This window comes from Stegodyphus dumicola, chromosome 8 (assembly GCF_044657685.1).
Source record: "Stegodyphus dumicola isolate Sdum_Otavi_A_Nest chromosome 8, ASM4465768v1".
Taxonomy (NCBI): domain Eukaryota; kingdom Metazoa; phylum Arthropoda; class Arachnida; order Araneae; family Eresidae; genus Stegodyphus; species Stegodyphus dumicola.
Genome location: NC_140775.1, coordinates 152212617 through 152276771, shown reverse-complemented (window position 1 = coordinate 152276771; position 64155 = coordinate 152212617). Strand labels below are relative to the sequence as shown.

The 64155-nt window shown below is 30.6% G+C and overlaps 2 protein-coding genes across 3 annotated transcripts; both read left to right on the top strand.

The window, feature by feature from the left end:
• Positions 1-4907: 4907 nt before the first annotated feature.
• Positions 4908-22510, top strand: LOC118182035 (uncharacterized). 2 transcript variants are annotated; one of them, XM_035351304.2, is made up of 2 exons: positions 4908-6850; positions 14018-22510. In XM_035351304.2, exons 1-2 carry the CDS (start codon positions 5013-5015, stop codon positions 14049-14051), a joined length of 1872 nt encoding a protein of 623 aa, XP_035207195.1. In that variant the 5' UTR covers positions 4908-5012; the 3' UTR covers positions 14052-22510. The 2 variants fall into 2 exon arrangements, with proteins under 2 accessions (XP_035207195.1, XP_085678723.1); XM_085822597.1 differs by having other exon boundaries at positions 6959-22510.
• Positions 22511-40803: 18293 nt separating this feature from the next.
• LOC118182040 (uncharacterized) lies at positions 40804-47079 on the top strand. The gene is made up of 4 exons (XM_085822596.1): positions 40804-41017; positions 41800-41907; positions 42416-42603; positions 43722-47079. Exons 1-4 carry the CDS (start codon positions 40971-40973, stop codon positions 43898-43900), a joined length of 522 nt encoding a protein of 173 aa, XP_085678722.1. The 5' UTR covers positions 40804-40970; the 3' UTR covers positions 43901-47079.
• The last annotated feature ends 17076 nt before the right edge of the window (positions 47080-64155 follow it).

Sequence of the window (64155 nt, the reverse complement as noted above, 5' to 3'; positions counted from 1 at the left end):
ATCTTTCGCGATAAACAACAGACACTGAACCAATTAAAGGCCAACATTTCTAGGGAAATTGCAAACATCACTGTCCAGACATTGCGGAGTGCTGTAGCCAACATGGAGCAGCGAGTTCGGTTATGCCTAAGCCAGAAAAGTGATCATTTCAAAGGCTACTGTAGGATAAGTGATTATAAATCTTTATAACCTTCACAAACTCTTACTAGTCACGTTTGGTATGCCACATGGAATTCAGAGGTTTTAATAACGGACCATTAAATTGTCTTCCTCCACTGAATCTTTTGCTGCAAACCGCATTTATATCGTCTACTTTTTCACAAAACTACAGCCCAATGGAGTAGGTCAGTTCTAAAAGAATCACCCTGTACTTCGTCTGATTTTTTTTCCGTTGTTTTCTTGCAACCTTACTATTTACTATTTCTTTTGTTAAATAATCACCGTTTGCAGAAAAATTAAATTGCAAGTGGTTTAATTTTTCGAAATGTTTACTAAACTCACTGGAATTTTTTCACAAGCATTCTGGAATCTTATTTAGAGCTAAGCAGCTTTTTTATGCGTTTGATGTTGGCTATTTACTTATTAAGAAATGTATACTTGATACTGAAATTGTGAGATGACAGATTTAAAATAAATCATTTCCAAGATTTCTTGAAAATTAAAGAAATAAAAGGTAACGTGAACCTTTGTTTTTTTTTTAACATGTTAATGGAGAAATGTGATGCGAGGTTGTTTGGCATATGAAAGTTAATTTACGAGTATAATGGTTCACATTTGTTTTTGGACACTTGTCTTTTGGAATTTATTGTCAGAGTTGTACTAAATATTAAAATAGAGACTTCATTTTAGCCTAATATATTATTTTCCCTTCCATTTTACACCTTGCTTGTTGTGAAATATGTATCATCAAAATATTCCTTGCAATAAAATAATTTGTTAAAAGAGTATTAACTGGTAATTTCCATAATAATTTGGGTACTCCAAACCATTGTTGAAATATTTTGGTTTCTTGCTATTTTTATTTTAGATGAAAATGCACAGATCTTGCGTGCAGACGTAGATGAAATCACGTAGGTCTCACGTAGATGAACATACACAGATCTCACTGCTCCACAGATACTCACGTATATGCTTAAGTATTCGACTCTCAATATTTGCATAATGCTTCGGCTGCATTCTTCAGCACCTTTGGCTCAATGCTTTTCTAAAAATTAGACATATTTTCCAAATTCCGTTAATTTTGTACACGAGTGTATTTCTATGTGATAGATACAGGGTGATCAGCGAATAAGCCCTGATTTCAAAATTAAATATCTCTACAACAAAGATCGATAGAATTATGCGGTAAACTGTACGTTTATTAGCAAAACTGTAAAAATGGTGTACAAAAGTTTATAAAATTTAGTTATGAAAATCGTTAACAGATGGCGCTCTAATCGCAATGACCTATCAATAGCCTTTAAAAATGTGCTTCGAAGTAGAAAGTGATCAGTACAATTGTTGGCTAGTGAAAAGAGGCTAGCGTAGAAAGTAAAATAATGTATTCCATTGAACAACGTGTATTTTGGTTCTGGAATTTCACCGATTAGAACACAGTCCTACGGCAACACGTCGCAGTTTTCAAAACCGATTCAATGTTCCAGTTGGACCCGATGCGAAACCCATTCGCATGCTCTTCGCGAAATTCGAATGGACTGGCAGCGTGGCTGATGATCGAAAGGGAAATGTTGGGCCTAAGCAAACAATAGTCACCCCTGAGAACGCAGCCAAAGTTTCTGGATTTGTTCAGCAAAATCCTAGAAAAAGCATCCGACGGATTGCCTCAGAGACAGGTTTGAGGTACACGAAGCACACAAACAATATTTAAAAATAGCCTACGGCTCTTTCCATACAAAATTCAAAGTCATCAGGCCACATCCATGAAAGCTGTGCAACAAAGACTTTGCGAATCAGATTCTAACAATGATCGACAACGACAGATTTGATCTGAACTGCATCTGGTTCACAGATGAGGCATATTTTTCATTTGAATGGAATCGTTAATAAACAAAACTGGAGATTTTGGGGTACCGAAAATCCTCATTTGTATGAAGAAAAAGCACTGCATTCGCCTAAAGGTATGGCATGGGCTGCGGTATGCGCCAGAGGCATTATCGGACCATTTTTCGTACGAGAAACGATAACCACTGAACGTTACGTTACAATTTTGGAACAATTTGTCAGCATTCAACTAGCGTTGTATCGACTGGTTCCTGCAAGATGAGGCTCGACCACATCGAACAAATAAAGTACACTTTCTTCATGAATACTTTGGGAATAGAGTAATTGCGTTAGATTATCCTCAATCTACTGACACAGGAATAGATTGGCTTCCATATTCTCCCGATCTGAGTCTTTGTGACTTCTTTCTGTGGGGCGCATTGAAAGACGCTGTCTATCGAATCAATCCTGCTACTCTAGATGATCTTGAATCGTTGATTGGTGTTGCATGTGATTCCATTTCCGTCGAGACATTGCAAGACGTGTGTCAAATTTCATTATTCGTTTACGCCACCTCATTGTTTCGAACGGTGAACATTTTGAAAAAATTGTATTTAATTGCAAAGGCTGATTCACTTTATTTTTTTAACTAATTTTTATTTTTACTCCTTTCAAAGAAAGAGTTTTCAGTGCAGAGCGCCATCTGTTAACGATTTTCATAACTAAATTTTATAAACTTTTGTACACCATTTTTACAGTTTTGCTAATAAATGTACAGTTTACCGCATAATTCTATAGATTTTTGTTGTAGAGATATTTAATTTTGAAATCAGGGCTTATTCGCTGATCACCCTGCATATACTATACAGATATGAGCACGCTCGGCGTATTATCCAAACTTTGTGATTATTGCAGTGTAAATTTTCGTATGTATCTTAGGTCTTTCCCTTCCCTTGCTTGGGTGTATCTTCCCATCGCTTTCTATAATGGTGCAACATAAATTTTTTGAATCTCAAAATATTTTAAAATTTGTTACGGATAGTAAAATCAGAAATCATGAAGTTGGCGACTTTTTAGAGGTTTTAAGCCAAGAGTTCTAAGTTGTGACGTCAATGTTTCAAGAGTTAAACCCATAAACTTGCGTGTTTTATAAATAGCAAACTGCTTACTCTCTAGAAAGTCTGTTGCTTAGTCTAGAAACCACTTGCTTTGTTAATTGCCTGATACAGTTTTCAGAACCCATAACGATGAAAAGTTGCCATTAGACGATTTCCGTCGTTCCGGTTGCATACACTGAATACCTCAGGCTCTAAAGTGTTTGCTATAATTGTGTGTTATTCTTAAACAGTAAAGTAATTAACAATAACTGTCATAATAAGTTTGCATACTAAAGCTCATATTCGAAATTTTAAACAATTGCTTTACTTTCTTACACTCTAAATTTAAAATAATGATTTCAAATTAACAATTAATAAATTCAAATACCAATAATTTCTAGTTCTATAATTCAATAATTTCTAATATAATTATTAAATTTTTTGTGAGAATGGGAAAGGGGAGGAGATAGGTGAATGAATGTTATTCAACACTCTATCTGTTTGGGGTACCGAGATTTTTAAAACAAATTTGGATGTTGTGAAATGATTTAATTTATTTGTTTAATTACCTTTTACTTTAATTACAAACTTTAAAACTGTACATGATCATTAATACATTTTAGGGGTTAAATACTTTTTCCCCCATAAAAAACTAGATATACGAAAGTAAGTAATTTCAAATCATTTTAGAATTCAGTAACTTCCCACCATTTTTTTACATTGTCCGAAAAAACATTTTAGAATAAATTTAAATAGCTACTCTCTTTGTACAAATATAGATAGAAGAGGGCGGGACACCTGAATTTCACTATTGGCCGTATAGTCTTACCGTTCGACCCGAATTTTGAGAGAAAGAACATCCCGGGGGCCGATTCGAGGACTCAAGAGGATTTTCAGATCTCCGCGTAATTTTAGTGCGCCCTTGCCTCACAGACACTATACGCTTACAAACATCCATGCCGTTTCCAGTCTTCGAGCTCGGACCCATCGCCAGGGCAGTCAGCGTCACAAGCCACTACACCCGCTGAACGACAGTTATCTTTGTACAAAAGAATAATTTTTATAAATCCGTATTTCTAAATCAATAAATGAAAATAACTTTAATTCACATAAAAGAAGAAAATTGGTAAAATTTCCTTTGATTCTGCAGCTGAAATTCTTTAATTCCTGAGAGTTTGAGGAATTTATCTCTTTTGTTTAATCTATAAATAAGCAATCAATATATTAAACAAATGTTTATGTATTAAAATATTTGCTTACGTACTAAAACTTTCATTTTAATGCAGCAGTTTGAGTCACTAAAACTTATTTTAATTCATAATATTTATTTTAATTGATAAGCATTCGTTTATTTTAAAATACAAATATTCAATTTTATTAATGCTATTAAAAATAATTAATTTGTGTCTCCCATATAAGAAAATCGTAACTTATCAAACCTGTGTTTTTATTTAAAGCACTGGTGATTAGATTTGATTCTTATTTTGTTGACCTTTTTGATTGTTATTTTGACCAGATTTAACGGGAGTTAACGAACTCGACATTTAGCTGCAACACACATTCTATTGTTTCAGCACTTCAGCAAAATACACCAGATTTTCTTTTCAGGTTTTTTAACAGGCATTCATTACATCACTCTCTTAATTTAGATTTAGCTACCGTTGTTTTCTAAGCTTTTGACTCTTAAAAACCAACTTTCCCACGCGGACAAAAAATAGGCGACGATAATGGATCAGTTAAAAATAGCGGCGCAACTAGACACTGTAGGGTGGAAAATGACGCCCTCTAGCGGTCGCCGGTGATGTTTCAAGAGCAAGCATTTCGCGCCTGAAGGACGTTGAAGGTCGGATGGAATGCTCAGTTTGACGGGAGAGGGAAAGAGAAGCTCTTTCTTTTCGCGCTTATGCGGTGGTTTGACAACAGCGGTGTTTACAGATGTTGAAAGGCAAACGAGGTGTAAGCGCGTGCAGTTTAAGTAGCTGCCGGATACGGGCAGAAGCGCTGGCCAGAGCTTTCAACAGCCGGATATGGCCGTGCACGTGGGTCGATCGCGGAGCGCCGGATGATAAGGATAGCCTTTCGAACGGTGTGAGTGCGGACGATGACGAAGAATTCTTCGACGCGTCTCCCTCTCCGATAGAGAACGAAGAAGAATCTCTCTATTCCCGTTACGGTGAGAGCTCAGCCGCGACTGAGGCAGGTAGAACAAAATTATTTGAACTCTTACAGCAGCATGCTTCTGATGACGCAACTGATGTTTTTTATGACGTCAGCGAAGATGCCGGTCTGTCAGAGAATGTCAACCATATCGCTGATGAAACGTGCCTTAAAGATGAAAACGTCGGTGAGCAATCTAAAAATGAAAATTTCCTAGAATCTACTAAAACAGATGACGAGAAAATTAATTCAAGTAATACCTCTCTATCGACTGAGACCGTAGAAAGCGAAATAATCACAAACTTGCCATATGTTAATCATTCTGATAGCAATCAAATAATCACTAATTCCGCAGCTATTATTAATAACCACTCTGACGTCTCAGTAACAACCGCTTGTTCTGTAAATGATAGTAGCTTTAATTTTGAAGAAGATAAAAATATTAGCAATGCAGTCCCTGCTTCAGAGGTTGGTAATTGTTACGTTAAAGAGTTATCTAATTTTGATATTGAAAATCCTAACGTTCAAGATAAAGAATTTCTGGTAACTCAACCAAAATGCCAAGAATTAAGTAGTGGTACAGATATAAATTTAGATTATAATAATATAGAATCATCTAGAACCGAAGAGAGACAACATGAAGATTCCCCAGATGACGAAACTATTGAGATTAATTTAAATGAAAAATTTATATCGCTACGTAAAATAGATTCAGAAATTAAAGTAACGAAACATGATGCAGAAACGGAATCTAGTGAATATTCCGAAACAGTAGAAAATAGTGAAACAGATGAAGTGGCTATCAAAGTTATCGATGAATTAAACGATTTGCCTTCTGAAAGGGAATATGAATTACCGACAATATCTCCAACCGCAGACCGTAGCAACAGGTTGCAGGTATTTGATGAATGTAGACCTAAGATTTCTCGTAGCACATCTCTCAAAACGGGAAAGACCCCACCTGGCACTCCGAGCAGGAAAAAAATTGTTCGATTCGCTGATGTACTAGGACTAGACTTGGAAGATGTTCGTCATATAATGACAACTGACGTACCCATTATTCCATCTTCTGCGTACACCGATTTAGACCTAAACGATGACGACTTACTATCTATAACTCCAGTCTCTGAAACCGTCGAAATCAAAAGCAGACAACCTGACTCGTGGGAAACTGTGCAGGTTTCTGCAAGTCCAAATATTCTATGTGCCATGTTCCCAAATCCTGGACAGCAGTCGGACTTCATGGACAGAGTTAGGAATCAAGGTATTTGTCTGGAGTCTGTGATCATCTCGGACATGAGTGTGCAGTGCACGTGCCGGGTGATGAACTGGGGTTACAAAAAGAGAGTGGTTGCCAGGTATACTGTCAATGAATGGGCGTCTTCGAATGACATAGATGCCTCTTACGTGCCTGGTTCGTCACAAGGAGAAACTGACAGCTTCGTTTTTAATATCTTTTTGTCTCCCCTCATAAAGAAGGTGCAATTTGCCATCCGTTATGTGGTCAACAACAAAGAATTTTGGGACAACAACAAAGGAATGAATTATAGCCTCGGTCATCACGGTAATAATAGCATAATACCTGCTTCTAGTCCTCCATGGTTGCACCAGTTTTGGTAAATACAAGTAATCTGTTATTATGTTGATATTTTATATATATGTATACATATTGGTAGTACGTCATTGTCAGTACAAATTATTAATTTATTATTGGGACTTTTCAGACTGGTGCTTGCTTTGCGCAAAATATTTTCATGCAATTACTGCAGAAAGGTAATCATAATAGCTATATTATTTTACTGAACTAATATGAAGTAATTCAAGTAAATGCTTAACGCTTTGAATTTGGATAACTGTCGTTAGTTAAAGTTTATGTTTAGCATACGCATAGATTAGTTTACAGCATTATTTTTTGTGTGTTCTTTGTGAAACGTATCGCATTTATTTAATCAAAGTAAAACAGATTTTGCTTTGATTATCAAATGATAATGTTATGCCAAATTTTCATAAATAGAATTGTATGTAGGTGTATATATTTTGATTTGCTATATATCATTTAGTAGTTTTATTAAGCTCATATATTTATGAGATGTAAATGTCATGTTAGTAATAATTTTGTATTTATTTTAGTAGTGCAATAGAAAAAGCATAATTAGAGATCCTACAGACTTTTTCCCTTTACTTTGTAAATTTTTAAGAGTTTTGTCACTTTTGAGAAGTCCATTTGTTACAATATATTGCTGCATAACTTTGTTAAAACTCTATTACGAAGTAGCTAAGCATTTTGCAGTGAGGATCAGTTTTGTATTTAAAGGTATGCAATTATTTTGCAACGATTTAAGCGGATTTAAGTGGAAATTCAGGTATAAAAGAAGAAGCCAAATCTAATAAATGCTTATTTTACTGAAAATTCACAGAAAATATCTAGATAAAATGGGAGTTTTAAGTTATATAATCAGTAGTTTTTATTTGGTAATTATAAGATCTTTTAAATAAATTTAATTTCTATTCTTAAGAATGCCATGAAATGTATAAATCGAGGCAAATTTTATTTATATAATTAATGTTCCTTTACAAATATTAACTGCTAGGCTACTTTGCTAGGTGCTAGGCATTGTTTTGCTATTAATTAATGTTTCATTGTAACCGTACGCAGCTGATTACGGGCAGAGGGCTTATACAAAGTAAAAGCACGATAGATTACTAACCTGTTTGCAGATTACAATGCTTTATTGTAATCTCTCTCTTGTTTGTATATTGTGAAAAGATGCTATTCGCACTATCACTAACCTGTCAAAAAATGACGCGGGTAATGATGTTAGAAGCCTATAATCTCCAAAGATGAGTCCTAAATATGTTTAATTTATGACAATTTTTATTCCTTGCTGTACATTTGTTAAAGCGATATAGAATAGTGTATTATGGTTAAAAGAACAAGAATGTATCACAATTCAGAAATTCATTTTTCTCTACTTATAATTAGTTTATATGAAAAGCATGAGTTCTGCAGCTCGGACTAGGATAAGTATTAAGTTATTATAAAACGGAATCACGAATCTGCTGGTTTAAACTGAATTTACATAAAATTTTATGTAAATTGATTTTCAATTGAATTTACATAAAATAAGAAGACTGATTTTCAGCATTTTTAACTGCTGCAACTGTCAACGCATATTAGCCTTCAATAACTGTTCTGAATTGTGGTTATTTAAAATTTGTATTTTAATAATAATAATGCATATCTCATAAGGGATAATAAAAGCATGCTTTTATTAAGTATTTAAATACTAAATATTAATAATATTGCCGAAATAATAATAAAATCCAATAGTCACTTTAATAAAATGTTGTTCTGATTAAATATTTTAACAAATAGAAGTAATTAATAACGATGAAATTTATTTTTACGTATTTTAAATTTATATTTTAAATTTTACATTTTAAATTTATTTACTCTTGCTAATAAAAAAGCAGCTGTCATAAAGAAAGAAAATAATAATAAATAAATATCGAAGTAAAAAAAAGTAAATATAAAAAGTTAATTTTTTGAAATAATTTCCTATTTTATTATTATTATCTAGCACTCGAGGGCTATTTGCCTGGAAATAATTTCCAGCATATAAATTTATTTATTAATGAATTAAATTATAAGTACACACACAGTAAGTAAACAATATATATATGTATTATTAATATGATAATTTATAAAGAAACCAATTTTTTCAATCAATATTATTGTTAATATTTTATGTTCGTCCTCCAACATTTCAGAAAGAAGAAATTACTTTAAAATAGAGAGAAAATAACAGAATACATGTCAGGATTATGCATTACGTAATTAATTGTATTTGCGTTCAGAAAGCATATTAGTAAGTTTTAATTTCTTCATTTTAAAAATGAATTTGAAGATTTTTAGTTGAAATTCTGATTAATTTTACTGGTATTGTTTAGTGCAGAAGAAAAAGTATTGCTACTCCAAAATTCAATCTAAAATGTAATTAGATTCAATATTCTTTTGATTCGCATGTCGTCTAATACACTTAATATAACTTAAGTATAAGTTATGTATTTCAAATTATCATTTTTTAGTCTCATTCGTTTTCATAATGTTCCGCTTTTGCTGAACAAATGTAACATCAGGTCTGCTACAAGATAATTATAGCAAGAAAACCATTATTATTGTATTGCGTTTTAATGTTAATTTCAAAAAGTAACTTTGGTACTCTGTTACATTATTTATAAAATCCCCTATCTTTCCCAAACATGCATATTTTTCATAGAGCACACATAATACGACACTCGTATTCCTTCTCGAGTGATTTACTTCAGATTACGTGAGTGTACTTTCTAATTTTTCAGATCCCAAAGATAAATCAGCATTCGTTGAATTTTCAGTTGCAGTGGATTTGATGCATGAACTATATTACAAAACTTCCGTATCACTTGCATCTCATACAGAAAAAAACAGTATTCTCTATAACAAAGGAACTTATTCTAGTAGTATATTCTAGTAGTTTAATATTCTAGTAGTGTGAGGTCATGTAAGAAAAAGAAAAAAAGAAAAAAACTGTAATTGGGTCGTGTAAAAATTGTAGGGCTTTTCATACTTAAATTACAGCATATTGCACTTTACGATTGCTTGCATTCTCACATGAGCTTAGCTTTCAAAATAATAATTTATTGCAAATTTTGCATTAAAACTTAAACCTATGTATTAAAAACAGCTGAATTTAAGGTTTTTCATTTGTCTTCTTCCTTTGCATTATATAATTTTGCACTTTTAAATTTCAATTTTTTAAAAAAAATTTATTAAACCTAACTTTCATTTTTAGACTGTAAAATACTAAAACCGTCCATCTCTGCATTTCAAAAGCGCAAATACTCAAAAGTTTACATTTTACAGAAACATTTAAAACGTCCTTGAATTGTTTCCTGGTTCTTCCTCATGCGCAACAAAACAAACATTTTACCTTGTCAGACAGCTTTTGCGTACCAAGTTTCTGGCAACAATACTGACAGTTATTGATCAAGAAGCACGTGCTTGAATTTACCTTGGTAATTTCATGTTTTAAGTTTATGCTCTTAAAAGCTTAAAAAGCAAGTAAGATTTTTATTAATTCTTTTAACGAAGAAAATGAAGTTTTAGTAAGAGACAATGTGCAATTTTCTGAATTAACTTCATTTTGTATCTCTTTTCTCGAATTAACTTCATTTTGTATCTCTTTTCTTGAATTAACTTCATTGTGTCCCCTATTCTTCAATTGAATTTACGTCATCAAATAACAATGTTGTCATAATCCAGAGTCCCGTTACCAGGAATCTGAATAATACAAATCTGAAACGGAAACTATACACAATTCTGTCACTTTACCACTTCTATCTAGAAAATGAAAATGCAATTCCCTTTTCAAAATAACCTTTTTTTTTTTTAACCAAGGCAGTTTAGATAATATTTGGGTTTACATGCTTGTTTGTTTTCTGTTTCGAAGTTATAGAGTGACTCAAAATTATCTAGCACAAATGTAAAGGCGGGTAGAGCGACCGAAATAAACAGATTTTGTGCTGAATATATGTGCAGAAATGGCGAGCTGAGGTGGCGAATGGCGCTGTTAAGCGCCATATAAGAAAAAAAAAAAAAAAAAAAAAAAAAAAAACGTTAAAGCGTTCTGCTGACGTAATTCCTCATTTCCCAATCGGATTTCGAGCAGTATGCATCTTACATGTCTTGAGCTTGCGGCATGCATTTTATCTCATAGGCTAGGGTTAAAACAGTCTGCTTCTCAAAGGAGTTGCAGAGAACAAATTCTGAACACAGCCATTGACCAGCTGCTGAGATTCCATCGCAGTCCTATAGATAAATGCATGCCACCAGAACCGCATTCGTGTAGCGTTGCATACTCCTAGAAATCCGCACGGAGAATGAGGATTTACGCCAGTAGAAAGTTTTTATCTTTCGTTTAATTCGGCTCTTTACCATTACTCATAAAAGAGTGTACCCAGAACAAAAAATTAACATATTTTATATTCCCTTTGATATTCAAATTAAAAAAAAATATCAAACTTCTACTTGGCAATAATTGACAAGGATTAAAATCTATTAATATATTTATAATTAAACATGAGTATTTAATATGTAACTGTAACTCACATGTGAATACATACTTTTCCTTTTCCTTTAATCTTTTTCATTAAAACTCATGCAACTAATTAAAAGAAAAGATTGGGGAAATTTCTATACAACAATACACAGTGTGATTAAAATATATCTGATTGTATACAAGCTTTACCGGGTCATCTAAGTGATGACATAATCGCGCAATAAAGAAAAACAAGAGCACCTTTTTACAATATCCAGACAAGTATGCTGATATTGCGCTGTATTTACATCATTCACATGTTTACATTTATTCTATTTGCTAATCAATTAGAAGAAAATAATTTAAAATTAGGCTTTCTTTTCTAATTTAAATCTAAAAATTAACATTTAATCATTTGAAGCTTTTGAAAGGATAATATAATCTAACATGAAACTTATTTTAGTGTTAGAAAAATGAATTCGTCTAAAATGAATTGTTATTGATGACTTTACTGTTTGTTCACAGCCTGAAATTCCATCAATTTTGATTGCTTTTTAAAAATACAGTGATTACGCTCTTCTCTCTGAAACTTTACTAAAACTTCTTTCTCTGTTGTCGACTAAAAAGGAGTTCTTTCAGTTCCAATAATTTCTTCTTGTAATACGATTCGAAGATTAGCAGCTTACTAATATGTTCTTTTGAGTTTTTATTCACCGAGTCTCAACATTTTAGTTTCGGATTAATCTTCACCTAAAACACTTTACTCTCATCCTAGAAAAAAGACATTTATTTTCACTGTACTAAAAAAGATTGAGACTAACTTTTGTATATTGAAATTATAAATATTAACTTGTTTGCTGTTAGTTCGATGTTTTGTCTATTACATACATCCGAAAAATGTTTGCCATTTCTAAGATACGTCATCATTTCACGCGGCATCAGATTTATAATTTATCTTTCATATTAAAAGAGTGCATTGGTCAACAAACTGAATGGTTTCAAAATAATATACACGCTTCTTAATAATTTGCAGCTTCATTTTTTGATAATATGGTTAATTGATATAACGTATAAGAAAAATATATCTTTCATAATTGATGTAATCATTGTAAATCTAATTGATAATTTTTATAAACACTTGCAGCATGAGTGTATTAAATGATGCTTTTAATGTCATACATTGAATAATAATGCGTTACACTGCCTAAGGAAATAAGTTTCCTCAATCTTGTTTTCAATCCTATATTATTATTTCGAATTTTTACACTTAAAGATAAGTATAAATTTATGAAATTCCAACATGGAATTTTATGAAATTCGAGGATTTATTGTATCTTAATTCGAGGAAGACAGTTAAAAATAATCTTCTGAAATCGCTTGCGGGTAATTTTACGGAATTTGTTTCAGATAATTAGAAACGTCCATTTTTAAATAAAAGGATGTATACTTTAGAACTATTTGAATAAATTAACATTTTTTAATACTTGTCCATTTTTAATCTTCTGTTTTATATCTAAACTTGCACTACTAAGACAGAGAGCTTTAAAAATTTTAAGAAATTGAATATTTTAGAATAAGTGCAGGGAAAAATATACGAAAAAATGAATGTGTAATTTCCTATAAAAAATATCACCACCAAAATTTTCAATATTTGGTTTTTTTATTTTGAGAATTTGGATTTAGAAAGCAGCAATTCAGTTTAAATGCGGTTTGAATATATTACTTATCACCTTAAAATTTAAACTATTTAGTTCACATATTTGATAAAAGGGTACTTTTCCGTTTTGCCGGCGCAAGCGATAAAGTCGCCAATAATGGTACAACCGATGCCAAACGGAATGTTCTCGCTGGTAACCTTTTACGCCTCATTTTCAAAACAAGTCGCAGCTTTTTCTTATCAGATTGATTGTTTCTTTCAATACTGGCACATCATTACATAGAATTTTTATCAGATAGTTCAGTTTTATGTCTAAGGCAATTTTCGGTAATTAAGTCAATTAGGATGCAATCACAGCGTTTACCCGAAGCCGAAAATATAGAAAAGGTAATGTCAAGGGTTAAATTCATCAATTCTAATGAGAATGCATTAGCGAAGTAAAGCACTGCAGTTTTACATAATTTCTGAGTAAGTTATTCGTACGAAATTGAAATATTTCTTGCATTTAGACTTGTGTTCCAAATTAAGATTTAACATGAAATTAATGTAGATAATTACTGAGAGCATTAGATTTTTGTAGAGTAGTTTAGGTGACATGAGATCGCTTGGAGTCACGTGATATGAACCGGCGAATCAGGATGTTGAACCATGAAAGCATAGTAAATTCTTAAATTAATGTCTTTTTACAAATTTCTTGTCTTTATTTATTGGCTTTTTATAAAATTTTAAGCGATATTAAAATGTTTATGCCTTCTTTTTTAAAACGAATTCTTAGAACTAATATTTTTTAAATATTTTTTATGTGTATACTGTATGTTGTCGCCAATAAAGTCTGCTTGGCGAGATTTGCGCCGGCGAAATGGAAAAGTACCGAAGTTATGTTAAATTCATTAAACTATTCAAGCGTATTTTCGAGTTATGCACAGGTTAAATAATGTCATTTATTTCAGGTATGAAAATGTATTTGATGAATATTAATACAAATTAAAGAATATGAGAAAAATACTATCAATTTTTATCACTAAAAATAAATCTTAATTTACTTTCAGCTTCATTCTTTGGAAATATTCTGAGAGCAAGTAGTCAGTGTATCTTTTCAATTACATGCTTTAATATTTTAGCTAAAATGGCAAAATTGTTTAAAAGAAACAAATATTTTTATTTCATTCCTATTATTGTTTTCAGTCAAAGACATGATTCACCCATTAAGTGTTCATAACTTATTGGGAATGTATGTGTAATTATGCGATTAAACTACAGTTTTTTGGTATTTTTTGTTGATTATTCTTATAATTTTTTAAAATTGCTTGCATTAGAGAAAATTTAAAAAATAAATAAATATTATATTACATTTTTATATCATAGATACAGTTGTTTGTAAATGCATTGAAATTGTTATAAATAATAATAATAATTAGTAAAGTAAACGAATTTCTTAAACGACTCAAAAAAGTGTAAAATTTACGTTGATACCTTGAAATTCAAACTAACACCTCAAAGGCATCACGAATTCAATTCCTTAAAATGTGAAACATGCGATTTCATAAAAAGTATAAGTAATGGTCTTATAGTAAGAAATAATATTTATTCTTACATTCGTATGCCATGATTTTTGATGGTAGGATAACTATATTAATCAGATTCTGGTGTTTATATGCTATGTACTCTATCCAGTGATTTCGCTGTCATTTTCTAATAAAATGAAGTTTGTAAAGATAAGTTATTTCATGAACTTGAGTTGAGTACGAAGTGAAAGTATGAAACAGTATGAACCAAAGTTTGCTGAAATACATTGCATATGTTGGTTCTTAGCTGAGATAATGTAATGAAAGGCAGATAAAGACTCACTGCCTCGATGATATTATGAGATCGGTACTTCCTAGCTAGGGTCATGATGTCTGTGAATTTACTTCAGAGATGTCTGTGCAGGGACTTCCAATAACTAGTCCGATTTATAAATAACTTAAATATTTAATGAAAACTTAAATATTTAACTTAAATATTTAATGAAAACTTAAATATTTAACTTAAATATTTAATGAAATAAAATGAATAATTAATAGTTATTACAAACTACGAAATGATTACATTCGTAGACGGAAATAGATGAGATTATTTACAGATTTAAAAGCTAACATCTTATGTACAGAACATCGCCTTCCATCCATCTTAATGGCGAAATCGTCTGTCTCCTCCTATCACAAACCCCCCCCCCAAAAAAAGAGTTCTTTTACGCAGCTTGCCATGCCATCTCATTGTTGTGGACAATGCCATCCTACAGTAATTTGCTGAAATAGATTTAATGAAATGCCATTTTAATATCAAATCCTTATATTTCAATTCTAGTAGCAAAACTAAATCTTCTGTGTAAAAAAAAACATTTAATTCTAAAACGAAATCCATTATATAAACTGTTGTCACAAAACGATAATACAATAATATGCAAAGTTAACATTTATAATTATTAAAATAGAGTTACTTTTAAATTAATTATTTACATTTTATGCTGTTACATTTACACATTTTATACCGTTACACATAATATAAATATTTCACCTTTCGTTTAAAATGAAAATAGTATGCTTACGGTTGCCATCTATAAAACTGGAATTCGCGGTTTAAATAAATTTACATTGAAGTACCTAGAATGTTACATATCCTATATTGTTACAATACTGTACTGCTGTCTTAAGGTTTGTCTGAAAGAAATTCTGTACCAAGACTCATATAATATGGAGTTGGACTTTATTATTAAATATATTACTATTATTCTAATAATATACATTTATATATAATAACTATTCGAGTGATATTAACTATTTGAGTTAACTATTTGAGTGATATTCAAGTTAATGAAATAACTAATCTTTGCAGTTTGCATTTTATTTTCAAATGTCTGTGAAATCATTGCATAGAGCCCATTATACATGAACACCAAAATATTATTAATAACGTTTTTCTGCCAGCAAAAATGTCAAACTAATATTAAGGTGCATATATTTTAAACGGCTTTTGTTGAACCGATAAGCAACGTAATGCAATAATTTGAAAAGGAAACAAAAGATCCAATGCCACGTGGATTGGCAAGTTTCCCATTTTGCGAAGACAATGTTTTCTTTGCAAAGTGAAAACAAAAGCGTCTTTTTCCACATGCAAATAGGAAAAATGTTTAAGAGCGTTTGAAAAATTAGATGAAAAGTAAACTCGGATATAAAAGCATCTAAATTTTTAAGTTATTCCTGTCAAACTAATTTTGATGTTTTCAAATAAATATTATATTCCTATGATGATTGATTCATTTCTTAAAAATTGAATATTGCTGATAATAGAAGCAAAAAACTCCGATTCTAAGAAAATCAATCTTTTTGTTTTACCTAGTTCCAAAATATTAATCTACTTAGTATCATAATTTTAGCAACATTTTATGATTTGCTTTATTAGTGTTATAATATTGAACCCAATGAAAACTGTGATGTGTGTCTAAACTTATGACAAAATTTATGATAATTATATTTTACCATAAATATATGATAATTATTAATCTTAAGCAGATTTATGTATGTCTTTTAATTTTACGTTGATATTTTAATAACATTTAACATATATGTACTAAAATTTATAACACTTTTGTGACTGGTTCGTTATTATTTTCAGTCTTAATAAGCTTGGCGTATCATGATTTAGTTAGTAATTTTTTACTTTATAATATTAGAAATTTTCTAATATTGAAAAATTTTGATATATTATTATGAAATTATTATACAACAAATTATGAATTTATTATAAAACAAAGAAGAAACCACGGAAAGTAATATTTATTGCTAATATATATGATCTCTAAATCGAAAGATATAGTTATCCAAAATGCATAATATATTGCGGCCAATATATTTTTAATTAATTTTTAAGATGTCTGAAAAAGTATTCTTACTTTTAACATGCCTTAGAAATAAACAAAAAAGAATTCATGTTTGAAAAAAAAAAAAAAAAAAAAAAAAACTGTCTCAATTAAGTATGTAAATTTTAGTTCGAAATAATTGTTATTAATCTGAAATCTGAAAGTTCGAGTTAACTGTAGTTTAATGTTTCTGTGCAATTTAAGGCACCGCTGAAATGTGAACACAAAAGCTTGTTCATATTTTTTAAAAACACAAACTCACATTCATTTGCTCGAAATATTAAACTTTTGAATTCTCTCATCTCTTTTATTGTGCCTTTTTCTTTGTTAGTTAAAAACTTATAAAGTAATATGTACTTATTTATAAATATATCAAAATGTTAGCTAATAATTAAAAAATAGTATCTGTTATTGATAACCAATCATCATCTGCTTTTCAGAAGGAAAGAAAAATATTTAAAGAAAACAAAAGTAGGTAAATAGTTTTCAATAAACATCGTTATAAATTCAGATATTTTGCGTGAAATAAAATTTCCTGTGCGTGCTGCTCGTTTCGGCAACTAAAAAAGACAAAAGTCTACGAACAATGTGTAATAGTATTAATGTTGTCATTGAAAAATAAGAAAGTAAGTCTGCATTTAGAAATGTTCACGTTTAAAACATATTTTCTTATATAAAAGATATGGAAGGCAGAAAACTCACTTTTATTACATATAATCATTTCAAACGCATTTTTATTGCATATCAGCTTTCTTATTGAGGGTAATTTTATTTAGATGACCTCAAGTCAGTATCACGCACATTTCTGTATTATTCTTATTTAAAATGCTCATGATTTCTTATTTATGCTAATGTATTTTTTAAAAATTATATTCTTTTAATCACAATAGAATTCCGGTTATCCACTTTAAGTAGAAACGCAGCTCGTTTGGATAATCAGAAAATGTGAAGAATTTGGCTTATTGTTATTCTGTAGGCCAAAGAATATTTATTAAACATAAAAAAAATATTAAAACATAAAGGAGGACCTTTTTTTCAACTATCCTGTAAAATTTTAGCAATACTTATGCAATTATAAAAGAATAATATTCTTATTTCTTGTAAACAAACTGTAAAACTCATTTATTTCAGTAATGAGCAATGGAAGTTTCCCCTTCCGCCGTAATTTTACTTGTTTGTATTTCAAGTAAAATGAAGAAAGGAAATTAATTTTTATTTAGATAGACTAAGTATAAACTTACTGTATTAAAATTAAAAAGAAAAAAATAACATGTTGTTTTCACTGTATTAATATTAAACAAAGAAATAACATTTTATTTACACAAAATGCGTAACCTATTTATACTAAAAATTAAACAAAACTGGCTACATTTGTGTAGTCTGATGTAAAGAAAATACTTTGTGAGCTAAGTAATGATATGGTGGTTTTAACCATAACCATAACGTATATAAAGGTAAAAGGTGGCGTTCGAAAAGCTGACTCTATGTGCGTATGCGCTTCGTCGTGAGATAATCCTCAACAAACAATCTAGAATACTAGGCAGATAGGCTGGGTTTTCTTGGGTGACTCTGTATATAAGCGTATTTATGACATCTAATTACTTTTCACTAATTTTATTTAGATTAACATTTAACACTAACACACATGTTAAGATTTAACGCTAAATGTTAACACGCTTCGTGTTCACCGAGTTATGAAAATGTGATAACATGTTACATTTGTATTATATAAATCAACAAAAAATAATAAACGAATGAATAAATGAAAAAAAATTAGTCTGAAAGGGTTGAAATTTTAAGGGTCGCCCAAAAAGGGTTTTGTTAAGGTTCTTTACACTCTCGCTGAGCTCGCTGTCTACCAGTCTGCTGTTGCACTTACTCTCACTAACCCATTTCTTTTTAGATTTTATTATTAAGCATCATTTTCTTCGCACTTATATGTAATTCAAAAATAAAATTGCAAACATTTTAAAAGCAGCATAGCAGCATATGTTTAGAATTCCCGATGCAATGTTGCATTTATTTTTGTATTTTTTTCAGTCTTTTCTTAGTTCATTATATCAATACTCAGTTTTTTTAGTAAGATGGTTAGCAAAACTCTTTTTTTTTTTTTTTTGTCTTTTTATTATTAAAGTTTTGTGCGTTAAATTTATTATTTAAATATCATGTTCTTAGCACTTACTCCGCATACAATTGAATTCAACAGCAAAATCACAAAAAATTTAAAACCAACATATCTATAGAACTACCGATAGACAGTCACGTGTACAGTTTGCTTTATTCCGTGTTTTACTCCTTTGTTTATTTATTATTTATTAAAAATGTTTTATTCTTTATTCCGTGCAGTGTTGCCTCCAGTTGCTTTCAAATCGTTGAGTTTGTTAATCAAAAATTCATTAAAATTTTACTAAACATGAAATTCGAAATTCAAAATTCGGGTTTCCAGGTGCACATGTTCGGGTTGAGGACTATGTTATTCAAAATTAGATGGCTCTAGATATCGTCGTTTTTTACAGTACGAGGAACATGCATTAAATACATACATACGTGCATGCTTTATTATTTACTTCCTGTAAAAGTAATACCGGGATATAATATCTGGTGGCAACAATTTGAAAAGGGATTCGCTCTTTATAGGGGGACGACACAAAATCCTGCTTCAAGACTAACAGCCCAATCGGGCTAACGACCTTATGGGCTAATAAAAACATGCGAATAAACTAATTAATCGCAATATTAAACTTATATGGTTTTCTAGATAAAACAAGAGATCTGATAACTGGAGTTCTATTAAGTATATTTCTAGAATTAAAAGAATTTATTATGAAATAAATAAATATTATTTATTTGCCAGGTTTATTTTCATACCGTTTACGTTCTTAGCTAGCTTACATTCGTCAATTATAAAACTATTTAAAAGTGTACAGAAGGGAAAGAAAAGGCTAATAAAATCTAAAAAATAATAATTTTTCTCGTAGTTTGGAATTATAGATAAAATGCTTGCACTGATAACTGAACTTCTGTTAAAATGAAATAATATTTGAACTAACAATAATTAACGATGAAAATTGTTCCTGAAATTTCAACTTAAAATATATCTGTTATTTTCTATGGCTTACGTTTTATAAAAATACTATTTATGCAATAAATAAATAAATAGGAATATTTGCTAGTATTTATGAATGTGTGGTGCTTAAATTTCTCATTAAAATGGTTACATTTAGATGTTCTTCCTCAGTAAAAATAGTTTAGTTAATTTTAGTTAAGCCAAATTAAAAATAAAGTTGAATAAAACGAACGTTCAAACGACAAATCTCGTTTTCTAAACTTATCTTTCTGTTTCAATTATTCGTATTTTTTATTCCTTTGGTTCTTGCCTCAGCACATATTAGACCTCTTCTATAAAGATCATATTTTTCAGTCTATGTTATTGCATACCTTTTATTACAATGTGCACTTTTTTGCACAAGCTAAGGATATAATGTTTCGAAGCATGGGTATGTCTTTTATGTTACCAGCAATAAAAACTTGAAACTCTAGTCTAAATCAAAAGTGAAATAAATTATATAGCAATGAAATTATTTTATTATTCGGAAAATGGTTCGACAGTTGTTAAAAGAGCAAAACTATCTGTGTACCTTTAAATTTTTTTAAACTTGGAAATGTGTGTGTTATTCTCAAACCAAGTATTTCAAATTTTATATTCTCACATTTACTCATGCTTATATTGAAATAATTTAAATAATAACAACAACATTTTAATAATGACAACATTTAATCTACTCATTTATTGCTATGGTCTGCTAAAAGCATATTTTGATATGCATGCTTCCATATTATGCATTAATTAAACAGAACATTTCTGACTTTTTTAAATACAAATAGCTTTTTTTTCTACTTCCGTTAATTTATACAAATTAGCAAATATTTTATATATATTTCATAATTTATATTAGCTACAACATTCATATAACTTTCCTTACATTTTAAATACAAACTTATATTCAACATCTGATTATTTTTGAAATCCAATAAAGTTATTATATTCAAAAATTTGTATAAAGAATGATTTTCATATAATTAACGTATTTCTAATAATTCTATTATTATTTTACGTAAGTTACCAGCAATAAAATGTTTTTTTCTCTATTCTAAGCAGAGAAAACTACATATAGAATTTGAATATATGGATATATGTATACCGTCCTAAACTGATAGTGTTCTATAATTCTGAAAACATTCATTTCCTGCTTTGTATCTTTTTATTTACAATTTTGTGTGTGAATATGATATGAACATATTAAGTGTATGATATTCGAATTCCACAAATTTCACAAAGGATTAGAGATTTGGAAACTCGGATCTTCTTATACTTGTTTGTGATTTGAAGCTTTCGAAATCTAACCTAAAATTTATTACAGGTTTTTAACTTTACTTTGAAAAGTTTGATTAGTTAGCAATCAACAGAAGTATTCTTTATAAGAAAATGAATGATGTTGTCGCACTGTGTATATATCTAGAGGATCAGTATCGCCTCTTATTGACTCCAATATTACATTTTCTGAAGAAAAAGTTAGCATTCTATGTTTAGCATTTATTTATGTTAATTCTTGAAACAATATTCCCCTCCCTTCTATACAAATATTTGCTAAATTCACAAAATGAGTATAATTGTGCTAAATTCACAAAATGAGATCCAAGAGTTTTAATTAGATACTCCATTTACTAAACTTCTCTTGAATCTTCTTAACAAACAAAAGTGTATTTAAAAAATGTACCGTACATTTGTTTTTCATTAAAGGTAGAACTAAAAATTGGATTTCCTTCAAACATTCTTAATATTAAACAAGTTTTCCCCTTATTTTCTTCTTAATATTTGTCTTCTATAAAGGATTCTAAAGCCTTTTTTATTTTTTTGGAAGATTTGGGGATCTGTCCTATCTTTAGAAAATATGTATTGAGTATATTTAAAAGAGCAAAGCATTTATTTTGTATTTTCTTTAATAGTTTTAAATATCTGAATGCCCTCAAAGTAAAGATCAAAGCTGCCAATAAGGAATACTTAATTGCTTTTTACCGAAAACAAAGGTTAGTGGTTTTTGATCCCTAAGATTAACAAAACATTACAATGAATGAAAACAGAATAAGGTTTCACTATTGTTGTTTGAAAACCTATCGTTATTCCATTGCGTTTTGTAGATGTATCAGACAAAAGCTTTTTCTGTTTCAAGTGGCACTTAACACTAATGGAATATTATCTTCATTACTAAACGCAGAACTTAATCTCTCTTTACAAATAAAAATAGAATTTCTGTATACTTTTACAACATCAAATATTTTTACATTGAACGTCATGAATATCTTCTTTTTTAATAATAATAATTATTATTATAAAAAATACATTTAAAACATATCCTGTCCTGATCTCTGAAGAATGAAAAATGTACGTCTTCATGCCTTCATTCACATTGCCATGAAACAAAGGCCTTTGTATTATTTTTAAGGTTGTGATAAGAAGTTAAGAAATGTATTTTGTAGAGTTTACAGAAGTATTGTCGCTCATTACGATTTGTAAATGTGATCTATGGAATATGTTTGATAACTTTGGATGTAATATTTGTGAATAAATATTTATTTAATGTCATTTTTTGTCTGTCTGTTTATTATGCAAACAGTAATAAAGTCACTGTGACACAAAACTTTATTTTCTCTATTAAAGTGCTGTCAGCCATTCATTTCAGTTTACATGAGTCATTCAAATAAGAAATGCTCAGACATTTTATAGAAAAATCCTTCCAGAGGAAAAGTCGCATCCACCTTTCGAATACGGAGAAAGATTTTTATAGGTTATATAATCGGTTATGAGTTAAGTATTTGGATTTTTATGGTTTCATAATTTTTTTTAATTTCAATAGCTTTCAAACTATTTTAACTTATATTGTCTTATTTTATTAGTTTAGTTCTTATTACTAATACCAATCACATACTGCTATATATATATATATATATATGTAATAGTTAGCAATTTTCGTCTCATTTTTCGTAACATGCTTTACGGAGGTGATACCACTTGGTGCATAAGTGATGTTAATAGTCGTAATGGCCGATTTAACACTTTTGTTATTCTTGAGAACCACATTCGTAGCGTAATGTGCCTAGTCGGCGCTTCCATTCTTGATCACATTGATGTCTTTTCTGCCTCGCATAACAGTTTCGATGGAGGAGAGAGTGGCAGTCGGTAAGAGAATTAACAGGAAAACGGCGAGAGAGAGAAAACGATGTATACAAGATAAATACTTCTTACAAAAGAATTTATTTTGTGTTCAACTTTTCTTCGATTGGTTACTTATAAGTTTAGATTTAAGATTAAGATTAGTTTGGATTTAAGATGAAGTTTGAATTTAAGTTTTAAATTAAGTTTGGATTTAAGATTAAGTCGGATTTAGGATTAAGATTAGATGGTTGGAAATTGTTATTGGCCGAAGCATTATGTAAGAAAATGCGTCAGCAGAAAAAATACAAGTTGCATTAAAAATGTAGTATTCCGATATGATAAGCAATCGGCAAATAAATGTAAGAATGATAATAACAAGTTTCTACGTTATTTATACATAGAATGGAAATTCTATGTAAACAAGTAATTACGAGTAATTAAAAAAGCCGAATACTTGCGCTAAAGCTTTCAAATAATAAATCAATATTTTATTATTAGAAAAGTTTCTTTTTATATAGCATCTCCAAGTAACATAAATTTAATTAATGCGATGAATTATTGGAATAAATTTGAGTCAGCATTTTAAATATAAATAATTTAGATTTCTATTGTAGTAAAAATATTTTAATAAGCTGTATAGAAATATTATTTTAAACCGGAAAATCCCAAAAAGTAAAATTAAAACGTAAAATTTAAATACTAAAAAGGTAGCATTGTTATTGACCGTAGATTAATTGACTTGTTAAGGGGAATAAACCAATCCACTATCATATAATAATAACCAAATTAAGTGAGATTGTTTCGTCTTTTCTCCAAGTAAAGTTTGGCTTGGTTTATGTGATTACCGCAAGGCCTCGAGCGCTATCTGCCTTCGTGGAGGACTTTTAAGAGAAACTAGTTCGTATACACGTTACACATCGGGAAAAACCACGAAAACGCTCATATAGCCAGTCTGTTCGTGGAATTCGTACCTCGGATCGAACTACCAGTGTTCAGCGAATTTACCGCTCGGCCGCTGGTGGGCTTTTCGAAGAAAGGATCAAATTAGTTATTTTTCGAGAGTTAAATCATAAGCTACGAACAAAACTTAAAAAAAAAAAAAAAAAAAAAAAAAAAAAAAGAGGAAGATAATTTTTTCTTCTTGAATCAAAATACTTGTCATAAACAAAACCGGGAAAAAAAAGTGAGTAAGAATTTTTTTTTTTTTTTTTTTTTTTTTTTTTTTTTTTAAATTTAACGCATTTAAGGACTGAATTAAGTGAGATCCTCATTTTAGAAAAAACACTCTCCGACACTCACAGTATTGTAAAAACAGTAAAAATATTGAGACCTGTACAAATTAATATAAAATAATTGAAATATATATAAAAGAAGATATTCGAAAACTATAGAAATATGTAAAAATTAATACATTCTCTTAGATTTAAACGCAAAATCAAAAGCAGGCATTTAAATTCAAACATAGGTACAAACTGATGCCAGAAAGAAAATTAAAATAAACTTACTTGCTTGCAAAATTTGAAACGAAATGGTTGTAAGTGTAAATGTACTCAATGATGGAATGTAATAGGGTTGTCGCACATGTATATATATATATATATATATATTAAAATTAAAACAGTTGCGTTCAAATTTTTTTTTTCAATTTTAACTAATTTCGAGTCACGTCGAAGCAGAGTATATCTCCATGAATGAATTCAAAAATGAAATTTTATTATTCAAATTTTTTTTAGTTTCTTGAAACGTTTTTATTTTCTATTGGCTTATTCCCATTTAGTTAATTAATTTTAATAATTCTAAACTGGTTCTGTGAAATTTCTAGTAGTGGTGTTTTTTTTATCCTGGTATTATTCAGAAAGGTGGTTCTGTTGAAAATTCTTTCGACTGTTCCTTAACAAACAGCAAAAAATGTTCAGCTATTCTTTAACAGTGTGTGAACTTTATTTTGTTGCATTAATTTACTTTTTTCAAATTAATATTTTGAGCGTCTTTCCTGCTCGCAAGTTTAACACTGTAGAAGAATATTAGTTCTGTATAATTTATCTTTTTCTCGATTTTATATTATATATATGATATTTTGCAGCAGTCCTTATAAAGCTTGGCATCAAAGTGAAGGCATTGTTTTTGCAGAGTGGTAAGGCAAAATCAAAATGACGAAACAAGATGATTTAGCTTTTAATTACACATTTTCATTCCATAGCTTTAATTCAATTTTCACCGTAGATCATGCTTTACTTCATATGAAATTTTCTAAATTACATAATCAATAGTGGTTTAAAGTAAGTAAGATGGAATTTAAACTTTCTGCGTCATCACTATTTCCAACAATGGAAAGATAATTTAAGGAGCAGCGAGATGTATAGCACAGGAGGAGAGGCGAGCTTCTGTTCGCAAAATGGCGCGTATTCGTTATTTATAGTAGCGGTTACATAATAGGCTAGAATGTTCTCGAAGGTACTGGTCTAGTAGGGAGATCCTAAATTGCGGAAAGTTAATTAGAGGTTGCCTATTTGCGTACAGCAAAGCCATCGTATTTTTTTATATTTTACTTATACATGCACACATAGAAAAAGAGGGAGCTAAAAAAAATTATTAACTTAAAAAATAAAATAACCCTTAAAACATCAAAATACGATATATGAAAATGATTATATTCTTTTGTTGGTTATAAAATTCATTGCTATCGAAAATTATCCAAATTGCATGTTACAGAGCTAAAAATAATTCTTCAGCTGTGTTAAAAGCATTATTGTTAAAAGCCTTTTTATCGGTTCTATTAATTATATTCTATAGCATCATATTTTTTCGATCCTAAGATGCTTATTTTCCCCATATAAACACCGCTAAAATCATACTGCTTCTTAACTTCGCATTTTGTTTAGAATTATGAATAGTTCTGAAGTAATAATTTTCCCCAAAATAGCAAATTTAATTACAAATGCTGTTGTTATTAATAAACTGAAGTGATTAACTCCTAAGCATATTTTAGTATTTTACTTAGCTTATTTCCTACTCTCAAAAGTCTTTTTCGGTTGGTGGTACTGATATTAATGGTACGTCTTAAAATCGTACAAATATGATAATTTTAAGTAATACTTATATTGTTTCAACTCGCTAAATATCATATAAGAAATACATAAAATGTGTGATAAATTAAGAGAAATATTAGAAAGTTTTACGCAGCTTAGAATGCCTGAAACATTCAAGACCAAAAAAGAGGTTTTAAGAAATTAGTAGTCATTAAAATGCTTTACGTTTTATATACAAATACTCTGATATCAACAATTATTTCAGGCATGGAGGTAGGAAAAGGAGGAGGGGCCATTCCGCGCTAGAAGTGAAGCACTGCTTTGAAGCTTGGGTCACCAGACGGGGTGTTCTTTGTTTACATTCAGAAGCTCGCTTGACAAGATTCTGATAGTATTTCGACACACGACAGTTCCATAGAAATCGAAAAAGGGACACTCTCGCATGAAAGAAACATTCATAGTGTAATGGATAATAGCAATTTGTATAGTTTACTGACATTTACGCAAAAATCACATCTTGGTTATTTTTCGATAACTAACAACAGCGATTTTGATTATGAATTTGTTTTATAAAATTCTAAGCTGTTGCACTACAAAAATATAGATTTTAAGAAAATTGCTAAAAGAGATCTGCCAAAATTTATTTTCTAGAAGATTTGAAAAGTTTGAAACTTGATGGCTAAATGTAAATATAAAATTATGTATGTTAAAATATTTGTAATTAGGCACATAGGTCAGATTAAGTTTTTATTAAATAGAGTAACGCATGCAAGGGCTATCTGCCTAAAGAGAGAGATGCCATCGTGGAGGAATTTTGAAGAAAAACTGACCTTTGAGTGGGTATTAAAAATAATGCTTATAATTTTCATTCAAATTATATTCATATATATTTTTTATGTAAAACTTTCGGGTGTATGCTAAATTAGTGTAAATTACTTTACACGAAAAATATAGTGAATGCACAGAAATTAAAGATTTGCACATGCCGGAAATGATAAATAGGAAATATGTATGGGTATTTATGCATGTGCTTGCAAAAAGCATGTATCTGCCTTTGACAAAATACTTAAATATTCATTAAATTATTTATAAATGTATTTGAAATGAAGAATTTATTCACTTATAAACAACTGTGAAAGTACTGTGAAGAAATCTAATGATTAAATGTATCTAATTTATAATGATTATAAATGTTATCTAAATATATAATAACCTTAATATTGAATTGTACATAAACTGAAATCCTGTTGACAAATACGTTATAAAACTATTTAAGCAAGAATTGTTCGTATTGGAAAGCAATCTGTTAAAAGGTATTGTAAAGCAAATGCTATGAGATGCGCACTTAAGAACGTAATAAAGAGTTTTGGAATATGTATTGTTGAAATGAAGGGTAAAAAAAAATCTGATAATTAAAAGAATTATTCCCTTTACATTTTATAATAACTCAGTTACAAGTTTTAAATAATACTTGAAAAAAAAAAAAAAAAACTTATTTTATTCCCTTTCAGAAATGTTCAGAGAAAGTCAAATACTATTTAATTATTAGGAATTAGCGAAATACTTATTTAAAGTATTTCGATAATTCCTAATAATTCTCTAATTTAAAATGAACCGAACAGAGCATTAATTATAAATTGACTTACATTTTTCGATTTAAAAGAAGCCAAAAAATCATGTCATATTTAAGAAAGTATTTTAGGAAGAAGCTCTATAAATAGAAAAGAAATAATGCATAATTTTAATATTAATAATACAATAAACTTTGATCTTAATTTTTGTACCTTAACCGAATAAAATCGAATTACCTTAATTTTTTTTTCTAATGTAATTAACGAACACTTGTGAAAATATTTCATTCAAATTAAACCATTCTGAGAAAACTGTCCTGTGAAAAGTATAGCATTTAATTCCGTTCAGAATGAAATGTTGTTTAAAAATATGTTGTTTTCACATACTTAGGACTCTGAAGTGTTGTAGAAAAAGAAAATATATACATTTATATGTATATTTGCGACGTAATTACAAAATATTTACACCCGAACGCGTCAAATCCCATAGAACTCAATGGTAAATGACCCAATGTTTTGGTCACCACGTAGGGATCGCCGGTGCTTCAGAGCAGGGTACGGAGAAACTTGCTTAGGGCGACTCCATCTTACTTCCTACCTCCATGATTTCAAGTACATTTTAATCTACTTTGGTTTTCGTTTGGTTTATTTTATTATTGCAAGGCACTCGAGGGCTTATGCCTAGGGAAAGAATTTTCTAAGGGAAACTGGCTCGTATACAGGTTACAAAGAAGAAAAACGCCCATACAGTTAGACCGTTCGCCGGGTTTCGAACCCCGAACCGAATTACCAGTGTTCAGCGACTTTACCGGTCGGACGCTGATGAGATAATCTACTTCTAAACTTTGTATACGAGAGTATTTAAATCGAAAAGCATTCCCATATGCGCATTTTTCTGAATTCAGCACTGACGTAAGTATATTTTGCTACAATGATACTGCAATTTGCATTGATATTACTCATGTAAAAGAAAGGAATTTCGAGAAAAAGATATTTTCACAATAGAATAGGTATGCTTCAGCACTTTTTCCTCTAATACATTGACAGCAAACACTCAAGTGTCAGATAAAATGATCTCACAGATGTTGTTACGATACATAAACATCTTCTGTGTAGTTTTCTGAGTCAGTTCTTTCTTTTTTGCGTTTGCGAAATATATGACTGATAACATTCACTCTTGTTATTCTCCTGAGAGATGATTCAAGCAAAATATTCTATTGAAATAATTAATGCCATTTTGCTGGCTTTTTAAAAAATGATGAAAAGTAGATTTCAAACTAATTTGGAGATTTATAAAAAAAGTTTTTAAAAATTAATTGAAAAATTATGTTACCTAAAAACATGATTTCATTTTTCTGAAATAAGTATGTGTTTAAATTCCAAGATATTGAGAATAACTAGTAATCTAACTAATAACGTACAGTTTCATCAATAGCAAGAAAAACTGCCATTTTTCAGATGCATCATTAAGTTAACTAACTGTTGGAATTTTGCAAGAGTACATCAAACATGGCACAATGTAGTGTTATATGTTATACACAACGCAGCCCTACTTGTTGAAGATTGCTGCAGTAAATGAATTTGTATAGTATCAGCTAACATATATATACATATATATACATAATTTGTATAGTATCAACTAACATATAAGCCCACCAGCGGCCGAGCGGTAAAGTCGCTGAACACTGGTAGTTCGGTCCGAGGTTCGAATCCCGCGAACGGGCTGGCTGCATGGGCGTTTTCGTGGTTTTCCCCATGTGTAACGTGTATACGAGCCAGTTTCCCTTAGAAAGTCCTCCACGAAGGCATCCCTCCCCTTAGGCAGATAGCCCTTGAGGCTTTGCCATAATCACACACACACAACTAACATATATATACAACTTTGTATAGTATCAACTTAAGTCAAAGTTTAAATATGGATAATTCGGGAATCAGTAGAGTGTCTGAAAGTTGACTGAGTTTAAATGAGTCAATTTAGTGTTACCCGTGTGCAATTCTTTCTTCTGCCTGTTCTTTCGTTTTGTTTCGTTTTGGGGCTTTATATATAATTATAGGTAAAAGTTTACAATTGGGTGCCCCTTGTTTATTGGCGTTTCTTTTTTGACGCCAAGATCGGCGCCAGGAAGACACAATTTCAAGATGGCCGCTACACAAAACCAAAATAAGAAGTCAAAGAATTGCATAAACTCTGTGTCCATGTACACATCGATCTGTTTTCACTTAAAAAAAAACATCTCATTGCACAAACTAGGCATTGCGCACTGCTTTAAATGTGACCATGTACACATCAATCTATTTTTATTTAAAAAAAAATCAGGAGACTAAAGCAAAGTTAAACTATCATTGTAACCAGAAATGAGATTTCATCGCCAAAATTTTACAAAAAGTTGTCGCTAATCGAAGGGTCACCCAATTCTACACTAGAGCCTAATTCTATATATAATTATTTTAATATACCTTAGCTTCAAATTTTATTTTTCTAACCAACAACAAATAAAGCAGTTCTTTTGTTTGTAGTTTGTAGAACTAAATCTAGCACACAGATCATTATATGGGCACTTAGTTGTTCTGGTTCACCTTTTCATCAAATAACTGTAAACAAAATTTACTATGCAGCACTTGAACCAGAAACAAATAAAAAATCAGAAATAAAGTAGATTTGTTTTTTCAATGGCGGGCACAAGCCATCATAGACATTGACCACTACTAAGGCCAGAAGCGGTGGACCCTTTATTATGGAGGCACTTAATAGTGGGCCACCTTTGCCTCCGATGAATAGATGAATAGTTACAACCATACCTTCTTCAGGATTCGAGCCCGGGCCCTTTGGTATCGCAGTCGGCTCCTCTAACCACTATATCGTCAGAGTAGCAATAAATTAGAAATAGAAACCAAAAAATTAATAATAAAATAAAGATGAAGGCTACTGAAGCATTCTATTTCATTTTTAATTTATATTATTCAAAAGAAGATATAACACTTTTTTACAATTAAGAACATAATTTATTCATAAAATTTTTGATTAAATCTGTACATATAAAAATCAAATATGCTACAATTTGTTAATCTGAAATGCCTTTTCGAATATTCAAAAATCAAAACTTAATGGCCCTTAAAACGAGTGGACACTTAGCCATTGCCTAATATTGCCTACCTCTAACTATGCCACTTTACTTGCTCCATGCTGAGCTAATTTTATGATCTTCTAGCAAACTCTTCAAGTCTTTGTTGTTAACTTGTAAGGTGTATTTTAATTTTATAACATTTATTTAAGCTTATACCACTTTCTTGTCTCTTCTAGCTTCAGCTTAGAATTCCTTACCAGAATGAGTTTTTAGAATCGCGTTAAATGCAAATGAGAAGCAGAGTAGTACTCAAGTGAAAGTTCCACTGAGTTCGCCAGAGAGAGAGTTAGGAATCTTGAATAGCGCACGTTTGCCTTTTGTTTTTTTACGTCTCTCTATCTGTTACTACGCTCGGCCTTATTATGGGCCTTAGCTGCCTAATATAATATCACGGCCAACTAGCTTAGAATTGTGTTAGCTTCGGCTAAATATCTTTAGTTAGTCATTAGTTAGTTCTTATTGCTTACATTTTAAGACCAAGTGAAGGCTTTGCTGTACGCCCTGAGAAAGAGGCCAATTGTATACATTTATTTGAAGCAAATAAAGGTATTTAACCCTTGGACTTAAGCAATAATTCGCTTAGTACTTCACTAGGTTCCTCAACACTTAGTTTAATAGAATACAAGTGAGGAACCCTACAAACTTCCCAGCCCATGTTTTTGCTTTGAAACGCATGGGCACTTAGACAAGTCCTAAGTGCTCAAAGTCTCTGCTTGCATCCCAGTCTGGCCACAATTTTATCCATCCAGAATTCGTGGTTCTTAAGTCACTTGTTGACAGACTTTGTTAATGAAAGTTAAGCAATGGAAAATATTAAAATGATGTTTCCAGAAGTCTTTGAGTGTTAATTTTGTGGCACAAGTTTTCTCAAACACCTTTCAAAATTATATTTGGTCGACTTAAGTGTCCGAGACACCGTTCGTCTTCCGAAGCACTTTTTGTTCGTGAACCCAATTATTAGTGCAAAGTGAGGCTTTCGTGACCTAGAGCTCCAGTGTACATCCTTTGAGAAGCGCTTCCTTTTCCATCCGCACTCCCGTAACATGATGAAGATAAACGGTAAGTTTTGCTTTTATGTAGCGATGGATATCTTTCGAAAAGTGCACGTGTAATCATGATCACTTCGTCATGCTTGCAATTGTCATATGGTTTCCTGGTAGATCTAGGTCTGAGGTATCTCCAGCATCAATTTGATTATGCACCTCTATAAGCTCGTCAATTGTAAACTCTTTGCTGTGCGAATTCAACAGCTCACTGACGTTACCACTGTTAACTTTCAAATCTATTAACCTGGCAAGATTGACAACTTCTGCTGCGTAAATAACTTGATCAGTTTCTGGGCTTGTGAAAGAGAATGGACAAAGTTTCTTCTAGAGACCATTCAAAATTTCTTGGAAAATTTCATTCCTAGATTATCTACCGAAGCTTGACGAGAAAGCAAAAAATAAGAAACTGCATACTTTCGAGTTTGCGTAAATCGACGCGTTACTGTTTTTTAGCAACAAATTAATTGCAGATGATTTACAATACAAATCGTAATATCTAGCGGCACTATAAGAAATTGAGAATTGTTTTGTTAAATAAATCAACGATTTAGCAACTGCAGGAATAAATATTTACTAAGACAATGAAATAGTTTCGGGACTTCGCTTTAAAATCAGCATCCTATTTTTCGGAAAAAAAAAAAAAAGAATTTCCTGTTGCGAAAGATTAACAACAAAATCTATTTAAGAAAAGAAAGAAAAAAAGAAAATGGATCAGTAAAAGAAACAGTCCGGGAACATTATCCTGAACTCTTCCCAGTTCAGGAACATTATCCGGACAATATAGTAGCATACAAATGATTGAGTTTTAAAATAGTCAGCAATTTAAATGACCTCTATCTTTCACCCTAAAACATGTTTTTACTTTATGGTACACGAACGAGATAATGGAATGTGACAGATGAATAAAGAAAATACTGAGCACTAGAGCCAGCTAACTTAGCCTTGAAGCATTTAAAGTGAATTTAATTCCGACAAGCCGCAGACGATCGTTGCAGCCTAGAAATTAAAGTAAACTTGAACACTAGACACAAATTTCAATTGCAAACACGCGTAAATTTAGCATAAGATAAAGCGACTGGACGCCAAGAAAATGCCCCAAAAATGCCCCGAGGTTTATGAATACAGAACCTGTTCGCACATTTTTAGCGAGTTTCATTGTATTTACAGAAATATTTTACCTAACATTTGTGTGTTTTTATGTTCTATTTGATAACACTTATTATTTATTACCTTTCGACACCACCATGTCGTATGTGTATGTTCCAACGGCGTTCATGGTTTCTCAATGCGCTGATCAAATTATGCAGGTAAAAAGCGGGTGTCGCCATTTGAAAATTTCGAAATAATTTCATTGTAATTGTAACCATGAACTCCCTATTGTTTTAAATCATCATAATACATTTAGAGAAAGAATTTCATGTATTTGCGCAAGGTAAAAATTTAATCTTAATATTATACCTCTTAATTCTCTTTTTTAATGAGAAATTTTCCCCTTTTAAACTTCATCTACGGGTTGGAGGGAAAGTTCTGTCGTATTTTAAATAGGCAGGTGATTTTTCTTGTAAATAAAAAAACATCTGGCTAGTGAGTCAATCGGATTTTTTTTTTGTTTTTGTTTTTTTAGCTGCTGTATAAAAGGTGCCCTTTTTTACCGTTCATCATTTACTTGTAATATTTAAAGGGAAAAACATGTCGGTAGATAAAGTGCATTTACGACACTGCATTTTATATGAATTCCAAAAAGGAAGCAACGCATCTGTTGCATGTAAAAATTTATGTGCGGTATTTGGAAAAGATATTGTAAATGTTCGTACTTTTCAAAGATGGTTTAGCAAATTTCGTTCCGGGGACCTGAGCCTCAAAGAAAGTGTTCGGTCTGGATGACTATCCAAGATCGATAATGATGTTTTGCGATCCATGTTGGAAAATAATCCACATTTAACAAGTCGAGAAATTGCAGAGGAGTTTGGCATTCATCATACAACTGTTGGAGATCACATTAAATCTCTTGGGTTTGTGTTAAAGCAAAGTGTTTGGGTTCCACATGAATTAACGGAAAAGAATTTGTCTGATCGTGTAAGAATATGTTCATCACATCTGATTAGACACAATGTGGAGCCGTTTTTGGACAGGCTGGTTACTGGAGATGAAAAGTGGATTCTTTACGAGAATATTAAAAGAAAAAAATCTTACTGCAAACCAGGAACATCATCAGCAACAGTTCCAAAACCAAGTATCCATCAACGAAAAGTACTGCTTTGTTTGCGGTGGGACAGGAAAGGTCCAGTGTATTACGAGTTGCTGAAACAGGGAAAAAACATCAACGCGGATCTTTACTGCAATCAGCTGGATAAATTGAATGCAGCTATCAAAGAAAAAAGGCCAGCATTAGCGTCCAGAAAAGGAATAGTGTTCCATCACGATAATGCTCGCCCGCATACTGCAGTGGTGACACTACAAAAACTGAATGCGTTAGGATGGGAAATCCTTAGTCACCCCCCGTATTCACCTGACATTGCACCCTCTGCTTATTACCTGTTCAGATCTCTGCAAAATTATCTAACGGGAAAAAAATTCAAGTCTTTTGAAAGTGTTTCTAAGGCAGTTGCTGACTATTTTAACTCCATGGATGAGAACTTCTACAAAACAGGAATTTACAGGTTACCTGGAAGATGGCAACAGGTTGTAACAAATAACGGAGCATATATAATTGATTAATATTAAACACATATTTTTATAAATGAATTCAAATATTTTCTTTAAAATACGACAGAACTTTCCCTCCAACCCATATTTTTATCATGTACACTAGCTTTGTTTTATAAAATTAAAATTTAACGAATAATCATTAATTGGCGGTTTCTATAAGAAAAATGCTTCATTGAAACCAGATTTCGGAATGCAACACAGCTATCTTTCCTCATCTGGCCTTTTTCGAATGGTATTTTTTGACAAAGAAGTAAAATTTCGCTTAAATAGTGAGAGGCAATAGATTGGAGACGTCACTGGTAAGCGTTTGCTAGGCATTCTGTCGATCAATTGCAACAGGAATTTAGGTTAAATTTTATTAAAAAGATGCAAGTATTCAGTAGATTTATTTCAATGAATATGCAACCGTGCCGCATTTTAATCTTAATTAAGAAAAGCATAAAAGTACCAATGGATTGAGATGCGATGCACGGTTTTCTCTTGTAAAGTAAAGCATAAATTTCCCATCTTTTCTCGCTATATATAGCAGCAAAAGAAAAAGGAAACAATAAATTATAGCATTCCTCTAGCGTGCTTTTATTATTATAAGTGGTTAAGACGTCCAGCTAGTGAATAGAAGATCCGGCATTTGAACCTCAGAGAGGTCACAGCTGATTTTTCTTCGTTCATACCCGGAATGTCTAATGATAAAAAGAAAATTTCGTTAGAAGTTTAGTAAAGAGACCACCATATAATTCTTGATTTTCCCCTAGAAGATGCTGTTGTTTATTTGTACTAATGGCTATTTATTAAGTCACGTTATATGCAACTAGGTGAAATTTGACACCTATAAATTTATTAAAAATAATTTTCATATAAAAAAATTTTTTTTTGTTGTTTGTAAAAAGATAAAAAGGCTTTAGGAAATGTTTCCTCTATCTACACGTCTTCCCAAAGAGGTCACCAATTAATGACTACACGTTATATTTTAACGGAAGTAAATCGGAGCATGATATATAATAAAAATATGTGGATGAGCTTGAAAGGTAGAATTTCCTAATTAAGAGGGAAATTAAGAGATATAAAACTATAATTAAATTGTTTTACATTAATTTTTTATCCTAAGGATAAAAATATTTTATAAGATAAAAGTGTATGATAAGAATTATATTATCAGTTATACGATTTTGCTTTTAGTAGCATGTAACCAAAAATGTTCTTAAAGATGGAAAATAAAAATTGTCTTTAAATGTATTTAACTAAAACTATGCAATTTAAAATTATATGTATTAGATGAAATTACTAATTAAATTTGCCTTTCAACATTGAATAACTTGTCGATCGCACAGTTTTTCAGAAAAATAGCTCATACGGTTTATCTTTTTTAAATTTTTTATTTTATTCAATTAAGGAAGAAATCTAGGGGAAAAACGCCTTATTTCATAATCCCGCACACATACGCTAATTTCAGAATTTCTTAATATTTCGCTATGGATCAGAAAACAGCAAAAGTTAAAAAAAAGTTTTCTTCCAGAATTTTGAAGAGCTTTCAAAAATGGTAACCACTTTTGCAAGCTCTCTAAAGATCTTATCTTTCTTTGATCTTATTCTAAATGCAAAAGCCTAAATGAGAATATAATTTTACTGCGTTTTGCAAAAAAGGGAACTATTTATTATAACTGCTCAATTCTAAAGATTTTACTTAATTTTATTTATCTTCTTCAAGACAGAATTACATTTCTCAGTTTATTGTATTAAGCATTTCTAAATTTTCCACAAAAAAGGAAAATTAATGTTCGCATTTTAAAGCGAATTATAATCAAAGAGCAATAATTAAGTATTTTATTTCAACTCTGCATTTGTTTTAGATATCTATATTCTGCATACGTCCATACATGCACAAACAAAAGAGAGTATAAGAAAAAAAGCGTATTTTAGAAGCTAAGTATATCTTAAGAAAATAAATCATAATCTTGCTTAGCGCATCACTTTACTAGATCAAATGTTTACTTTGCTGTATGATTTTGAGCAGTGAAGTAAAAGATCAGTTGAACAACGTTTTTTGAAAATTTAATTCTTAGCCGAACACTTTGATAAAGTAAATCTTTCCCATTATCCTATGCAACAAAATGTAATGTAATTCATTCTATGTAATTCATTCATGGTAGTTAGTATACGTGGCCAAAATTAAGGAAAATGTTTTTATATATATAGTGGTAGCTTGCATAGAAAACAATGATTTGCAAGCTGACCTTTGTGATGTGGGGAACTCTAGATCATTATGAGAATGGCATTGATCAGTTCCCGATTTCATCCAAACTCGCGAAATACCGTAAAAGAAACACACATATACTAAATTATCAATTATGAAAGTATTTTATAAAAATTAATTTATTTTATAAAAATTTCAAGTACACTCTGTCGTAGTCAGTTTTGTTAGTCTGAGTGTTTCCAGTATTACTCTGGTAAGGATAATTCAGCTGCCATTTACTTTTTGCAAACGTCTTGGATCTTGGGGTGTCCAGCTTTCAAGAAGTTGCCGAAAAAGGTTAGTTTTTTTTTTTTTTTTTTTTCTTTAAGAAGATTCTAAAGTAGTGCATAGCATTGTCATTGTCGTTAAAGATGCCTACCACTCTGTTCACCTCAGCTTAAGTGAAATGCTTTTGCGTCACTATGGCCTCTTCCTGCGTCTTCATAAAGTTTTCCCATGGTTTCGGTAAGAGGGAATGTTTTCTTCTCTTTGCCATAATAATTTTTTTTTTCCGGTATCTTGCAGCTTTTCTATGGTAACATATCAATGATATTACAAAAATATTTTTACTTGCCCTTTCTACAGTTTGCTGTCACTACTTTTTGTTTATTTATAGACACATTATCTGCATTTTGCCTAAACAGTAACCTATACACAAAGGAAAACAAATTCAGTTCATTGTTCAGTGTGTTAATAAAGCAAGATGATATTCGCATACGGTTCGTAATGAGGGACCGAAATCGTTATGCGTAACAATTTATTTTTCGGTGTATGCGCTATGATTCTACTTGGTTGCAGCTGATGTACTGACTTTCGGCGAGGGAATTTTGCACTACAGTTTACGTGAGAAGGTCCGTTGACTCAGGAACCAGTTTTAAGGCTTTAACGTTTTGATCTGTAAATATCAAACAAAATAACGCAAGCAGCAAATGTTTAGTTTGTTATTCTCTTTATAAGGTATTTTCTCCTTCCTTCCAGCATGCCTTCGTGGTGTAATGGTAGCACACTCCAAACGCGTATTCGAGAGGTCCGAAGTTCGAGTCCTGACGAGGGGATTGCACATTTTTCCCGTCTCTGCTTCAATGAAACATAATGACTCTACAAGTGGTGCCCCACTTGTATTTTATCCCTTCTTCTTCCTTCGAGCAGGTCTTTGTGGTGTAATGGTAGCACACTCGGCGCGTATTAGAGAGCTCCAGGTTCGAGTCCCGGCAAGGGCGTTACACATTTTTCCCATCTCCTGCTTCAAAATAGTCTAATGACTCTACATCTCTATTTGCAAATTTCAACTTAAAGTAACAAAAAATAGTTGAGTTATTTTTACACGTTTATTGTCATCATTTGGTTTGTAATATTCTGCGTTGTGACGATTTGACAGTCTGGTAAAATTACGCAGTTTAGTTCAAGGGTAACTAAAGTGTAACTTTAAAAATCAATAGATTTTTTTTATGAAATTGATCTTATAAATATTTTGGAAGGTAATGAAAAATTTTCTCAACTGATCTAATAAAATGTATTGGTTAAATCGAAGCGTAAATGTATAAACTGTTATAAGAAATAATAGTCTTCTTACAAAATATTAAATCTGGATTTTTAAGTTTCTGATAAACTTTTGCGTGGTAAAATAGTATTTCAATACTTCTTCTTGCTGACTATTTGCATGAATAAGTAGCTATAAGTTGTTACAAATCATCCGGCTAATTTTTATCATTTATTACATTGAATTAGTGCAAAATATTTGTTTCGTCAAATTTCAGTTACACTTCATTTAATTAGAAACAAAAGTTGTTAGAATACATTTTCTGCCACTGTTAGAGCAGCTAGGTCTAACCAAACAACATAATTATCCGTTAATACTTCTAGAACTAAGAACACAAAAGCCAAATTGTTACAGCGGTCTCTCTCATACACATAAAAAGGTGGAATTTGAAGCTATTCAGCACAGACTTGGCAAAGTTTACATCTAAAACAAGAGGTAAAAAAATACCAAAAGATTACTCTGGAGGTCACAAGGCACCTGAAGTATACGTTGGTGACGCGTTCAAATGGAAGAATTCCAGAAAAGAAATTGAGGCATACGAATCAAAGACAAAATTAAAACATGACTGTTTTGGGGGATCGGACCACGCAGAACACATGCGCAAATATTTCATGGCATCTACTTGTGAACGAAATACTTTGGAATCTGTCACTGCACGAGTGGCTAGAAAACCTAGTATATATATATATATATATATTAGAATTCTAAAATGACAGTTGTTCATAAAGCTCAGGTGGTTAATTGGTCTCAGCAGAAATTTGTTCCTCCATTCTTCCCTTTTTTAAATGTTTAAATCAAGTAATAAATTCTCTTTTAGCATTATTAATTTACTTTTTTTCAAAATAATTACTTTGGTAATTTAAAACACACTTCTTCTTTATCTTACGTAGTATATTAATTCGACTTTTATCTATAACCGAAAACTATTTACAATGGCTTACATTTGTTTCGTAACACATGCAATTTTGAAATTTATTTGAGGAGATCTTTTACTAAATATTGAAACATAGACTTAAGATTTCTTTCTTATAAATTACTTTTTCTCTTGTTTAATGCAAAATCAATATCATCAATGTATTCTGTTTAAATTTATTCAACACGTGCTAATCAGTAACTCGCATGATAATTCGGACACTCGAAAGTTTTACTGATATGTTTTGGAAAAGGATATTTCTTGTCATAATTTTTTAAATCCAAATACATAACAAGTGTATGCGTAATCGTCTGCATTTGGATATTATTACTTGTTTAGCAAAATATATTGACATTTCCACAGCTGAAATAAATATGGCAAGAGGCAACAAACGAACGCCAAATTCTGTTAAAATTTTAATTATTCACCATTTTAAAGAAGATAAAATATTCAGGATATCCGAAAAGTTCTGAGTAATACATTCAACAGTCTTTGATATTATAAACGGTGGAAATTGTGTAGATCTGTTGAAAATGTACTGAAGTCTAGACCAGATTTCAAGGTTCTATTAAGGAATCGGAGATTTAATCTGGAAAACAAACAAATCAAACAAAACTCATAAATTAGTCCCGTAAAACTTGCAGCAGATTTAGAAGAACGGTTTGCAATCAAAGTTAATCCTGAAAGTATTAGAAGAATCATAAGGGCACAAGGATAAAATAGGCGATCAACAAGAAGGAAATACATTGTCAACAAGAATACAATGAAAATACGCTTACCATTGATAAGCAAAGATATATCGTATTGGAACAATGTTGTTTGAAGACAAGTGAAAATTTAATATTTTAGTGTCTGATCGACGAATTACTAAGTGGCGAAAGCCGAATGGAAAATTGGATAGATTTCGCTGCCTCTAATACGGGATACTAATAATGGGAAATTTAGTTCTTACAGAAAATAATGCGCCTCAGAGCTAATATATAAATATTCTTAACATAAACCCGAAAGCAAATGAAAAGTTCTATGAGAATAACGATCCTAAATGTACAGGGCTAACTGTTCGCTTGTGGTTATTATATAGCTGTCCTGAATTGATCAAAATTCCTCCACGTTGTCCAGACTTAAATCCTATCGAAAATGAATGGAGTGAGTCGGAGACAAGAATAATGAAATATGGTATTTCCTCGAAAGGTCTACTAAAAGCAATTATTGCTGAGATTTGGATAAATTGGAACATTATTACATGTAAAAATTAGTTGAAGCGAATGCTGCAGATAAAATTGAAAAACACAAACAAAACGAATGTGAGCTATTGCAGTTACTGAAACAGGAATAAAGCCACAATTAAAAGTGCGAAGAAAACGGAATATTAGTAGTTCGTAATATTCTTATTTTCTCAGCATATTTGGTATTCTTTGTTCTATAGTACGGGTAATACCAACCTGCAAAATTGGACAGACCGATTTATTCCCCCTTTAGTTCCTTGTACCAAAGAATCTATAGTGAGAAGAAGTCAAGCTTCGACTGCACAGCAACGCCACGAAGAAAAACTGAGTCTAAAATGTGTCTTTTTTGACAACTTTACAGGCGTAAATTCAGGTTCTCTGAAATTCATTCACGCATGCGCGCTAGAGCCAGAGAGTTTGTCAACAACATCGTAGAAGTCGTCATAGCGCGCCATATTGAACGCTAAGCACGAGGATTTCAGCAATTTTGAACATTTGGAAATGGAAAAAAATAATGAATCACGCTCTAGTGATCCTGCGTGTGAAAGGTACGTAAAAATATTTAATTCTTATACCTTTTCATAGTAGAATTATTTTTTAATTACCAGAGTTATGTTCAAATCCATTCCATAACATGGGATGGTAATCAAATATCATGTAATGAACGATTATTAATTAAGTTGGCATTAAAAAAGTTAAAAGTTTCATTGGAACATTTTATTGAAAAATTATAATTCCTACTGTTAAAGAAATCAGAAGTATTTCGAAAAATCTCTATCAAAGCTTCTTACGCAAAATTAGTATATTTGTATATAATTGCGAGGATAAAATCAAGCAATCATGGATGATTTACTATGATTGCTAATGAAAATTATTTCAGTTCTTCATATCCGATCTTTCCTGCAGTTATATGTAATGTATATTGCAACTTCTTCTATTTTCGTTTAACCAGGTATCAATTTTTTAGTTCATGATATTTTCTAATTCTATACATTGAGCATTATTTATAATCAAAGAATCTTTATAATAAACTATTCACAGATATCATTTTTTTGCTACTAAGAACTGCAATATTATCCCAATTTTTAATTATTTTTTAAATTAATTTTTTAATAATTTTTCCAGTTTTAAAAATAAAATTATTAAAGTAAATTAGCTGCATAATTCTGGTGTCATGATATTCATTGGCTCTTTTTTATTTTATTTCAACCTTGCAACTTAAATGTATTCTGTAAATTAATTATTAAATATCCATATTTTATTTTTATATTCAATTTTTATATATTCTGTACTGATGTGATTTAAATCTTTATAATAATAATTCATTTAGGTTAAATGATCCTTCACCAAAGGCTTATGTGCGTTGTGTGGTGTGTAATGCCAATTCTTGGTATTTTCCTGAAAGAAAATTCTTTCGGTTTCCTAAAAATCCAGAGAGGTAAAAATTTAATTTTTATTTTAAGTTATAAGTATTTAAAATGCATGAAAATAAGTACAGTATGACAGATGAAGAAATTTTTTTAACTTTCTGTTATTTAAAAAAATTATTCCTTTTCAAATGAAAACGTTATATTCATTAACATACTTTGTGTGATATTCAATGTTGCCTTATCTGTTTAGCCTAATTATATATACAATAGTAATAAAATATTTATGTAAATATTACAAAATCGTAGAAGCATTAGTTGAATATATGCATCAGCTAAAATGAATTTTTTCATAAGCAGAATGCTTAAAAATTTAACATTAGTTTGAGTAAAATGCATAAATATTAATTTTTTTGTACATAAATTAGTACTTAAATGTTATCTACATGTCAAATTTCTGGAAAAACTAAAATATGTATTTGTTTTGCACAGTAATAAGTTACATTTTAAATGAATGCTTAAAACTAGTGTTCCCTGTGTAAAGTAGGTGTAAATTTCATGTTGTTTTAACTTTTATAGATCAGCACAATGGCTTGAAGCATGTAGAATTTACTTGATTGGACGTGACAAGGAAATATTAAAGAAGCCACCTTCTCTTTTATATCGAAGTCGTCTTTGTTCCGCACATTTTGAAGACAATGCATATTCCACAACTAAGAAGCATTTTTTGCATTCGAGTGCTAAACCAACAAAATTTGGTGAAACAGGTATGCATTAATTTCAAGTTTATATATTTCAAAAATTTTTAAAAATTTAACCTCTTATATATTGTACTGATCAACAACTTACTATGTTATCTTAGAAAGAGAGTAGTCTGCTGTCTTTAAAAAGAGTGATAAATCTTTTTCTGAAGGATAATTTAGTTTAATCTCCCACAGAAATTTCATTTGTTTACATAAATAATATAACTTATTTATTATGAAAGGACTCTTCTGCTGTTTCTTACATAGTCAATTTTGGTATGAGAGAATGTAAAGTAACCCTTTTTTAAAATCCATTAAATTTTCCTTAGTAAATCCTTTATGGATATAGCAGAATGTTCTTAGAATATGATGTAGCAGAATATATTTACGCAAAGTATAATTTTAGGCTTTGAATCAGATTTACAAACTCAGGATAAATAAAATTAACGATAATTAAAAATAAAATTAAAACTTCGGCTAATCTTTGGAATATGGTAACTGGTAGTTTGGCGACATTTTGGTAAGGCGATAAAGTTTACTAGCTAGGACTTTAGCAGTGTAAATGGATAAAGTCAAGAGTGTATGCAATGCCATTTTTGTGCAATTCTGTGATGTTTTTTTAAGTCAAAATAGATCGACGTATACATGGATGATACCGTGTATGTGCAATTCTTAACGCTGCAAGCAGTGGGCGATTCTGCACTTTCTCCCAATTTCGCACCTAATCTTCGTGATGATTAAGCACTTTTGTTCCATAAAAGTTCTAGCATAAGCGTAATTCGGTTAGCAAATTGTTGGAAAAAAATGTTGAGTAGTAAAAAAAAAAAAAAAAAAAAAAAAAAAAAAAAAAAAAAAAAAAACATGCCTTTACTTTGTCAAAACAAAATGGCGTCCAAAAAAAAAAAAATAAAAAAAACAACTAGCAGGGTTGGTCGCCAAAAAATCGCCAAGTTACCATAATCCGAAGATTAACCAAAACTTCTTTTCTTAAAACTAAATGTCAAACCGTGTTAAAGGTTAGTTAAATATTTATTTGTTTAGAGATGAAATATTCATAAAATAATTAATTGATAATGATTATATTATGAATTATTATGCATTAGTCGTGTTATATATATATAAATTTTCTTTTTCCTTCCTAGCTGATGAGCTGTCCAGAAACGACAGAGTTGTAAATGTTCATCGGCTGTCTATGAAGTTGTGCTCGAAATTGCAGCAGCATGCAATCAGTATCGATGATAATTCAAGTCCTTTGGCAGAAACAGATTCTGGCACTTCACAAACAGATTCTGGCTCCCAAATATTCAGAAAATATTTTTAATTTAAATAAAACTTTAAAGCGATTTCAATTTTTATTATAGCAAAGTATATTTACATTAAATTTAAACCACAGGAAATAATTTATAAAATCACAATACTAGCTTGGGGAGCAAGTGTGTTGACGTCAGAGAAAACTCTCTGGTAAAAGATCAGTAATAAATCAATTTTCATTCAAAAATTTCGGAAAGAAGAAAAAAAAAATTCCAAAATTGGTGGTTTCAGGGCACGACCACCGCGCGTCAAAGGATTTAGGCATTATATAGAAACAGAAAAATCCTTAACTGTCAACTTCTTCAAAATCTCTGATAATAATTTCTTCTAGATTGAATTCATTGTTTCATTAGTTATGTATTACAAGGCTTTGTCCATGAAAATTGAATAATAGAGAATATTAAAACTGCTCATTTTTGTTAGAAGTGACCTCAAAACATGTAGGAAATTCATTTATTGATAGCTTGTATGTTTGTCTTTCGAGACAGTTCTTTTTTCTGGTTAGGAAATTTGTTCATCGTGAAACATATTTGTAACCTGAGGTTCCACTATGCATTGAGCTGTGTTATGCTAATAAATTTTGACAATAACAATGTTTATTTTTTTTTTTTTTAATTTACATGTGAAAAAAATTCTGAATGCTGTATTTGCTAACATTGCATCCTGCTCTGTATTTTCTTCTCAAGTTTTTTTTTCAACGTATTTAGACATGTAATTTATAGCTATATACAAAGTATAGAGAGATAAAAAAGTGCATTATGTAACTTAAAAGAATACAGTAGACGCTGCTTATTGTGGTCATGGTTAATGTTATTAATTGGATATTGTCATCGATGTGGTGAAGTCTCACTCATTTGTATATGAAAACTTGGAAAATACTTTGTTTATCGTGATCAACAATTCAGTTAATATTGTTTATTTTGATCAACAATTTAGTTAATATGTCCAGATTCATACAGAATGGATTTTTAAAATTTAACATTGCCAAATTAGATTAAAATAGATTTTAAAAAATTGTCAGGTGACACGGAAATGTTGCGAAGTGTGAGATTAGGTTTCCAAACACCTTGATTTCAACTTTAGTCATTTATTTAAAATCAGGTTTAAAAAAACAACAACTTTAGTTTGACGTATCCTATGAGGAACTCTATTGATTTTAAGAACAATCACACATAAGTCCTTTCTTTTTCAGAAGCCCCTCCCCCCCCCAAAAAAAAAAATCCTGAAAACACTGATGGCAAATAATGGTTGCATTTTTGCTTAATTTTACACTGGCAGTCTTCAAACAAAAGATGCATTTTTAATTTTAAGATTACGTGTACAGAAGCAGTAAAATAATATCCAGGAACATTATGAGCAGTTCACAAACATATTTTTGCATTTTCTAATTAAAATGCTGTGAAAATACTTGTGTTCTTGATATTTTTTAATTAAATTAGTTAAATTCCATTTTCATTCTGAAGTGCTTTTTTAAAATTAATGTTATTATTCTGCTAATATTATGAAAATAGATATGAAAAAACATGATCACATTAAGTGGCACCTACTATGCAGTGATTTGAAAGTAATATTTGTATGTCTTCTTTGAAAATGTAGTATTTTAATTATTGTTACACCGCTTCATGTGTTCTTTTAAAACTGCTAAATTAATCACTGAATAAATTATAAATAACCATTTGCTTATTACCTTATAAAGTTAGAATTATCTTAAGCAGTATTTCTCACAAATTCTAAAGCATGATGAACAGGAAAGTCTTTGAACTAATATAAAAATGTGCAGAGGTTTTCAGATAGTTTTTAAGTTACATTTTAGGATTGGTAAACAAAGAATAATCTTATCACATATCTTACTTCTTTTCCTTTCAATATGAAATACTTTGTGAAGTGCATAATAGGAAATTTATTGCTACAGTATCTCATTCTATACAAAAAGATTCCATTATTTGAGATTTTATAATAAAAATTTTCTTCTTTTACTAGTTATGCAAATCATTTGAAAATTATCTTAATACAAAATGCATACCAAGCCATTTTTTATGGATAATATATTAAGATATTGTTTTCCATGTAGATGCTTTTATTTGTGATTTGATGAATGGAAATGCATTATACTGCTCAGACCCCTCAGTTGATGATTTTTCTCATACTCTTACAAATGTGCAGTTTTAAGATTCCTGCATTCAGCACGTTAAAAGATATATTTATTGACATTTTTATGAAAATTTGCAGCATTGCTGTAAGCATTGAATAATGGTGCTTTAACATCATGCATTATTATCATTGGTATAGATTGATTTAGTTTGCTTTTCTTTTTGTAAAATATATTTTCTTTTCAAATTTGCCACCCCCTCCTTTTTTGGGGGGAAAGCAAACAATGAATTTAATATGGAAAATAATCCCAAAATTTTCACATTCTCTCAAAACTGTTTTTAGTAGCCATAAGTGACAAATTCAGATTGTTTCCAAAACAATATTGACTGAATCTAAAATTTTCAGTCAGATATTGAATGTTTCTTAAAGAACTAACATAGATTGTTTGTTATTATATAGAAGTTATTTTTTAACTATTATCTCTTAATCTCTAATATGTGCTCCTAAACATTGGGTATTACAGAGTTTATTATTTTATGAAAATTACTAATTTACAGAAATATGACATGTGTGAGATCTAAGTATTTAAATTTCAGAATAATTTGATTTCTAAAAGATATATTATTGTTGTAGTTTCTGCCATTAAAGCTATGCTAAGAATATATGTTAGTATACATTCTTAGCATAGCTTTAATGGTTTCTCTCCTTTTTTTGTCTTTGCTATTTTTTCTGTATGATAAATCTAAAATTTTATATATCTCTAAAACAAAAATTTATGAATATTTTACCAAATTTTTTGTTTAAATAGTAGAAAAAAGAATTTCTAATAAAACACATAAATTACAATAAAATTTTAAAATGTATTATTCTTAAAAAACACGAAAATAATGTCATCTAATTATTGTTATACTGTGTTAATTGATATATCTTTAAAAGTTAGCTCAGAGAAAACTTATTTGAAACAAAAGAGGGAAAAAGATTTTATCAGCGATTGTATGAAAAATCATACATTTGCTTGTTATATATTATGTCATAGTGATTTGATAATTGTGTATCTTAGTATGAAATTTTGTGTAAATAAATTTTTTAATATCTTAATTTATATGTGTTGTCTTTATTTCTTTCAAGCTGAATAAGCAAAAATCTTTAATAAAATTGTATTGAAGAGTGCATCATTTATTTATTTTAAAATTGCTAACGGTTGATATGTATTTCAGACTATTAAATATATAGCCTTTGTGTGCTTTGCCATATCTCAGTAATTCTGTCATGTGCAATAACAAACGTTACATTTATTAAATTGCGTACATACGTACTACACGGCATTTAAAATTAAATCATATTTTAAAGCCGTAATTAAACGAAGTATTAAACTAATAGTAACCATTTATGAAATATTTAAGTATTAATATGAATAATTATGAAACGAAAAAAGTGGATGTAAAATAAAAAAATCATATACTGCAAAGCAAAATTTTCAAAAAAAAAATAGTAAAAGCTAATTATCAAATAAAAGATTTACGCTTTCTGCTTCACGAGCGTTTAAAGTAAGATCGATTTTCCGCCTCGACTACACCCTGCGTGTTTGCTTCACCGCATACTGACTTGGATTCGAAATTTGCCTGAGGGCGAGCCAACTGGTTTACATTGTGTCTACGAGAGCTTGCCTTCTTTTCCCCTAGAGATTCTTTGCTTGTACAAAGGAAAGGAAGTATTGTAATAGCGAAACATTTCGGATTTCAACGAAAATATCCATTTTGACCGCTTTCTATTGCATCTGGACGATATTTTTGCGTTACATCTGTACTTACGGACAGAATAAAAGACTCTTTTTCTCAAACTGGATTGTGAAATAGATTTAAAATGGATTCAGAAGAGATTTTTTTATGACGTCTCTACGTACGTGAGTACATATGTAAGCATGTATATTTCGCATAACTCAAAAACGAGTAGTCTCGTAACGTTGAAATTGTGTATATGGGACTACTATAGCATGTAGATGTGTGTCATCCTTTTTGGCTGCTATCAGCCGCACCAAAGTATATAAATATATACCGACTCGGTGAGCATAGATTTTTAGTCTTATACGTTGGTAAATTGTGCATTTTTTGCTTGAAAATTGATTGAATTATGTGATTTTATGTTCCGGTTAAGATTTTTATACCTTTAGTTCATCTGCATGCAATAGTTGTAGAATTATCAACATTTGTAATACTTTAAGTGGCAAGTCAAGTTAATTTTTAATACTTTAAGTGGTAAGCTAACGAACCGTCATTTGTTTACATTTGAAACTCAGTTGAATGGTGAATTAAGTCAGTTTCTGCACCTTCAGTGTCCTTTTTACTGAGTGGGACCAAAAGTAAACTTTCAATTTTGTACACCGAAAAATCTACGTTCTTGCCCGCTAGACGAATTCCTTGCTTTTGTGTAGAAACTCTAATTTTAATTGTAAAAGTTGCCTTCTTTTAACTGTATTTGGTGTTTTATGTTTTTCTCTGTTTCCCAGTTTTTAATGAAGATGTTTTGTGTCTTTATGTATTTGTGCTTTGCCGCGAAGTGAAGATTGAATTAATTGAATGAGCAATAGATCAAAAATGAAATTCGAGGAAATAAGTTTAAATGAATTTTTTCAAAAAAAATTGTATAATTTAATAGGCTATACAAGGAAGTCATGTGATGTCCACATGAGTATTTTTAATAATGCAACTAAATGTTATAAATTAATTTAGAATATAACTAATAATTTTTGGGAAAATTTTTTACCTATTTTGTAATGAAAAAAATATGTTTCTCACACTAAATATTTCGTAACTTCTACAGAATTTTTTAATGATGTTTTATGTTTTTTTTAAACGTCTTTCAGAGTTTTAAAATTTTTAACAATTACTATTAGAAGCAACAATGTACGTAAACCTGAAATTTCGAAAGTGAACTTTTTTTTAAACTCTTTTGTTTTTGCATATTTCAGGTGTTGAGATGCCGACGTGTTAAGGAGACGATTGTGTTGTAAGAGGCCCAAGTAAAGCCTCCGTAACGGCTATAAGAGATTTCATTTATTTGAATATGTGTCTTGTTAAATGAATTTGATAATGAGAGTTCTTCAGCATATTGTATGTTCCGCAAAAGGGGTGACCATATAAGGTATTTCTCCTGCCTTCTTAGCGTGCCGTCGTGGTGTAGTGGTTTGCACGCTGGGCGCGTACCCAGAGGTCCTTAGTTCGATTCCCAGCGAAGGTGTTGCTCATTTTTCATCTTGCCTGCTTACAAAAAAATACCTCATGTCTCTACAACCATTAATGAATTTTACAGCATATTCTATGTTTCGCAAAAGCAATGACCATTAATGAGTTTTACGGCACATTCTATGTTCCGCAATTACCATTAATGACCGAAAAACCGATGACCATTATACCTTTTATCTGTTTTAAGACCCCTTATTGTTTTATTTATTACTGAGAAAAGAATGCGAAAGCTATGCGATTGTTCTTTGAGCTGGTGTATTTTCAGTTCTCGCTAGACGTTAAATTTGAAGAAGTTGTAGAGGTATGAATCTTCTTTGGATATTCCAAGTGGTGAATTTTTTATAAATATTATTCCTCTGTTCAAAACATTCGCGGAAAAATCATGTTATATGCATGAAGCCTGATATAAACTAAGTTTGACTGTTACATGGCGTAGCATACTTCCTATAGAAAAAATACATGAAGTGACATCATCCAGCTGAACACAGTTCAGGTTGTAGTGCAAATGAAGTTAAAGCATCTTTCAACGATTCAACGTGATGTCTCCTTTTCTCCTTTTGAGAAAAGACACTTCACTTTCTTGTCATAAACACATCTCTATCATGTCATAACCCCTTATTTGTCAAATTTTTCGCTCTCGCAACCCGCTGTTCTCTCATATCAAGATGATTTTTGGGGGTCAACATTTTCAGACAATTCAAGCTGCGCAAAACGAAGCGACGGCCAGTCTACGAGAGATATCAAAAGAGGCAATCTACCAAATTTTCCAGGATTGCATGTGTGTTACATCAAATGTGTTTTTTTGCACGGGATATCACTTTGAAATGAATCGTAGTAACATTTTACATTTGAAATAGAATTTTACAAACAATTGTCCGCGATAGGTATGAAAATAAGAGCGTTATTTATTTTGATACAAGAAATTTGAACATAAGAGCATTAATATTATTTCCATAATTTTCAGTCTTTTTTTTTTTTTTTTCCTTTTATTAATTTTCTCTTTCCATCCCTTTTTTTTCTGTGAAAGAAAGAGACAAGAATGTTTACCTTTGAAAACAGAAAAGTGCAATATCCGATGCAAATATTAATTGTGTGATCTTTAAAGCAAAAGGTATTCACCTAATACATACTAAAGAATTATTTATGAAAATGATGAATTGAGACAGACGAATTCTTGTCAAGTAATTCATTTGGAATTTTTGTAATATTTTAAAACTCATTTCCAATCCAAATCGGTTAAAAATGTGTTAATAGCTGTGAATACTATTTTCGTTTTTCCCGACTAGTAATTACTTTTATCTGCCTACGCATTACAGTGAAACTGTCAGTTTTTGTGCAGCATTTTTTTGCATCGAAATAGAGTTCTGTAGTGTAACTTTTACATTCAAATTAAACAACCAAATTTTAATTTTAGACAATAAATGAAACTTCTTACTTTTTTTTCTGTACCTAACTTTACTCACAGAATATCAGTTTAGAATCTAAGTCCAAGATAAATTTTGCCAGTTTAGAGTCCCACAGACGTCCGCCCATTTCCTTCCCAAGATAAAACAATCCGGATATTTACATGTCCTTAGAAAAGTTCATTGACATATTCTTGTCACTCGTTCTCTTCCGCTCTAATCAAAATTAAAATGCTAAAACAAGTTTTAGTATTTTTTGAACAAAAGCCTGCATTTAGGAAACAGATACCTAACGAACATAAATAATAAAAGCACTTAATTGCAGTATAACTCACACAAAATCCACCGTCTCCGCATTAAATTAGTACAGATACACAAATTCTACTTTTTTTGCCAAGACTAGTTTATAGATTCTTTAATCAAACTCTTGAATGTCATGTCCCTTAGTGCTGTGGTCTAAATTAAAACCCTAAAACCTTCCCAATACTAACCAAGGGTTTAAAGCTGCGAAACTTTGTTTTGCGACTTCGCTAGCGGCAGTATACGTTACCGGAGTGAATGTTTTCGGAGGACATTTTGCATGCGTCATTTGAGTAATTCCAGTGTGTTTGGAAATTTCCTTCGTAAAAGCAGCCTGCTTCTTGAAATAAAGTCTTCATGTACTTTGCTATGATTCATTAAACTATCAACCCTTAAATAACTCAGCTAGTAACTATCAGTTATCAGAGTCATGGGATCCATCAGGTGATCGGATAAGGTTACTGAATATCGGAAGTTCATCCAATGTTTCACTGAATAGAATAGTACGAGTTTTCAAATTATTCATCCAAAGAATATTTCAATTTTTCTTGGGAAAATTTCCACGCTGGCATTATTTCTAAGACATATATTTGTGCTGTACTGGTGGTCGGATGGTTAAGAACAATGAATACTGATATTTCGAGCCAGCATCAAACGGCCTGGCTGCATAATTGTGTTTTCGGCGTGGAAAGTCCTCTACGAAGGCATCCTTCCCTTTAGGCAGATAGTTCCGTGTGTTTTATCATATACAAATGACCTAATGCAATAATATAAGATAGAAAATCCTCAAACCCTGCTGCGAAAAACCTAAGCTAGCCTAGTCCTATCACCATACTCTCTACCAGAAGAACATATCTAGAATTTCTTAACAATTTTTTTCAAATCTACATGTTCGTAAAATTTAGTGTTTCCCTAGGAGTTTAGATCTCCATTTCCCCCAGAAAATAAAATGATTTTTTTTTGTTGTTATATTTTGCCAGAAATTAAAGAATTCCCCAGACTTTGACACGAAACTTAAATTTAATGGTAAGCAAGAATTTTTGTTGAAGAGAGCGAAATAAGATCTCGCAGTTTAGAGTTGCGCCTTACTGAAAATAAAAAGCTATCTGCTTCAAGCTGACAAATGAAACAAATGACAATAGACTAAAAAATGAAATGCGATTATTAGAAACTACGGAACTGTATTCTTTGGAGAAGAAGCTCTTTTTGCCCTAGTATGTTACTCATATGTGTTCTCATATGCCTTGTGTTACTCATATGAACTGAATTTCGGAGAGCACTTTAACGCACAACTTAAAAAGAAAAGTCAATGTAATATTAGAGTATATAATTAAATAGATTTGCTTACATCTTCTAAAGTTTCATTGTATGTATGTATTCAAAATAAAGCAAAACAAATTTAAATTAATTAATTAAAACATTTAAAATCCATTTCACACACACAAATCATATGCAGTAATTAAAATCCAAAAGAGCCATATGCAATAATATAAAAACAGAAGCACAGTGGTAAATTGTATGAAAGGTGAAAAAAAAAAATGTTAAAACCAAAAAGGAAAATGGGAAAAAAGTAATTGACACTTTAAAACTATAAATAATCTTAAAAATCTAAAAACATTTGGAGTCGACTGAGTCTAAAAACAAATTATATAAATCTAATAATTTAAGACATCAAAACTAATAACTTTTAAACATTGGATACAAAAAATAAATAAATAAATAAATAAAATAAAAAGAATAGTTAAGATAAAAAGAATAGTTAGTTGTTCTTAAATCTGTAATATTAGAGCAACAGCTGTTTTGAAATCAAAAATTAATTCGGCATGCCCAGTAGGAGCTGAGTTTAACCCTAGCATATGAGTAATAAAATTAAATTAATAACAAATTTTAATCTAATTAATAATGTAAAATAATCAGAAACTTCTAACGTAACCTTAAAACGGTGTAGTAAAAACGAATAATTTGTAAAAGGGAAAAAAATATCGAATTGCCTAGATTAGCAATCTGAAATGCAAACACAAATGCCACACAAATATTGATAAAAAATTAAGCCCAAAAAATGTTTTAAAAAAAAGTTTAAATTAATTAAATTTCTAATTTCGGTGATCGAGAAAAGTTGTAGCACTTAGTGTAAAAATATTTTCGAAAAAATGGCAAAAAATAATTTCAAAGAAGTTAAAAAAATTATTGTAGTGATTATAAGATAAATTCAAAAACTAAATCAATAAATAAACGCATGGTTTTAAAAGCGTGATGAGGATAAGACACTGTTTATTCACCACGAGCACACTTGTGAACAATCTTAGAGATGTAAACGAGAATTCTACTTAACGGTTACAAATTATAGGCAATCTAAAAGAAAAAATCTGATGTGTACACCACATGACTTCCTTGTACGGAATATTAAATTATACGCATTTTTTTCTTGCATTTCATTTAAACTTATTGGATTGAATTAAATCTACTTCGCCGATAGCGCATAAACCACAACAGAATAAATGCATTCTTTAAAATTCTCTCTAGTATTTGTTTACCATAGCGACACTCTGGCGCTAGATTCACTTAACAGTATTATATTTCGTTCATATTATATGCCCATCTTGTGTTTGGCGCGTCATAATCATTTCTGGTTTTTGCGCCATAATCACTCACTCACTCACTCGTTCACATTATAACTCATAATGCACAAAATTTATATCATTTAAAGAATAGAATTATCTAATCGTTGTCACATGTTCTATTCAAATACTATAATAAAGTTAGAATGATGTATAAAAGAAATTAAGCAAATAAAACAAAATAGAAACAGTTTTTCACAGACGATTGAGTATTTTTCATTCAATTAATTCAGTTCTCACTTCGCGAGAAGGCAAAAATACATAAAAAGTCAAAATATCTATATTAGAAATTACGAAGTAAATCTTAAACACTTATATCCTCGAAAAAATTCCAGGAAGGATTAAGCATGATTTAATTCGCAATAATAAATGAAGGAATTATCTTTGTTGTTGCGAAGCTAAGTTTCTCTAGATTGGCAACAAATCCACTAGTCTGCTGTTTCAAATGTAAACAAGCAATGGCCGTCATAAAAGAAAAGGCTTAGCGGCACTTAAACAACTTTAAAATTGTTGATAATTCTAAAAATATTGCATATAGATTTACTAAAGGCATAAAAACCTCAACTGGAAGATAAAAACAACATAATTCAATAATTTTTAAAGCAAAATATGTACAATTTACAAACATGTAAGAGTAAAGAAACTGAGATCACTGAGCCGGATAACAAAGTGGATATATATATATATATATCTATATATCCATATATATATATATATAAACGTATATAAATAAATAAATATATATATATAAATATATATATATATATCCATATATATATATATATATATAAACGTATATAAATAAATAAATAAATATATATATATTTATATATATAAAAATATTTATATTATTATATATATATATATATAAAGGTGACATGTTATATATGTTTGGTGCCGCCGATTGCAACTAAAATACGAGGTGCAAATCTACATGTTATAGCAGTCCTATATACAAAATTTCAGCGTTCTGAGGCTACTCTGTTTTGAGTTATGCGAGATACGTACGTACGTACGTACGCACGTATGTACATACGTTCGTACAGACGCCACGAAAAATTCTCTTCAGAATTAATTTTAAAGCAGTTTTATAATTTTTTTGGAGGAAACGAGTCTTTTATTCTGTCCTTACGTAGAGATATCACGCAAAAACATCGTTAAATTGCATTCGATAGCGGTCAAAATGGATATTTTCGCTGAAATATGCTGCCTGAAACTTTTCGCGATTACAATACTTCCTTTTTACTTCGTACAAGGAAGTAAAAAGGCAGAAAACGATTTGGAAAAAAAAAAAAAAAGTTGTCAAATGTTACACAGAATACTCACTCAAGAGGACTTTCTTGAGACTTAAAAACTGAAGTAGGTTCATAAAAGAGACAAATCATTATTAAACAGTCTAGTCAAAATTAAAACTAATATTAGAACGAATTTTGATGAAAATGCGTAATTCCACTGTGTTAAGAACACCCAGACTATACCGCCATAATGGAGACTATACCATTACATATCGTTATGGAGGGTTTAAGAGTAAGGAAAAACTGCAATTTAAATTGGTGAAAATAATTTTTAAATTGAGAACTCTAGTTTAACTTGCTGTTTTTTGATGAATTTATATGGGATTTTGTTATCTTTTAGCATTTTAATTAATTCTAAGCTGTTTTGTAAAATCATCGCCGTTATTACAAATATTTTTCCTTCTTTTGGTTTGATTAATAATAGTGTCTTTTCTGCAGATGCTGGATTTCCAATAAATTAGTTTAGCTGTTTTGAAATCGAAAAGTCTTTTCTCTTTCTTAGACGTCTTGTTTTCTAATTTCATTGTAATTATTAATATCAGGGGTCGTCAACCCTTAGAACTTCACGGACCACTACATATATAATTTTATATTTGGCAGACCTGTAATATGAATTAAAAAAAAAAGGCAAATACATTTACAATAATAATCAGCAAACTACATAATTTCGTTCACATTGAAAAATTACATGAAAAGTATAAAAATCTTACCTTCTTGTACAGAAAGCTTCACATTTCCATATCACTGAAAAGAAACTTCACAAAAAGCAAGAACAAATCGGCAAAAGCAAAGCAATATCAATAAACTGATAGTTTGACGCCCTCAGTTTTTAATTATTGTAAACATAATAATCATCCTTTACTCAGCAATGGCGCCATCGATCAATAGTTAGGCCAAACAAAAGCTGAAACTTCCAGTGATGCAATTATAAACAAGAATGCAGATGGTTCTCCTAAAAATCCATCAAGTTGCCTATTGAGGCGGAGAAAAACTGTGTTATTAACGACTACAATAACATATGTTTGTAATTCAAAAGGGGAAAAAATATTATCAATATTAGTTCACGCTAATATTCATAACAGCAGCATATCCATGGATGCCAACTCTCTCACTTTCAAATGTCGCTGGATACACTTGCAAAAGTAGCTAAAAAGTCGCTAAATTAAGAAGGAATTTCGCTCAAAGTAATAGCTAAAATTTTAAAAAAAAAAGTATAATCCATATTCCATAATAAGTTTTGTTACTCGTCATTTTTTAAACTGAATTTTCATAAAAATATAAATAATGTCCCAATTTTTTCTGCGGACCAGCAAAACGTTATCACGGACCACCGGTTGGTTGATTAATATTAATGATGTTATCTATATAGCTGCAGGTAAAAGTTCTGGCTTATAGTAGTTGTTAATCAAATTATAGTCTTTAACGAAGAGGAAAAGGTTACAGATGGCAGTTAAATAGTTGATATCTATAGGAAAACCCATAGGAATTTAATTTGCAGAAATATTTCATTTTTATAGTTAATAAAATTGCGAAAAAGTGTACATTTTAGAAATGAGTCCCAATTAACGAAATGAGTTAAATTTTTAAAGCTAGCGATAGATTGTGTAGAGCTCATTTAAGCTATAGGGGCCGTTTGCACATATTTTAGACGATTTTCATTGCAATCACAGCAATATTTTATCTAATTTTTTGTTTTAAATGTCCCATTTGATAACTCTTATTCTTTACTATCTTTATACACAGAAATTTCCAAGATAATAAAGCCTTTTTTTAGTATTGGAAGAGGTACTTTATCCCATTGCTGTCGAACAGCTTTCCAAATCCAAGGAGGTTGCAGGTCGACGTTCGGACGCCCGTTTTCTAAAAGTCCCAAAACGGAAAAATACAATATCTGATAAATCAGATTTAGTAGGGATATGAGTGAAGGGTATGGCCTTGATACTGATAGATCAGTTCTACTGATAGATCACACTGTGTGCAAATGGAATGTATTCCACATTTGAAAATAGGGTATAAAATATGTTTTTGATAATATAGAGTTGATATTAATATTTTTAATCCAAAGGGATCTGAGTGCCGAAGGACTATTACTTTCATTTTGGCATTTTGCGTCGGACTCCTATAAATGCCGGTTCATTTTTCAGACGGCTGCCACAAAATGTTAGAGTCCTGCATTATATTTGAAGAAATTAAATTATGAAAAATCTGCATAAATGTATGTATATTTCTCGCATTATGATAAAACAACGGTATCTAGACCCATCCAATTTTGAATGACGTAATCCTACTGCGAATATGGGCATCTGAAATCCCAAATTTGAAATTTGGAATTTGTTTTATAAACTGTAACGAATTTTTGAGTAACAAACTCAACGATTTAAAAGCGAGCAATGGCAACACTCTACGGGGATTAAAAGAAAAAAACTTTTTATCTCCAGAGCGTCGAACTATGTATCGGAAATTCTAAAGATATGCTAATTTTAAAATTATTTTGCGACATTGCTATTGAACTAAATTTTAGTTTAAATGCAAAGAACATGATATTTAATAAATAAAGGTAACACACAAAACGTTAAAAAAACGCCCCTTTGGACGTAATTTAAAATCTGAAACATTTCAGATTTTTTTTTTCTATATCTACATTCTTTTTCTCTACTCTCTTTATTTTTATTTGTCTTTATATGAAAAACCAGTAACAATCATAAACCCCTTAAAAAAACATTCTTTAGATTCCTTGGAACTATGTTTTAAGATTTTTTTCGCCTTTTTAATGATAATAAATGGATCTCTTTTTACTGCAGTCATTTAAGTACACCAAAGATTCGTCCATTGTGACAACATTTTTCCATTTTTATCCAAATAAATGTTTCTCATAAAGAATTCTGCAGTGCGTTCGCCGATATGTCGTGAACAAGACTATGCACATTATGTTTTTTCATCTTTTTCAAATCAGCATTAATTTTTTTTACAGTTGATATGGAGCATTTCAATGATTTTGCAACTTTCCTTCAACATGGCGGATTTTCTTTTATTTTAAACATCTTACTTTTGCAACAAATGAAATATTCCGCTTAGCCCTTGGATTCGTAATTTGGAACAATTTTTCCACTTGAAGCTAAATTCTGACGTTTTTTCCTTTTTTTTTTTTTTGCTGTCAACGTTACCTATTGTTGCGTTAGATATCGAAAAATCGTGACTTTTAAAACGTTTTTAATAACTAGATACGAATAATTTTCTTCGGAAAGAACACAAACATGGCATTCCATCCATCGCTTCTTTAAAAGCGACACTTTGCATGAAAACCAAACTGTCAAATAGCAGACGATAATTTATACTTTCAAAATATAGTTGCAGTTAAAAAAAAATTCCAATTGGAAGACTTTTTTTTTTTTTTAAATTTTTTTTAGCAGAGCAAATCGTCGAAAAAATGTGCAAACAGCAGAGACAGGTTAAGCGGCTGGCAAACCTAATGCCCACCAGGGGCCCAGTAAGCACACAGTCATCTCGAAATACAAACTTTTTCTAATTAAAGAACAAATATCAATTAAAATTGTTTACTATAAAAAATAGCCTAAAATAAAAATAGTCTATTCATTAGTCCATTTTACTTAAAAGTAACAAATTGTAAAAGATGTGACACTTTAAATTTTGGCACGTTCTAGCTTCTTATTTTTTCCTGTTCTTAGAAATTATATATTGAAGTATCCCGAAAACGACTACACCTGTATTTCCAAGCAGTTTTGCGCTCCCATAGATGGGGTCACCTTACAGAAAATTATTACCATTGATGCGCTGATTTGTTCGTTTTCCAAGAAGTGCTGGTTAGTTTCAGATACTTTCCGGAAGTAGAGGCTGTGAAAAGTTTTTAAGCCTTTTGTTTGACAGACGATCTTTTCTACTGACAACTGTGGATAGGCCATTCAAACAACTCTCTCATTTTCTAACTAAATTTGCCGGTACACAAAAGTCGTCAATGACTTATAAATCAAATCTGTATCATACGGCTCTAACATTTTAAACAATGTTTGCTTTCTTCAATATTCAGATTGACTTTTTCAGTGTAGTCTCACTTTGCTTTTTCAATGTTTATACGGGGAAAAAATTATTCCTATGCTGCCTTTGTTAAATTGGTAAGTATAAGCATTTATAATAATATTTGAATAATATAATATTAATTATCATGTAATAATATAATATCGTTTATAATAAATGTTCGCGATTTAGATGGCATTTCAGTTTTATTACCGTTTAAAAAATTACCATATTAAGAAGATTAATTAGAATTTTAAAATTACAATATTTTGAATGAAAATAAATGTTCTCAAATTTAAACATTTTTTCAATAATGATAATAATTTAGAAAACGATTTTACAGAAAATAAATGCTACCAGCAAATCCCCACATTCAACTCAATGCAACCTATTTAAAGAAACTGATCTGTTAAAATCTTTGTAAAATTTTATTGCATGATTCCGTCGTGAATTTTTTGGCACAGAAAAAGAAGAAACTTCTACTATAACTTCTTTGACATTTGTGAGTCTAATCACCAGCCACAAAAAAAAAGGACAATTTTTTTAATAAGAGTATGGAAGACTCTAAATCACTTTCACAGAGCGAAGATTTTACTTTTAATACTTTTAATGTTATTTGTGACAATATAATAGCGGAACTTGCTCATAGAAATGAAGTATTTAAAAATAATATGGAAAATTTTAAAACCTCTTTAATTTAAATTTGTCGAATTTATAACAAAAGGTCAGTACGAAAAAATTTAAAAGAGATTTATAAAGATGATATAAGTGTTATAGAATTCGATGATGAAGTACGATAGTTTTTATCATTTGTAAAAAATAATGAAACAAATTTAGTTCTGCCACAGAAGTATATCATGTTGCCTGAGAAATGTCAGCAACTTCTTCTACTCTAGAAATTATTTTGAAAAATTTTTTGATCATTCCAGTTTCCAATGCATCAGAAGGAAGATTTTTAAAAAGAGTAAAAAACGCTTTAAGAAGTACGATGTCAGAAGAAAGATTAAACAGTACGGCTATATTATATATAGCTCTTTCAATGTGTGGAAAAATTTTACAAGGATTTTGTTTTTGGAGGAGTGAACCTTCACCCTCTTACTTGGTTTGGAGACTTATCTCAGTTTTCTGCGAAACTCCTTCAAAATTAATTTCCTGTCCCTAAGTAAGTCAGGCCTTTTTATGCAATTGCTTCCCAGATTTCGCAACTGTTCATAATAATATGCTTAATGCACACCTTTCCCACATGAAACTTATCTTTTGTAATGATGTCTTGGTAATCCTAGGCAGATATCATACTTTATTTCACCAGTGGCTGTTCATGCTGAAATATTTGGAGTCGTGGGAAGAATCGCTGGTTTGACAACGATTTAGATTTTACTCAAAATGTTTAAATCCCATTTTATCAAATACTGTTACTCCAGATAGAGATCTTTTACCTTAATCATCAAATCTTCATATCAATAATGTTCTATCAAGCAATGAGGGATCAACAGAACACAAACGTCTCTCTTTTCCAAAGTTTCTGTCAAAGTCGGCATATTGATATTGGTAAAATCTCTTTAGCTTGTGATATTTTCTCGTATTTTTCGATTTCTTGTTTGGTAACCTTTCTAACTAAGGTTTGCCAGTTAGAGGCACTAGGTTAGAGTCGCCGGTAAATACCACACAAGGTTAGAGGCATTTTGCTTCCCAGCGCATCTAAAAAATGTTCACTCCTTATTATTGCCGCTCTACAGCAGCACCGGTTGCTCCGGCTCTGATGCCAGCATTATACTTCTTTTAATCTGTTGATATTTTTTGTCTTTTTAATTTTCGATCAACATGTACGTCTGACACGTCCTTCGCAAAAGCTTAGTAGCCAAACGAAAAGTTGCACAACGATCCACTGCTTGATCACTACAAATTTCAGACAATAATGTGAAATTCTGCTCCCTTTAAAGTTTATTTTTAAAGTCTGATCTTATATTTTATAAAGTATCCTCAGCCTACAGACTCCATTTGAGATTTGTTTTCTCTACGGAAGTTAGGTAAACCAATGGAAAGTTGCACTATGTAATAGTTAGGCTGACAATAATTTATTTTAAACTTTCTTCTGAGTTATTTTATTTAGGAATTCAAGACGAGACGGTAAGTCATTTTAACGCCTTTTATGGGTACAACAGTTAGAATACGGTGGATCCATACACCTATTTGGCAAGAGTCTTAGGAACGAAACTATTGTGCAGACGCTTGACGTGTTACAAAAGGTCTCCACATCGAACATCTGTGCATGCAGATAGAATGAAGAATTACGCGTTCATGTTATATCTGCATTTGCTAAATAAATTCATTATAGTAGTCACAGGTATGTTTTCTTTTCCGTAACATGAGTTTTGATTTGCCGTGTATTTGAAAAACAGCTCAAAATTAAATAGTTAGGTTGAAGAGCTCGGCTGGTTAGCCAGATGGAATATGTGCTCGACGAAGCTTTTGTATAGCTCGGCATGAACTACTAGATTTATTAGCAACAAATTATGTACGTTCAGAATTATCGTAACGATTGAAAAGGTGGTTTCTAGAATTTTCAATGATGCGCATGAACTTCGCTATGTATGTCCAAAATTATCAGGACAATTCGAGAGATAGTTTTGAGAATTTTCATTGATACGCATGAACTTCGTTACATATGGCCAAAATTATCGGGACGATTCAAGAGATAGTTTCGAGAATTTTCAATGATGCGCAGTGTACTGATTACTGAAAAATTCTGGCAGATTCCGTTAGATGCCATGCTGAAATACTGCACCAGTCATAGGGCCGTCATTGAGAGATACTGATTATTCAAATAGCACTGAAATTGCAATCATATTCTTCTTCTTCTTCTTCTTTTTTTCTTTTTTTTTTTTGTAAATTCTTATATTCTGGGCATCATTAAAAGTAGTTATTCCAAAGTTTTGGGGAAACATTTTTAACGATTTCTTAGGTTAGGATCCAAAGATTCGAATGATCACAGTACGTTGGTTCTTATGTTAATTGTGTGGAGAAACAAAATTACTTTTTAAGCAAAAGTCTACACAAGTTAATAGCCTACTATTAAATAAATATTCTTTCTCGAATAACTGTTTCTCTGCAGTGTGCGTTGACGTGTATCATTTAATTTATCCTTTCTAAAAAACTGCTCATGAGTTAAAAAAAAAAGCAGTCAATTTTCTTTCAAATAATGAATCGTAATTGTAATTTACTCAAATAATTTTTTATGTAATTGTAGACGAATGAATATGCTTCCGATTTATTTTCCATCTAATAGAATAAAACAATAATAATTTTAAATGGAGAGGTATAAATTAAATCAGAAGAAAATATTTAGTTTCTCTACCTGAAAGAAAAAACGCTGAATTGCCCAGTACAAGATTTACTAATCTTTATTTTCTTTTACTTTTCTAAACACAAATGATAGATGATATATTTATAGAATACATTTATAGATATATGATATATTATATTTTGTAGATATATTATATTTTGTAGATATATGATATATTTATTTATATTTATATGTAATCACATAATCATTAATTTACTTCAAAGTCTCTTTGTATTTAAAAACCTGTCTCATTATTTTATAACGATATAAATATACGATTTTAAACGATATAAATTTGGACTTGCGGCTCTCGAATGTTCATAAAATCTATCATGCGGCTCCCATCGTCTTGAAGTTTGGCAGTCCCTGCTATAGAGGTTGTCTTTGATAGTTATTATCGGGTTGTCTGGAACGTTCTTGCCGATTTTGAAGGAAAATTGAAACGCAGGAGATTTAAATATTAGTATATATTTATTAAATAATTCTGTTCTGCAACCTTCCTCCATCTTTCATCCATCCTTCCGGAATCTCTCGGGTTTTTCAGCGAAAATCTTTTCTACGTGATTTTTTATCTGGACCCAAAAGTTGAAGTTTTTTCCATTAATGGAATTTTTTAATTTTGAAATAGGAGGAAATCAGAGAACGCGAGCCTGGTGAATATGAAAGGAGTAGAACATCCCAATTGAACTCCAACAACTTTTCTCGAGTTATCAGACACATGAGGCCGCGCATTGTCCTGATGAAATACGATGCCTTTCCCATTCGCTATTTCTGCACGTTTTTGTTCAAATGCTGTCTTTAATTCGTTTAATTGGAAATAATGTTTCTTTCAATTTATCGCCTCGTTGTTTGGTGAAATCTCATAATTCAGGATCCCTTTTCAATCCAACCAGACCAAAGCACGACCTTCTTTGAATGAAGATCGGCTTTTGGGGTGCGTAAAGATGGTTCATTCCGTTTTCCCCAAGATCGTTTTTGCTCACCATTACTATAAATGATCCATTTTTCATCCCTCGTAGCTAATTGCTAGAACTACTGAATGCTCTACCTTCGTAGAAGAATTCGATCTGTAGTGCTAGACATTTTGTTGCATGCGTCAAAAACGACAATAGTGTAAGGATTAAAATTAGAAATAATATACTGAGATCATTAAAGAAACTTTCAGTTAATGAAGAATATAATACAGGAGATAATTTAAATTTATAACTCTATAAAATTTGCCAATAAATTACGTGCAATCTAATTCTGCTTAATGCTAAAATATTTTTTAAAAAATAAACAACAAAAACCAGACTTGAACGAAAACCTCTTAAACAGTTAAACCTCTTATACAGTTAGTTAGTTGATTGTGAAAGACAGCATCCATTGGTCGTCCTGTTTCAGCACTTAAAACTGGCAAATTCAAAGAAATTCTACAGTCAGAATTTGTTAACATGACATAAACTAATCCCCATAATATGCCTCCGACTGTTAAACGAAGAAAATAGGAAGTTTCGTAACTTACAAATTCCATGACATTGTATTAAAGCAATCAACTCAGTATAATACAAATCTTGTGCAACTTCAGTTTCATTTGAAAATCAGAACAGTGTCTAGCGTTGGTTTTGAAAAAAGAACGTTGAACACAATAGGCATTCCTTAATGTGATCACATTTGTTCACGGCTATTTTGATAGCATTAAACGATAAGAAAAAATATCCTTCAAGACAGCAATGATATTTAACTAATTTAATATAATAACAAACATATAACTATTTCTATTTAAAAGTAATTTAATTTATAAGCATTCATTAAAGCATTTTAATTAGAAAAATGCAAATGTTCATTTATGAACTGTTTACAGCGTTTCTAGAACTTATTCGAACAATTCTTTTCCCCTAATTTGAATATACCATTAGCTTCTATGATTCATTGCAAGAAAACACGCAAATGTAAAATATA

Bases quoted from the DNA above. Each gene is read 5' to 3' on its own strand.
- LOC118182040 (XM_085822596.1), top strand. From the start codon at position 40,971: ATGGAAAAAAATAATGAATCACGCTCTAGTGATCCTGCGTGTGAAAG. The intron at 41,018-41,799 runs GTACGTAAAAAT...TAATTCATTTAG, and splicing joins AGTGATCCTGCGTGTGAAAG to GTTAAATGATCCTTCACCAA. The intron at 42,604-43,721 runs GTATGCATTAAT...TTTCCTTCCTAG, and splicing joins AACAAAATTTGGTGAAACAG to CTGATGAGCTGTCCAGAAAC.
- LOC118182035 (XM_035351304.2), top strand. From the start codon at position 5,013: ATGTTGAAAGGCAAACGAGGTGTAAGCGCGTGCAGTTTAAGTAGCTGC. The intron at 6,851-14,017 runs GTAAATACAAGT...ATTTACTTTCAG, and splicing joins CCATGGTTGCACCAGTTTTG to CTTCATTCTTTGGAAATATT.